At 45.7% G+C, this 72,089-nt stretch overlaps 4 protein-coding genes, 1 non-coding gene and 2 pseudogenes across 5 annotated transcripts in view; 2 read left to right on the top strand and 5 right to left on the bottom strand.

Annotated features, from left to right (window-relative positions):
• The first annotated feature begins 3,790 nt into the window (after positions 1 to 3,790).
• Positions 3,791 to 3,928, top strand: LOC119931854. Its single transcript, XR_005452162.1, has one exon. It is a non-coding gene; the product is annotated as a small nucleolar RNA SNORA7 (small nucleolar RNA).
• Positions 3,929 to 11,361: 7,433 nt separating this feature from the next.
• LOC119931314 lies at positions 11,362 to 12,301 on the top strand (annotated as a pseudogene).
• Positions 12,302 to 17,222: 4,921 nt separating this feature from the next.
• Positions 17,223 to 21,868, bottom strand: LOC119931406 (ubiquitin carboxyl-terminal hydrolase 31-like). Its single transcript, XM_038750050.1, is given in 6 exon segments — positions 17,223 to 17,812; positions 17,815 to 18,856; positions 19,550 to 20,199; positions 20,202 to 20,834; positions 20,837 to 21,289; positions 21,337 to 21,868. Coding segments are annotated over 6 exon segments (3,900 nt in total).
• Positions 21,869 to 34,908: 13,040 nt separating this feature from the next.
• LOC119931315 (vomeronasal type-1 receptor 100-like) lies at positions 34,909 to 35,808 on the bottom strand. The gene has a single exon (XM_038749887.1). It carries the CDS (start codon positions 35,806 to 35,808, stop codon positions 34,909 to 34,911), a length of 900 nt encoding a protein of 299 aa, XP_038605815.1.
• Positions 35,809 to 47,702: 11,894 nt separating this feature from the next.
• On the bottom strand, positions 47,703 to 48,602 carry LOC119931318 (vomeronasal type-1 receptor 42-like). Its single transcript, XM_038749891.1, has one exon. The coding sequence runs from the start codon at positions 48,600 to 48,602 to the stop codon at positions 47,703 to 47,705; it is 900 nt and encodes a 299-aa protein (XP_038605819.1).
• Positions 48,603 to 62,442: 13,840 nt separating this feature from the next.
• Positions 62,443 to 63,342, bottom strand: LOC119931308 (annotated as a pseudogene).
• An 8,705-nt stretch (positions 63,343 to 72,047) lies between these two features.
• Positions 72,048 to 72,089, bottom strand: part of LOC119931405 — a 3,749-nt gene continuing 3,707 nt past the window's right edge. Inside the window, exon 5 of the mRNA XM_038750049.1 lies at positions 72,048 to 72,089. This exon is cut by the window's right edge and continues 616 nt beyond it. The gene's annotated coding sequence lies outside the window, so the exon portion shown is untranslated.

Raw genomic sequence — 72,089 nt, 5'->3', positions numbered from 1 at the left:
TACAGGGATTGGAAAGTGAGCGGGAGGATGGGGTTTGGGTAGGAAGATAAAAACTTCCATTTTAGACATGTTAAGTTTGAGGTGACAGGAAGACATCCCAGTAGAGATGTCACGAGAGCCAGTGGAAAAGTGAGACTGCAGACAGGGAGAGAGATAAGGGCTGGGGATGTAACTTTAGGTATCATCTGCATAGAGGTGGTAGTGGAAGCCATGGGGGTGAATGAGTTCTCCAAGGGAGTGTGTGTAGATGAAGAATAGATGGGGACCCAGATAGGGCAATAACTTGAGGGAGCTGTGGGGTCAATGAAGGTTTTTTTTTTTAGGATGGGGAGACATGGGCATGTTGGAAAGCAGTAGGGAAGAAGCCACTGGAGAGTGAACAGTTTAAGGTGGCAGAGAGTGAGGGAAGAAGGGAGGGTGGCAAGTATTTTGATAAAGTGTGAAAGAATAAGGTCAGAGGCGCAGGTGGAGGTGGTGGATATTGAGAGAAGCAAGGAGATCTCTGCTTGAGATACTGCTGGGAAAGATGGTAGAGTTGAAGAAGGGGCCGGAGGAGGGAGGAACTGGGGAGGGGCAGGGGAACTTTTAGGGAGATCACGCCTGATAGTTTCAATTTTCTGAATAAAGTAGGTGTCCAGGTCATTGGGGGCAAGGGAGACAGGGGGTCAGGGGGCTAGAACAACTGTCGAGAGCGATGGGCATGGTTGTCAATATGGATGGAGAAATAATTTTACCAGGCAGTGGAGAGGGCAGAGTTCTAGGTGTAGTCCTACCTCTACCCTCACCAACTCTGAAATCCCTCTATCTTCGCAAAACCTCTCTCTTCCACACAACTCCTCCCTGCAAATATGCACTGCTCTCCCACAGAGACCTCCGATCTTTTGACCCCATCCAATTTTCTCAAGTCATGTCATCATGACTTTCTTTCTTTCGGCCTTCCCTTGATGTCCAAATTGATGCCCTCAATACTAACCTATCTACCGAGCTCAATTCGCTCATTCCCCTATCCCTTCATTGATCTCGTACCGCTAGCCCACAGCCCTGGATCACTGCTACAATTTGCTTCCTTCAGTCTTGTGCACAAGAAGCAGAACACTGCTTATATCAAGCCCACCTTGTCCACTTCAAATTTATGCTTGCATGCTTTTAACTCTGCCCTCTCCTCTGTGCAGCAAAATTATTTCTCCATCCTTACTGACATCCATGCCCATTGACCTCAACAGTTGTTTTAGACATTTAACTCTCTCATCAAACCCCTGTCCCCCTACCTCCCCCATATCTTGCCCCTAGTGACATGACCCTCTATTTTATCGAGAAAATTGAAACAATCAGGCGTGATCTACCAAAAATCTTCTCTCCAGTTCCTCCCCCTTCTTGCCCCTTATTCAACTCTCCCATCCTTCCCAGCAGTATCTCAAGAGGAAAATTTTGTATACTCTCAAAATCTACCCACGCATTCTACCCCATCCCTTTGCACCTTATCAAAATGCTTGCCCCGTCCCTCTTTCCTCCCTAACTACCATCTTCAACTGTTCACTCTCCAATGACTTCTTTCCCACTGCTTTCAAACATGCCCACATCTCACCTATCCTAAAAACATCTTCCCTTGACCCAACAGCTCTTTATAGTTATAACTCCATCTACCTCCTACTATTCCTCTCCAAACTCCTTGATTGAGGTGTCCACACCTGCTGCCTCAAGTTCCTCTCCTCCAATTTTCTTCTTGGCCCCCTCCAACTGGCTTCTGACCCCTTTACTCCAATAAACTGTCCTCTCAAGGTTCACAAATGAAATCTTTCTTGCCAAATCCAACAGCTTCTAGTCCATCCTAATCCTCCTTGGCCATTCAGCTACCTTCAACACTGTCAACCATCTCCTTCTTTAGGAAACATTATACAATATTGGCATCCCTGGCCCTGTTCTCTCCTGGTTCTCCTCCTATCACTCTGCCTGACCATTCCCAGTCTCTTTCACAGATTCCTCCTTTACCTACCACCCCCTAACAGAGGGTGTCCTTCAAGGATCAGTTCTAGGTCCCCTCCTATCCTCCATCTATACTCACTCACTCTCTTGGAACACTCACTGATTACTTTATCAGCCTCTTTGTAGACCTCCCTGCCTCCTCTCTCCCCCTTGATGTTCATATTTCACTCTGCTGCCAGCTTCATTTTTCTATAAAAACTTTCAGGCTATGTTTCTCCTCTTTTCAAGAACCTCAAGTGGTTGCCCATTTACCTCCTTATCAAACAGAAACTCCTTACCATTGAATTTAAAGCACTCAGTCACGTTGCCCCCCTCCTAACTCACCTCACTACTCCCTTTCTATAACCCAACCCACATACTTCGCTCCTCTAAAGCCAACCTAGTCACTGACCTCAATCTCATCTATCTTGTTGCTGATGTCTCGAATATGGGGCTCCCTCCCTCTTCATAATTGACAGACAATAACTCTCCCCCTCTTCTAAGCATTATTGAAGTCACATATCCTCCAATAGGCCTTCCCTGGCTAAACCCTCTTTTCCTTTTCTTCCACTCCCTTCTGCTCCTCTTATTCATTCCTCCCCTAAGCCCCACAGCACTTACGTACATATCCATAATTCATTCATTTATATTAATGTCTGCCTCCCTCTCTTGACTGTAAGCTTGTTGTTGGCAGAGATTGTGTTTGTTATATTGTAATATTGTACTTATTAGACTTATTATAGTCCTCATTATACTTATTACATTATTATAGCACTTATAATATTATAGCACTTATTATAGTCCTCCACACCCAATAAACCTTAAACAAATAACATTGATTCTCTGGGCTCAAGGAGAGAATTGGTGATTGGAAGAGAGGAAGCGGAGGCAGTGGATCTGGACAACTTGCTCAGGGTGTTTGTAGAGGAATGGTAGGAGGGAGATGGGGAGATAACTGGAGGGAGACATGGGGTTAAGGGAGGGTTTACTTCGGATAGGGAATACATTGGGATACATGAGCCCATTTGAAAGCAATTTCTATGCAAGGTTTAGCACTTTCATCCCCCACCCCCAACCCTGGACAAACCGAGTTTCTTTGTACCTAAACTCGAAGCTCAGCTGTAGTGAAACAAATCCTCCTATAGAGGGATTCTTAGAACCTGGGTTCTAATCCAGACTTTGCCTTCTGTCTGCTGGGTGACCTTAGGCAAGTTACTTAACTTCTCTGTGACTCAGTTACCTCATCAGTAAAACATGGTTACTTCTGTGAGCCCTATGTGGGACGTGTACTGTTTCCAACTTGCTCAGATTGTAACTAACCCAGGACTAAATACAGTGCCTGGGACATAGTGAGTGCTTAACAAATCACATAAGAAAGAAGGAAAGTGAGCTTGGCTGGCCAAGGGCTCCTTTAACCTGAAATCCCCACTCTCCCTCCACTGCCAGGTTGTTCATGAGATTGCCTGTTCTCTCTCCTACTTGGACTATGGAACAGGGGCTGCTTCTGAGCTGATTAACTTGTATCTACTTGTATCCAGTGTCTAGAGCAGTGCTTGTCACATAGAAAGTGTTAAAAGATACCATCATTACCATTATGGTTATTAGGAATCCTAGGGAAAAGATGAGTGCAAACAAGCCATTAGAGTGCACGGGAATAGTGACTGTGATTTCTTACAGTGGAGTAGAAAAGATAATTCATTCATTCAGAGCTCTCTTCCATTCACATATGGATGAGCTGAAAGTTACTTCTTCTTGCTGCTCTTTCTCATTATCTCGCAAAGGAATGGCAATATAACATATACACCATATATATGATACATATCACATACCCCTCTCAGGGTCACACTTGGAGAGTTTCTAGTACTCTACCAGCCATGGCTACAGGAGGGAGAATCAAGCAGGGGCCTACCCATTCCATTCCTAGCTTGGGCAGTGGCCAGCGAGTGGAAGGCAATCTGCTGCAATCAAAATTTACCCATGCCGGGTAGCAGTGGTGTGGGAGAGAGTCGAGGGCAGAGACTCGAGTTTACAGCATGGAAGGTGGCAATGGTAAACCGCTTCTGTATTTTTACCAAAAAACTCTATGGATACACTACCAAAACGATTGCAGATGGAGAGCGGGGCATTCTGGGAGAGATGTGTCTGTCGTGTCACTATGGGTTGGAAAAGACTCGTCAGCATAAGACAAGACATATCACATATATCTCAATATATTCATATCTCAAATCCTTTGAGATATAATATATAATGTATATTATTTGATTCCTTTGAGAGGGTGTACATCCTACCTCTGGCCTGGAATGTCCTCGCTCCTCAAATCTGCCAATCACTCTTCCCCCTTTCAAAGCCCTACTGAAGGTGTTCCTCCTCCAAGAGGCCTTCCCAGACTAAGCCCGCCTATTCCTCAGTTCCCCCTCCCCTCTGCATCACCCCGACTCGCTCCCTTTCCTCTTCCCGCCTTCCTCGCCCCACAGCACTTGTGCATATATGTACATATTTATAATGCTATTTATTTATAGCAATGTCTGTTAATTTGTTTTGATGTGTATATATCTATGATTCTATTTATTTATATTGATGCCTGTTTACTTGTTTTGATGTCTGTCTCCCCCCTTCTGGACTGTGAGCCCGGTGTGGGTAAGGATTGTCTGTCTCTATTACTGAATTGTACTTTCCAAGCGCTTAGAACAGTGCTCTGCCCACAGTAAGGGCTCAATAAATATGATTGAATGAATGAATGATTGCACTGACATAAGAAATAAAATTACATACAGTTTTAGTCAATGAGTACATTAACAATGGCGGTGAAATACGTCCATAGGTCGGCATGGTGGGGGAAGAGAGAATCAGTTCCCCAACTGCTGCTGTCCCAACTGACTGCAGTTTTCCCAATCACTCAATCAGTCGCTGGTATACATTGAGTAGTTACTGTCTGTCTAGCAGTGTGGCCTAGGGGAAAGAGCCTGGGACTGGGAGTCAGACAGCTTGAGTTCTAATCCTGCCACTGTCATTTCCCTTTTTTTGTAAACTTGAGCAGGTCCTTTAATTTCTCTGGGCCTACATTTCCCTACCTATAAAATAGGCTTTGATACCTGTCATCCCTCCTATTTATGTTGTTAGCCCCATGTAGGATAGGGGCTATGTCCCAACTGATGATCTTGCATCTCTCCAAATGTTTAATATATTGCCTGACCCTTAGCAAGAGCTTAGCAAATGCCCCAATTCCCATTGTTATCATTATGATTTTTATAGCTGAGGGAGTAGTTCAGAAAGTGAGAAAAGAGTTGTGGCCCAGCTGCATCTGACTTGTTACTGTGATGAGCTGACACAAGTGGTTTCTGGGCACTCGGGACAAGTCATCTCCCTCTCTCCCGTGAAATTGTCAGGATCCTGCAAGTGACAAGAAAATCACTGGCCTGGAGGGAGATGACAACATGAAACTTCTCCTTATAAATGTCACCGTGGCTACCAGAAAGGGGTGAGAGAGACTCAGGTCCCGGAATCAAGCTGCAGCTGGGTGAGTGTCTCCTTCTTTTTAATGGTATTTGCTAAGTGCTTACTATGTGCCAGACACTGTACTATGCATTGGGGTAGATACAAGCTAGTCAGGTTGGTCGCAGTCTGTGTCATACATGGGTCTCACAGTCTTATCTGTCATTTTACAGATGAAGGAATTGAGGCACAGAGAAATTGAGTGATTTCTCCAAGGTCATCCAGTAGGCTAGTGGTGGAGTTGGGATTAGAATCCAGACCCTGACTTCCAGGCCTGTGTTCTATCCACTAGACAATGCTGCTTCTTACTAGGCCACACTGATTCTTGCTTATTCTGTGGTCAGAGCGGAGAGATCATCATCTTTTTTGAAAGCCAGAGGGTCGATGGAGACTTGGACCAGGAGAGGACTGATCAGCAGGATCAAAAGGGAACATGACTGTTAGAAGTGGCCATTTCCTCACACCCTGACCATCAGACACCCCCAGACCCCTCTCAAATGAGGTGAATTTCCCTTCCTGCCTCAGTCCTCCTACTCATTAGCTGTAGCAAAATAGCTCCTTGCTCTTGGCCATATGCTGAGTCCCTTTCTCCATCCTATTCCTGCCTCCCAGCTGTCTATTTTTAATAATGATGATAATATTTGTTAAGCACTTTCTATGTGTGAAGCACGGTTCTAAGCGCTGGGGGGGATACAAGGTGATCAGGTTGTCCCACATGGGGCTCACAGTCTTAATCCCCATTTGACAGATGAGGTAACTGAGGCACAGAGAAGTTAAGTGACTTGCCCAAAGTCACACAGCTGAAAAGTAGCAGAGTGGGGAAACATGGAGTCAAAGGTTTTGTAGAAGAATGATCCAGGCAGCAGAGTTAAGTATGGACTGGATTGATGAGAGACAAGAGTAATGGGGAAGACAAGAGTCAATGGAATCTTCAAGGAGGCTGATACAAGGAAGGATAGGATAATTGTTTGGATTAACATGGTAGCCATTTGGATGGAAAGGAAAGGATGGATTTTAGCAATGTTGTGAAGGTTGAACCGACAGGATTTAGTGATGGTTTGAATATGTGTTGGTTGGATGAGAGAGAGGAATCAAGTATAACACCAGGCTTATAGGCTTGTGAAACAAGAAGGATGGTGGTGCCATCTACAGTGATGAGAAAGTCAGAGGAAGGACAGAGTTTGGGTGGGAAGATAAGTTCTCTTTTAGATATGTTAAGTTTGAGGTGAGAGTGGGACATCCAAGACCAGATGTCTCAAAGACAGGAGGAAAGGTGAGACTGCAGAAAGGGAGAGAGATCAGGGCTGGAGATGTAAATTTGGGAGTCATCCACATAGAGGTGGTAGTTGAAGCCATGGGAGTGAATGAGTTCTTCGAAAGAGTGGCTTTAGATGGAGAATTGAAGAGGACCCAGAACTGAAGCTTGAGGGGCACCCAAAGTTGGGGGTTGGTAGGCCGAGGAGGAGCCCATGAAAGAAACTGAGAATGAGCAGATGGAAAAATAGGAATAGAAGCAGTAAAGGACAGTGGAAGCAAAGCTGAGGTTGGATAATGATTCCAGGAGGAGGGGGTGGTCCACAGTGTCAGAGATCCCTGAGTGGTCGAGAAGGATTAAGATGGAGTAGAGGCAATTGGATTTGGCTAGAAGGAAATCACTGGTATCCTTTGAGAGGGTGGTGTCTGTGGAGTGAAGAGGACAGAAGCCAGATTTGGTGGGGTCAAGGAGAGAATTGGAGGAGGGGAACAAAATCAGCTGCAATTCCATCTCTCCCATATTACCTTCCTTTAACATATATTACTCGACAAAGACATGACATGGCTGCATTAAATGCTTGGGAGCATCCTATGCAACAGAGTTCATAAACATGTTACCTGCCTGTAAGGAGCTCACAGTCTAAAGTGTGTTTATTCTTGTGTACTGCCTATCCATCTGCCCCTCCCTGTCCCCTTCACATGTCTGTACCCTGTCCATTCCCTATCTCAGTAGGTTATTAATCATGAATGAAGCAAGAGAAGTGCAAAAATATAGGATTTACATAGTACAATCTGGCCGACACCTAAACCTGTTCAATTCTTGATTGTCTGAATTACTATTCACATTTTATTTGAGGAACAAGAACTACAAAATGGGTATGAGCTACCTGTTCTCTCTCCCCATTAGACTGTAATCCTCATGTGGGACAGTGACTGTGTCTGATGTGATTACCTTGCATTTACCTCAGCTTTGCTTTTACCTCAGTGTAGCACAGTACTTGGCGATACTGTGTTTCATCCACAGGCAGGCTCTGTCTGGTCAACTAATAGCAGCCTTTTTTACTTGTTTTCTTTGTTGTTGAGCTCCATTGTAATGAAGTGAGCACCGAGCCACTTCCATCATATAGCCCAGGCCAAGGAAATGTGCCTTCAATAAAGCTCTGAAAGTGGGGAGAGTAATTGTGTCAGATAGAATAGGGAGGGCTTTCCAGGCCAGTGGCGGGATGTGAGTGAGATGTACAAGTGTATAAATTGACATTGGGGGAGTGAGGTATGTGGGCTGGATTTTAATGGGACAGCAGTACCCCTAAGTCACTTCTTCCACCAGGCTCTGCTGCTTCCTTGAATCTTGATTTTGTGGTAATAGAGGTTGATGATATGAACTTTGAAGGAAGGGGAAAAAAGGGATGGGGGAAGTGTATTGTTGCAAAAGTAGGATTGGGGTGCAAGGAGGAAGTTATTATTGTGTTCCATTTTCAAACTTCATTAACTCTTGATTCCGTATTTGATTTTACTTAATACTTGGTCTTACCTTAAATGTTGAGAAAATGCTTTTCAAGTCTCAAATCTAATATGAAAAGGACGTCTGCATGGCTTTTGTTCTGAGTATCCTGTGGTCTTGTGACTGATGACATTGTTGGACAGAAAACTCTTATGAGACAAGCTCCAGCCTGAAGTCAGGACTAGAAAACACAGCAGACATGTGGCGGAGATGGAATTAGAACCCAGGACCTCTGACTCCCAAGAGCGTGGCTCTTTCAACTCAGCCACGCTGCTTCTCTAACATAAGTTCTGTGGGGCTGGGATGTGGGAAGAACAAAGGGAGCAAGTCAGGGTGACTGATGCAGAAGGGAGTGGGAGATGAGGCACTGTGAGAAGGTTAGTACTAGGGGAGCAAAGCGTGCAGGCTGGGTTGTAGAAGGAGAGAAGCAAGATGAAGTAGGCGGGGACAAGGTGATGGAATGCTTTAAAGCCAATGGTGAGGAGTTTTCGTTCGATACGGAGGTGGATGGGCAACCACTGGAGTTTTTTTAAGGAGGGGATGACGTGTTCTGAACGTTTTTGTAGTAAAAAGACGCAAGCAGCAGAGTGAAGGATGGACTGGAGTGGGGACAGAAAGGAGGCTGAGTGGTCAGCAAGGAGGCTGATGCAGCAATCCAGGCAGGATAGGATGAAGGATTGAATTAATGTGGTAGGAGTATGGTTGGAGAGGAAAGTTCAGATTTTAGCGAAGTTGTGAAGGTGGGAGTGACAGGATTTGGTGACAGGTTGAATATGTGGGTTGAATGAGGGAGAAGAATCAAGGATATCACCCTAGGTGATGGTGTTATGAGACAGGAAGGATGGTGGTGCCATCTCCAGTGATGAGAAAGTCAGGGGGTGGACAGGGTTTGGGTGGGAAGATAAAGAGCTCTGTTTTGAACATGTTAAGTTTGAAGTGATGGGAGTACATCCAAGTAGAGATATCTTGAAGGCAGGATGAGTTGTGAGACTGGAGAGAGGGAGAGATGACAGGGCTAGAAATGTAGATTTGGGTATCATTTGCATAGAGATGGTACTTGAAGCCATGGGAGGAAATGAGTTCTCCACGGGAGTGGGTTTAGATGGAGAATAGAAGGGGATCCAAACTGAACGTTGAGGGACCCTCACAGTCAGGACATGGGAGGCAAAGAAGGAGCCCACGAAGGAGCTCCACAATCAAATTGTCACTCCGAATGTCACCACCATAACGTTCCTGTAGTCATGCTCAAATTGTTTCAGCCACTGTACTAAGCTCAGGAGTAGATATAAACCAATTGGGTTGTACATGGTCACTGTCCCAAGTGGAGCTCACAGTCGCAAATCTGATTTTACAGATGAGGTAAATGAGGCACAGAGAAATAAAGTGACTTGTCCAAGGTCACACAGCAGACCTATGGTGTAGCTGGGATTAGAATCCATGACCTTCTGACTCCCAGGATGGGTGCTCTATTCACTACACCAAGCTGCTTCTCAATATGTCATGCTGAAAATCACTTTCCTCACCTCCCCATGATCTTGTCCTGTGGCCCACTGCACCCCACTCCAACAAGATTGCGTGCAAATCCCATACAGGGTCTCTGATCCTTAAAACTCACATTTTAGGTCAGTAAAGACCCACCCAACAATTATATGAAACAAGCCAAAAAAAAATATCTCTTTTTTAATGGCATCTGTAAAGCACTCAGTGGGTGTCTAAGGATTGCTGTAGGTTCTAATTAAAAAGGCCCTATACTAAATGGGGCTCACAATCAAGTGGGACTGAGATCAGGTAGTGAGTCCCCCTTTTTTCCTGATGAGGAAACTGAGGCACAGAAAATTTAAGTGACTATCCCAGATCACACAGCAGGCAAGTGGCAGAGCAAGGAGTAGAATCCAGTCCCCTGGCTCCCAGGCCCATGCTTTATCCATTAGGCAACACAGCTTCCTTGTGGTTTTGAAGTTCCCATCTTTCTCCAGATGATGCCAGTGCCTGTCTTTCCTGGATCTGCCAGGAGCACATACCTTTTCCTGAAGCTTTTACATCACAGATCAAGTCGAAGATGGCTCTGATGATCGCTTAGCAGGAACTGTCTGTTAAGGCAGAGTGTCCCATTGCCCTTCCTGATGTCCTTTGAAATCTCAGAAGGCACAATCCTAAACCAATGACAGCTAGGAAGAAAAATACCCCAGGAGGGTCAGGTACCTAGACTAAGCACCGTACAAAGCACTTGGGACAGTACAATACAAGAGAGTTGGCAGACACATTCCCTGCTCACAGTGAGCTTCTATCTCACACATTTCCCTTCCCCAGGGCTCTACTTTTCCTATATCCATCGTGCTGTCTGGTCTTTGCTCCTCAGCCTCTCAAGGAATCCCAGGTCTCAGGTCCACCCTCTTCTGATTCTTCAGTCAGCATTTTCTGAGGCCAGGGCAAAAGGCCTTCCAGTCGACATGATGGTTTTCCTACCCCTGGGATAGTTGCCTGACTTCACAGGGATCTTTACCTCTTAACCACTTTTCTAATCCCCTGCCTCCCCAGGATTTGCTCAGTCCATCTCTAAATCAAAATGTTTGAGGGGCATCCCAATTAATCAGCCCCTTCCCCTTTTCTCAGTTTTCCCCTGAGATGGCTGTGACCATCTTACTGAGTTACCTCTTACCTTTTACTGAATTCAATTACCTGTCCCTCAGGGAGGAGGTCATCAGGAGTGAGCTACTACCAGCTCTAGCAACGTCTGATGGTCTTCCTCTCTGACCACTTCGTGTGAGGTTAGCTTGAGTGACTGACTCATCCTGGCACATCAGTGCAGTCTGTAAGAAGGTTTAGGCCCAGTAGGCCCATGGAAAATCACTCTTTGCTGGGGGTAAGAGAACATGACACCTGTTAAGGGGAAATTGTGCCCTACTCATTTGCTGGAGTTATTTGAATGGACCAGTTAGTACATAGATTTGATTTTCATAGGGCCTTTGACATACAAATTGACCGTGGCATAACTGAATAAACATGACTATTCCCTACCAATTTGACTGAAATACTCAATTCTTTCTGGATCCTTTGCCAATTTTCTTTGCAGCTCCAGGAATGAAATTCTCACAGTCTCTGGCCCATCCTTCTTCCTCCAGTGTTGCTGCAGATATTTGTATCAAGAAGCAATGAGCATTGATGTGGCTCAGGAACTGTTTCCTCTTCCAGAACGGCGTGGGTATCATCGGGAACTCCCTTCTCAACATGCTTTACCTCTCCTCGTTCCTCCTGGGTTCCAAACCAAAGCCCACAGACCTGGTCATCATTCACCTAGCTCTGGTCCACACCGTGATGCTTCTTACAAGATGGATCACCACAACAGCAGGAATACTGGGGCTGCGGCTTGTACAGACCAATGCTGAGTGTAAGCTGTATGCCTATGTCTACCGTGTCACCCGGGGCCTCTCCATCTGTACCACTTCCCTACTGAGCATGGTCCAGGCAATCACCATCAGTCCTACCACCTCTTACTTCTTCCAGTTCAAAGTTCAGATCCCAAACCTCATCCTCCCAGTCTTAGCCATCTTGTGGATTCCAAACATGCTGATAAGCACCAACCTTTTGTACCAAGTGGTCGCTTCACATAATGCAACTACCATAGAGGGCAATTGTTACATCATTCCCATAAACACTCTTCTCCAGGGGCTGATTCTCACCCTCATGGCTCTCCGTGACATTCTCTCTCTGGGGCTAATGAGCTGCTCTAGTGGCTACATGGTCCTTCTCCTGCGTCAACATAGGCACCAGGTCCAGCATCTCCATAGTACCAGACAGGCCCCTGAAACATCACCAGAGAGACGAGCCACCAAGACCATTGTGCTGCTTGTGAGCTACTTTGTAGTCTTCTACTGTGGAGACTTTGTCCTTTCCCTGTTTCTAGCTACATCCATGAAGAATAATGTCATCCTCTTGAATACTAACATGTTTGTGGTCAATGGATATGCCACTGTCAGCCCCTTTGTCTTGCTCACCTGTGACACAAGAGTCATCAAATTCCTGGGTGATTTTCTGGGGAATAAGACCCGAAAGTCTTCTCAAACCACGCTGCTTTCTGCAAATCCTCTTTGATATGGGAACTCAGTGATGATCCTGTGTTTCAACCAAGGAAGACCATGGAAAAGCAATAACACTATTAAACGAAGGACATTCATAGCTGTAGTCCCTGGAGATAATCAGGGTTTCATTAGTGCATGAGTGTTTGCAGTACTGATAATTTCTACTCCTCTAGAAGCTTTCCCAGACTCCTGGCTAGGGTCCCTCCATCTCCTATTTTGCTTTGCTAGATCTTTATGTAACATTCGATGGCTTGATCTGTGCTCAGCATGTTCTGTCTCCTCAGTTGATCTTTATCTGGATAGCAGCCTGACCTAACTGTGCTGGGATTCAGAGGGCATGGACTCTTATTCCGGCTCTGTCACTTCCCTGATGTGTGACCCTAGATAAGTCACTTAGCACTTCTGTGCCTCTGCTTCTTCCACTCTATGTAGATTCAATATAATTTGTCCCTCCTACTTAGATTATGAGTTCCCTGTAAGGCAGAGACTGTGCCCAACCTGATTAACTTGTACCTACCCCAGCAGTTTGACCCAGAGGAAACACTTAACAAAGACCATATCGTTATTATCACCAGAAGTATGGTATTATTATTATTATTATTTTTATTCTAACAGAAACCACTTGAGTCCCATGGAGTTGCCAGATTTTCATACTCCCTCATTTCTCCTCATCCTTTGTCATCTTCCCCATTTTCCTCCCTGAAAGCAGAATGCAGAGACAAAGAGTTTACTAAAGACAGAGATAATAACAATAATAATAATAATAATAATAATAATAATAATAAAATTAACTGTGGTATTTGTTAAGTGCTTACTATGTGCCAGGCACTATACTAAGCACCGGGATGAATACAAGCAAATCAGGTTTGGACACAGACCCTGCCCTACACTGGGCTCTCAGTGTCTTAATCCCCATTTTACTGAGGCAAAGATAAGTTAAGTAACTTGTCCAAGGCCACACAGCACAGAACCCAGAACCTCTGTCTCCCAGGTTTGTGCTCTTTCCACTAGGCCAATAGGCCACACCACAGCAAACCAGTATTTACCATATAGCTAATATTGCAAGTGAATATCACTCCATTTCTTAATGTATGTCTTTTGGTCTCCATGCAGTTTGTACATGGCAAACTGAGGACACAGAAAGGCTTACTTTTTTCATTCTCCTAGGCATTGTTCTGTACAATAAATAGTTTTGAATGAATGATTCCTGAGAATGAATCAGTCATTCCTGCCCCTCCCCATGCATTAATGCTTTCACAGTAGAAATTTGGCTTTTTTCGGGGGGTCCAAAGAATCACAGTGGCAGAACCACATAGACCATTGCCCTCTCCAGTTGTTCCAGATGTTTAGCTCCTTCTTCAAATCCCCTGTCCCTGCCTCCCCCATGTCCTGCCCCTAATGACTTGGTTACCTACTCTGTTGAGAAAATTGAAACTAACAGACATGATCTCCCTAAATCTTCCTTTTTTTCATTTCCAGTCTCTCCCTCCTTCTGCCCCTTCTTCAACTCTCTCATCTTTTCCAGGCATATCTCAAGAGGCTAGGGAGGGGAGGTAGGGTCCTGGTGGGAAAGGGGAAATTCTCCATGTGGACTCTGGCTAGGAGCTGCCCACAGTCCCTCCCCAGGCTACACCACCAGCCTTCGGGCCTCTGGGCCTGAACAACTTTATTATTATTACTATTATTTTATTTTATAATAGTAATAATAATAACAATGACTGTGGTGTTTATTAAGCATTTCTATGCACCAACCACTGTACCAAGCACCAGGGTAGATGCAAGATCATCAAGTCAGACACAGTCCCTGACCAACATGGGGTTCACAGTTTAACTCCCATTTTACAAATGAGGGAATTGAGGCCTAGATAAGTGAGGTGACTTGTCCAAGGTCACACAGCATACCAGTGACAGACCTGGGATTAGAGTCCAGGTTCACTGATTTCCAGACCTGGGTTCTTTAGCCACATTCCAGGGCCCAAGTTCAGGTGACACCCGCCCACTCATGACAAGCTCTGCCCCCTTCAGAACATCATCCCCATGACCCGCGCCCACCTGACGGTGCCCCTTCTTCAAGAATGGTACTCACCGTGACAGAATTCCCCTCCCTCCAACTGCGCCCCCACCCCACTGGGCCTTGCCCCTCTGAGGGAGTCCAATGAACAGCTGTGCTGCTACTAGGCTCAAGGCGGGATCCATTTTGGTCTAGTGAAACCTGTGTGTACTGACTTTTTCGTGCCTAGTGCAGAGTCCAGGACTTGTCCCGGCCCTGGTGAGGGCATCCATGGAGTGTTTCCTGTTGAAAGAACACTGAATCGAGCACTGGGAGAGCACTCCCGGCTGGGAATCAGGCCCGGTCCTTGCCCCTCGGGGTCTCCCTGTCTAACAGTGTCAGCTGGGGGAGGGGCCTGGGGTAGAACCATCAGGAAAGATGAAGCAATAAAGCAGTGCCAGACCTGGAGGGGGCCGATGCAACACAGGGAGAGAGAAAAGTGGCAGAGAACGAGAGGCCACCACCCATCCCCACTAACAGTAGGTTTTCCCTCTGGTCAGTTTCTTTCAAGAGCCGCCATGGTGGAGCAGGACTAGCTTGTCTGGTGTCAGCAGAGATTCTGCACCTGCCAGCAGGGAAGGAGGGAAGCCTAAGGTGGAGACAAGGCCTGGAACCACTCCAGAACTGGGAGGAAGGAAGGGAGGAAGGGAGATTCCAAATGCGACAGGGGGCCCGGTCCCTTGATCCTCTCCTTCAATCATTCCCTCGAGGTATTTACTGAGCGCTCGCTGCATGCAGAGCACAGTACTAAGCTCTTCCGCTGCCCCGGTGTACCCTCAGCTGATGGGGATCCTGGGGAGAGTCAGCTTGGGGAGGGGAGGGGAGGAGGGGGTTAGGCCCAGCAGAGAGGCCGATGAGGGGAGAGTCAGTCGGGGGGAGGTCAGAGGTTTAGAGAGTCAGGTGGGGGACGGTCAGAGAGGAAGAGGTCAGACTGGTAGAGGGGAGAGTCAGACGAGGGACAGCAGACAAGGGGAGAGTCCTGGGGGTAGTGTCAGAAGGGGGAGGGTTAGATGGGGGAGAGTTAGAGGAGGGGAGAGTCATACTGGTGGCGGGGGTGAATCAGACGGGGAAGAGTCAGCTCTAGGTTGAATCAGTTGGGGAGAATCTGATGGGAGTGAGTCAGAAGGGGAGAAGGTCACTCTGACTTGATGGGGAGGGGAGCGAGGGCAGGGACTTCCCCTCCGCCCCCCAATCCTGGCCCCCCACTAGGCCCCCTGCTTAGCCCACCCACCGTCTCCTCCGTGTCCAGCTGGCCGGCTGCTGGCGAAGTCACCGACGGTCATGTGATGGGGGCCGTCCACCTCCTACCCCCACACCAGAACCCCAGGTCTCCTCAGTCGCCCTGCCTGTCGGACACCTGCCGGGGACCCCGCGGCAGCAGGGCTGGCAGACCTGTCTTGGGGGAGCCAGAGGACAATAATGATGGTAATAATAATAATAGTGATAGTAATAATCATAGTATTTATTTAAGTGCTTACTTTGTGCCAAGCGCTGTACTAAGTGCTGGGGTAGATACAATGTAATCAGGTTGGACACAATCCCTGTCCCACAGAGGGCTCACACTCTTAGTCCCCATTTTACAGAAGAAGTAACTGAGGCACAGAGAAGTGAAGAGACAGGGTCACAGGGTCACACAACAGGCAGGTGGCGGAACCAGGACTAAAATTCTGGTCTTTTTGGCTCCCAGGTCTTAGGGCTGGCTGGGGGCAGGGGGTGGAAATGGAGAAGCCTGGGAAGTGGCTGGAAATGGCAGCATTAAGATTGGAGTGAGTTGGGGGAGGGTCTCGCTCTGGAACTCTCAGGGGCCTGTTATCCAAAGGCTAGTGCTCCCTGTGCAGGGGCAGCATGGTGGGGAGGACATCCATGGGGTGCTTCCTGTTGAAAGAACACTGAATTGATCACAGAGAACTGTGTGCAGAGCACTGTACTACGCGCTTGGAAAGTACAATTCAGCAACACCTAGAGACAATGCCTACCCAAGAAGCAACTCAGTCTAGAAGGGGGAGACAGACAACAAAACAAAACAACACAGATGCTCACTCCTCCTATACTAGCTGAGTCTACACAAAGTACAATTCAGCAAGTTAGAGACAATGCCTACCCAACAAGCGACTCACAGTCTAGAAGGGGGAGACAGACAACAAAACAAAACAACACAGATGCTCACCCCTCCTATACTAGCTGAGTCTGCACATGAGAAGCAACATTAGTGTTCAAATATTGCCCTAGATAAAGCTTAGAGAATGGGGTGGGAGCCTAAGAGACCACAGTCCCACTAACTCCACTGGTACTGCAGCATTTTCTATAATTCGCAGCACCAGAAAGCGATCCACAAGGCAATGAGGATGGACTCACATTAAAACCAAGGTTGTATTTCACAGCTCTACCCAATACACACATTACAGCCTAACCGGTTCACAAGGTTTCAAAACCCTATCATATGACAAGAGTTATTGCATGTCACTAGAGAAAAGTACGTACAAGTGCTATGAGGTAATCCAGGTTAAAGTCTATAGTTACTCCAGTTAGGCTGGCATCAATGCCTTGCCTATGGCTACTACTTGGTTCGATGGCAGACAAAAGTGAGGCAGTGCTTTAACAATTGGCAGTTAAGTTTTCCACACGCACGCACACACACACACTTTTAGGCACACGGACCAAATTTACAAAACAAAAGCACAAGAAAAAAATACCAAAACACAAGGAATAAAGAATCTTTCTTTATGAAGGCAAAACACCCAGATTGTAGATGTCTCGCTGAGGTTTTTGAGAAGGCCATGCAGATATGTGCAGGCTGGAAGGTAGGATCTTCAAAGGTTTCTCGGTATCTTGATTACCCTCAGGGAACAGCGGGGTCCCTGGTTTTAACTGGGAAGACGGCCCCTCAGGACAGCGGCCAATGTTTGACCGAGGTGAGATCCTTAGAGACAAACTGCTCTTCGGCTACAGTGTTGACGCCGGGAGGCTGGGAAGATGGTGGCTGGTTGCTCTTCTCAGGCCTGTCCTCCCCTGGGTTCCTAGAGACAGACCTGATGGAACCGACGCTCTCCTTTTTCGGAAGCAGGGTGGTTTTGCCAAGATCCGCAGACTGCTGGGCCTCCTTCTGCCTCAGAGAGGATTTGAAAAAGGAAAGCCCACTGTCTTCTGGCTTACTGTCTCTCTTCAGGCCTGAGTTGGTGTCTGGGTTGGGAGAGTGCAGGCTAGCCATCGAAGAACCGCTCACTTGCTTGCTGTCCCCGCTTTTCTCGCCTCCTCTGAACTGGCTGACTTTAGGGTAGTCGGGTTTGGAGGTGAAGACGGAGTTGCCTTTGTCCGATCCAAGGCACGATTTGGAGCCTTCCCTAACCAGGCTTCGGTCTGAGGACGTGCTCTGGCTGCCTGAGGAGGGACCCTCTGGGACCCAGCCCAGGGCACATTTTTTAGCAGGGATGGGGGGGCCGTGGGGCCGGACCGGAGGTCGGCTTTTGCTCCTGATGAGCGGCTGATGACGCAGTCTTGGGGTTTGACTGCCAGCCTCTTCTTGGGTAGTGGAGGGGCAGGGGATGCCTGTTGCCCACTGGCCCCGATGGAATCGGCCTTGCCCCTGGAAGTCTTCAGATAGCTTTTTACGGGGAGAGGGGGAGGAGAAGTAGTAGTAGTCACACTAGTTGTAGATGGGGTGTTTGAATTAGAGGACTCCTGATTTGCCCAGACCGTCCTTCCTTTCTTCACGCTTTTATCTGGGCCAGGAATGCCTTGGGAGCCAGGAGACTTTTTGATCGTGCTGTCTGATTTCTCCAGGGATAAGCCAGTGCCACCAGCCGGTTCGTTCTCTTCAATGAAAGAGCTCTCAACAAAGGAACTCTGATCCACAAAGGCGATCTGATTCTTGTTAGCAAAGGGATCTAAAACAGGATGCACCCTGTCCCCTTGTCCTGAACTTACCCTCTGCATGTCCGCTAGGCTTGGGCCAGATTTCCTGATGACCAATTCGTCTCAAAATACTTCTTGCACAACAGCAAGAGGAACGCTCTCCTCCTGTTTATGCCAGCTATCGCTGCCACTTGAATCCATGAAGCTGCTGAAATGACTACTCAAGCTCCTGAACCAGGATTCGAAAAGTCTGTTTTCTTCATCCTCATCGCTATTCTCCAAGGTAGAGGAGGAGGTATGAACTGGAGACTCCCCCGAGAAAAGGGATGTAGAGTTTGAAAGCAGTTGCAGCTTAGGAGATGGCGACCAAGACAGTTTCATACGGTCTTCGTCGATGGCCAGAGGGCTGGTGACAGAGGAACTGGAGGGTAGAGTAAAGAATACACTGTCGTCTTCGCCTCGTTGACCAGTCAACGCCACTGATTCTGAGAGCAAAGCCAGAGATGAGTGTCGGGAAAAAGGGGCAGAGGAGATGCTAACCTGTTTGCCCCCAGGGATCCGGCTCACCCAGTGTTCGCACAGCGAAGATCTCGTGGAGCTGGCAACTGAGCTGTTGGCTGACCACGAAGGGATGGCAGTCTGCCGCTGGTAGAAGAGGATATGCTGCTGCCCGGATTATCTTTGTCCAGAAACGCTCTGGGCATATTACTCCCCTCCTCAAAAATCTCCAGTGGCTACCAATCAATCTGCGCATCAGGCAGAAACTCCTCACCCTGGGCTTCAAGGCTGTCCATCACCTCGCCCCCTCCTACCTCACCTGCCTTCTGTCCTTCTCCAGCCCAGCCCGCACCCTCCACCGCTAATCTCCTCACTGTACCTCGCTCTCGCCTGTCCCGCCATCGACCCCCGGCCCACGTCATCCCCCGGGCCTGGAATGCCCTCCCTCTGCCCATCCGCCAAGCTAGCTCTCTTCCTCCCTTCAAGGCCCTGCTGAGAGCTCACCTCCTCCAGGAGGCCTTCCCAGACTGAGCCCCTTCCTTCCTCTCCCCCCTCGTCCCCCTCTCCATCCCCCCATCTTACCTCCTTCCCTTCCCCACAGCACCTGTATATATGTATATATGTTTGTACATGTTTATTACTCTATTTATTTATTTATTTTATTTGTACATATCTATTCTATTTATTTTATTTTGTTAGTACGTTTGGTTTTGTTCTCTGTCTCCCCCTTTTAGACTGTGAGCCCACTGTTGGGTAGGGACTGTCTCTACATGTTGCCAATTTGTACTTCCCAAGCGCTTAGTACAGTGCTCTGCACATAGTAAGCGCTCAATAAATACGATTGATGATGATGATATAAGCCATCTGTTTGCAGACTTCATCTTCAGACAATTGCTGCACACTGCTGTCGTCAAAGCAGTACCAGAGCCCATCCACTGAGTTCTTACAGTAGGCCATGTAATGTCCCCACTGCATGGCCCCCTGATGATTACATACGGCATACAGATCATATATGCAGTCCTTAGGCTCTCTCCCAGGCCCAGAAGGATGCCTCCATGGGGACCAATGAGATGGTAGAGTCCAGCTACCCTGGCTTCGTTTTGCCACAAAAGGAGTCATGTCCAAGCCAGTCAGAGGGAACGTCACCATGTGCTGAAACTTCATGCTCCTGTCTGCTTCCTGTCGAAATCTCTTCAGATATATGATAAGCACACCAGGCAAAGTCCACAGACGCAGAGTGATGCTCCCCTGCTGAAGCTTCTTACAATGGGGACAACGCCAGGCATCAGCTGGAGAAAGCTGCTCCTCTTTGGTGAAAAACTGGAAACACTGTGAGAGAATGCAGCAGGTCTGAGACTGTTCACATTGCTGCTTCTGCAGACGGGCACTCTCTGCATCTGGAACATATTCACTTTCGGTATGTACATATAGGTACCCTTTTGTCTCACTGTCCCACTCTACTAACAATTTCACATAAGCAGGGCCACCACATCTACACAACTTCCATGCCTCGGGTAGCAGAGGGGTTGCTCCCTGTGCGGTAGTGGTTGTTGGATTCCCGCAAAACTGGCCACTAGCAAACTGAACAGCCAGACCTGACTGGAAATGGTCGGCTTTCTTAAGGCATAGCACATCTTCTTTAATATCTCCTTCTGAAGAAGATCCCAGGCTACGGTCTTCTCTAGGTGCAGCACGAAGGGTCGTCCAAACCTCTCGTCCTTCTGCTCAGTAGACTCTCGGTTACAAACCAGCAAAATCATCCTGTCGCTTGTCGCGCTTGTGGAGGACGAATCTGCTTCTTCTTGCCTCGTTGTCACTTGCAAGTGTAAAGGTATCCCCTGGTGATCGGGAGTGTACTTCAAATCGTTCAGATCATGGCTTAAACGCATTCCCCCTTCACTGAGCATTTCCTCAGGTGTAACTATCTCAGGCACCTCAAAGCCAAAAATGGAGTCAATTCCTTGTACCAGCTCCAGATCATCTGAGTCACAAAAGGAACGACGGAACCCATCGTGGCACAACTCTGTTAACACGATCTGGTCAGTGGGGACCTTGGTCTCATTGGACACTGCCTCTCGCAGCCAGACCCCAGTCCGAATCAGAGGTACCGCCACGCCGATCCTCATCCAGTAAGAACATTCCCCCGATAGACCATAGTAACGTACACAGGCCTCGTCAGGGGCACAGGAATTGGTAGAGAAATGCAGAGGAAAGGGTCAAAGGTGTTGCTCCGTTTCTGGCACTGAAGACACGTTACTAAAGACCTGTACTGGGCTTGTAAAACCTCTTGTACGAAAGTGCTACTAGCCAGACAGGTCAGTCCCTTCGGCTTAAGCAGGAGTCGGCTACGTTGTTTCATGCCCTGGTTGAGGTCTTCATGCACACGATCCAGAAGCCACAGCAAAAACTCCTGAGCATCCTGCTGAGAATTCCCTTCATACTGGACCGCGTTCTTGGAGACGATAGCCTTGAAGTCCTTGCTGTGCTGGGGGGTGTATTCGAGGGTCCCCAGCGCCCGCACAAGATGTCCCAGCTGCTCAGTGACCTCGCCCTTGGCCAGTGGGTGGTCGGGCTGGGCGGGGGCGTCTTGGGGGTGCCCCGGTCAGGCCCGGCTCGGTCCCCATCCCGCTAGCCGTCCCACTGGCCATCCCGGTACCTCCCCAGCGCCAGGTACTCTGTGAACAGGTCGGTGTTACTCAGGCACTGCAGGGTGGCATTCATGAAGCAGGTGTTGCTGTGGTTTTGGAGGCTGGACACGCCGGGCACGGGGATCCCTGGGCTGTGCCACGGTGGGAGGTGGGTGCGGGACTGCGGGGCCGTGGGCATGGGCAGAATTTGATGATGGTGATGATGATGTGGGCAGGGCTGGGCCTGGACCCAGGCTTGGGCCTGGGCCTGGTGCGGAGGGCGGCTGGCGACGGACGTCGTCCGGCCCCTCCTGACAAGGGTGAGCGTGCACAGCGTGTTGAGCAGCTGGCTCAGGAGTCTGCCCACGGACCGGGGGGCCCCCGGCGGGGTGTCAGGGCCCCCGGGGGCCCTGCTCCCTAACAGGCACTTGCTGGATTTGCGCTTCTTCTTGCTGCCCACCGCTGACCCCGCCCTGGGCCTGGCTGACCCCAACTCTGCCACTGACCTCACCACAAGCCTGGCCGTCCCCAACACTGCCGCTGACCTCGCCATGAGCCTGAATGACCCCAACTCCACCGCTGACCTCGCCACGGGCCCGAATGACCCCAACTCTACCGCTGACCTCGCCATGGGCCCGGCTGACCCCAGCTCCACCGCTGACCTCGCCACGGGCCCGAATGACCCCAGTTCCGCCGCTGACCTCACCACAGGCCCGAATGACCCCAGCTCCGCTGCTGACCTCACCACAGGCCCGGCTGACGCCAGCTCCACCGCTGACCTCGCCACGGGCCCGAATGACCCCAACTCCAACGCTGACCTCACCACGGGCCCGGCTGACACCAACTCCATCGCTGACCTTGCCATGTGCCCGGCTGACCTCAGCTCCACCTCTGACCTTGCCACGGGCCCAAATGACTCCAACTCCACCGCTGACCTCGCCACGGGCCCGAATGACCCCAACTCTGCCACTGACCTCGCCACGGGCCCGGCTGACCCCAGATCCACCGCTGACCTTGCCACAGGCATGGCTGACCCCAGCTCTGCCGCTGACCTCGCCACTGGCCCAAATGACTCCAACTCCGCCGCTGACCTCACCACGGCCCCGGCTGACTCCAACGCCACCTCTGACCTCGCCACGGGCCCGGCTGACCCCAACTCCATCGCTGACCTCGCCACGGGCCCGGCTGACACCTGCTCTGCCGCTGACCTCGCCACGTGTCCGGCTGATACCAACTTCATCGCTGACCTCGCCACGTGTCCGGCTGACTCCAACTCCATTGCTGACCCCGCCACGGGCCCTGCTGACCCCAACTCCATCGCTGACCTCTCCACGGGCCTGGTTGACCCCAGGTCCGCTGCCGACCTCGCCACGGGCCGTCCTGCCCCGGTTCCATCTGACATGGTCCCGGCTTTCGGTGGCCAGTCCCGGCCGACCTGCTCCAACGCGGTCCAGCAATCCGGGCCCAGCGCTCCGGGGCCCAGCGCTCTCCTGCCTCGTTCCCGCGCTTCGGAGCTGGTGAGACGCCGCCCACGCCCTGCACAGACACACACCCTGCAAAAACACACTCTACACACACATACACACAGCCTGCACACACGGAGACCGGATCAAACCGGTAAACCTCGGCTTGTCCCTCCGTCTCCTATGAAAGTCAAACTTGAGCCCACGTGAAATTCCATTGGAAACACCTCACGCCTCCTTAGGTCCCTTCATTCATTCATTCTGTCGTATTAATTGAGCGATTACTGTGGGTACAGCACTGTACTAAGCGCTTGGGAAGTCCATTCAATCATATTTGTTGCCAACTTGTACTTCCCAAGTGCTTAGTACAGTGCTCTCCACACAGTAAGTGCTCAATAAATATGATTGAATGAATGAATATTTATTTACTGAGTGCCTATTGTGTGCAGAGCACTGTACTGAGCACTGGGGAAGTCCATTCAATAGTATTTATTTATTGAGCACTTATTGTGGGCAGAGCACTGTACTAAGCGCTGGGGAAGTCCATTCAATAGTATTTATTGAGCACCTACTGTGTGCAGAGGACTGTACTAAGCGCTGGGGAAGTCCATTCAATCGTATTTATTTATTGAGTGCTTACTGTGGGCAGAGCACTGTACTAAGCACTGGGGAAGTCCATTCAATCGTATTTATGTATTAAGCGCTTACTGTGGGCACAGCATTGTACTAAGTGCTGAGGAAGTCCATAATAATGAAGTCCATTCAATCGTATTTATTTATTGAGTGCTTACTATGGGCACTGTACTAAGCGCTGAGGAAGTCCATTCAATCATATTTATTTATTGAGCACTTACTGTGGGCAGAGCACTGTACTGAGCACTTGGGAAGTCCATTCAATCAGAGGAGCAGCATGGCTCAGTGGAAAGAGCCCAGGCTTGGGAGCCAGAGGCTGTGGGTTCTAATTTTGGCTCCACCACATGGCTGCTGTGTGACCTTGGGCAAGTCACTTCACTTCTCTGAGCCTCAGTTATCTCATCTGTCAAATGGGGATTGAGACTGTGAGCCCCACGTGGGACAACCTGATCACCTCGTATCCCCCCAGGACTTAGAACAGCGCTTCACACAGAGCAAGTGCTTAACAAATGCCATTATTATTATCATTATTTATTGAGCACCTACTATGGGCAGAGCACTGTACTAAGTGCTGGGGAAGTCCATTCAATCATATTTATTTATTGAGCACTTACTGTAGGCAGAGCACTATACTAAGCACTTGGGAAGTCCATTCAATCGTATTTATTTATTGAGCACTTACTGTGGGCAGAGCACTGTACTAAGTGCTTGGGAAGTACAGTTTGGCAACAGATAGAGATGGTCCCTAACCAATAACTGGCTCACAGGCTAGAAAGGGGACACAGACAACAAAACAAAACAAGTAGACAGGCGTCAATGCCATCAAAATAGATAAATAAAATCATAGATATATACACATCATTAATAAGAGTAATAAATAGGTACAAATATACACAAGCACTGTGGATATACACAAGTGCTGGGTATCAGTCTTTCCCCTCCTATGGACTGGGAAAGAGGGAACATAGTCCTTACTGATGATGCCTTATTGGATTATTGTAAATTGTTAATTGTTTGAAAGCCTTATTTTTGCAGGTGCAACAAGCTGTGACGGCTAAACCTGACCCGAAACAAAACCACAGATGCCAACCAGGTGATTGGGTACTTCTTGAGTCCTTCAGATGAAAGCACACCCTGGAGCCACGGTGGAAGGAACCATATCACATGTTGCTAATTATGGGAACTGCAGTAAAGTGTGGAAGACAACTTAGGTCCACAACAACTCACACTTAGCAGGTTCCACAGCCATCAGGAGAGGACCCTGCAGTCATAATAATAATAATAATAATGATTAGGGTATTTGTTAAGTGCTTACTAAGCCAAGCACTGTTCTAAGCACTGGAGTAGATACAAGGTGATCAGTTTGTCCCACTTGAGGCTCACAGGTGAGGTAACTGAGGCATAGAGAAGTTATTCATTCACTCAATCAATCACTCAAAAGACAATCCCTACCTAACAACGGGCTCACAGTCTAGAACTTGCCCAAGGTCACATAAAGACAAGTAGCAGAGCCCAAATTAGAACCCAGCAGTTCTGACACCTAAACGCATGTTCTTGCTGCTAGGCCAAGCTGCTTCTCTGCCTCCCTGCTTCACTGTTCATATGAACTTACGAATAATAGCGACTCTTTTGAGGAACCACAAAACTATTGGGATATTGATACTCAGCAGGGACTCTTGACCTTGGGGCTAGCACTGTTCCTTGGGTTCTGTAAAGTCCCTAATGAATCCTTAATAGAGGCCCCAGTCATTGGTTGGATCTGCTATCTGTACCTGACAGGGCCCCAAATCCCTCACTCCCAGAGTTGTACTGGATTTGTGGCAACCAGAGATTTTCCACCCTACCAGCTAGAGACAGCGATGGCATAATTGGCTTCGACAAATTAACAGAGACTTTTCTTAACCAAACATGCGAAAGCCCCATCTATAAAGAAAGGGAGTACAGGCCACCCGCCTGGTTGCCCTACAGAACCGTATGGTTTTAGACACGCTGCTTGCCGCTGAGGGTGGGGGTTTGTAGTGTTCTTGGTGGACAATGTTGTGTGTACATCCCCGATAACTCTCGCAGGCTTTCAGCTCTATGAGTGGGGCTTTCTCAGTTAGCCAAGGGGCTAAAGGAAGCATGTGAAATCTCCCAAGAACGGGGAGAGCTGTTGGTCTATTATCACGTCTTGTTTCTCCAATGTGAAGGGCTGGGCTAAGAGCATACTCCAGTCCTTGGTCTGGGAATCCCCATTCTCCTGATGACCTTTTTTTTCTTGTTGCTTTTAACACTTTTAAGTATAGCTGTAAATGTCTGCAGCAGTCTGCTCCTGCAAGTAGACTGGAAGAGATAGTTTCCACAAGTCCTTAAGAAAGAGAAGGACAAAAAAACAGCCAGAGATAAAGACATCCTAAGACTCATGAAGATAGAGTCCTAAAGAGCACCTCATGATCAAATCAAAGGGACCCGTCCACTCAACTACCCCATGAAGATGGAGACCGGGTCGGCTCGAGATCATGAGGAGGGAAACGGCCTAAGCAGGGTCACTGCCCCAGGTACGGCTGGAAGGGAATTGACTATAAAATTTTCTGTGTTTATGCCAAAGAGGCATGAAAGGGTAGAATGTGGAAACCAACTCTTAACCTGCCTTACTCCATTTTGTTTCCATTCTCCGTTCGCATTAATCTACCTTTTTTTCCTAAATCATGTTTCAGTGGCATTTCAGTGCACCCTTCTCCTGTCGTCAATTTCAGCCACACTTAATTGGATTTTGCTTTGTGGTTAGTGTTAATGGACGCCACGCCCAACACATACTAGCTAGTCTTCCACCTTTCAGGGATGAGGTTGAAACTGCTTTTAGAGCAATAGACCCTGTCTGTCGTCATCCATACAGGTCTGTGTTAAATATTGCAATAAAAGCCCCTTTGTCTTGTGTTGCTGAGACGTGATTTATATTATTTTGGACTCAACAGTACTATTCCTGGCTTCTCAGAAGATCCAAGAAAAATAGTACGGCTCTTGTTATGTGGATTAAAAGGTCCCAAAATGGACTCTGACTTTTTTTTTTAAGAAAGTGGATGGAAAGATTGCCAGATGTTTACGATCCATCATGCTCCCATATTTCCATTTCCTCGGTAAACCCATTCTCACCTGTTAACCTACAGTTCTCTATCAGTTGGTGAGGACAGTTTCTTCAACCAAGGAGAAGAAACTGCAAACAAAAGTTAATCAGTTTAAAATTCACCAATCCAAAATATCCACCGTGAAACAATGTAAGTAACTAGAGGAGTTAATTTTCTGACATCTAACTAGCCCAGTCACAGTCCGGGTTGTGAGCTGTTTCCAACTTCTAAAAGTTGTACAGATGGACTTTGCACATGTGATGTGAAGAGAAAGGCTTGAGAGTCAGAAGTACCTGGGCTCTAATCCTGGCTCCTGTGCTTGTCTGCTGGGTGACCTTAACTTCTCTGTGCCTCAGTTACCTCATCTGTAAAATGGGGATTAAGACTGTGAGCTCCACGTGTCCAACATAATTAGCCTGTTTCTATCCCGGCGGTTAATACAGTGCCTGGCACAGAGTAAGTGCTCAAGCAATACCCTTAAAAAATTAAGAGGAAAAAGTAAGCTCTTCTAACAGCACGGGACAGTTCCCTGCACACAGTGAGGGCTCGATAAATTCCATTACATGATTGAAAGGGTACCCCAGGCTTTGAGAGGCTCAAGAAGACTTCAGGATTCCAGGTGCCATGGAATTATTTTCCAACATCTAATAAGATCAGAACAGGAACCATATCCGACAGACGATTCCTCACCCTGCTTTCAAAATCAATTTGAAAATCACATGCTCCAAGGGGCCTTCCCCTAGGAATCGTTCATTTCCCCTATTTCCTCTCCCTCCTACATCACCCTTGCAATGCTTTGTACCCTTTATTCACCCCATCCTCAGCCCCACAGCACTTATGTATATATCCACAATATATTTTAATGTCTGTCTCCCTGTCTGCCCTGTATGTTCCTTGGGGGCAAGAAGCATTTCAACTCTGTTACATGGTACTCTCTCAAGTGCTTAATACAGTGTTCTGCATACTGTGAGCACTTAGTGCACCCCTATTTCTAACTGTTTGACTCGATTGTGTGTGTGTGTGTGGTGTGTGTGTGTGTGTGTGTGCATCAGGCATGTTGGGGTACTGCGGGGAGGAGGAAAAGAGTGAAAACATAGGAAGAAATATAAAAAAAGAAACAGAAGCAAAAAGATGAATGAATAAAGAGCAAAATGTAGGACACCATGGATAACCATCTAACTTCCAGTGTTTTAATTGGAAGAATCTAAACTACAAAGGTTCCCCGAAAGCTTTTTATTTGTTGGAACCACAGTTTACAAAGTTGCACACCTGACTTGCTGAAATAACCTTCCTACACCAGAGCTTGTCCTCATTTCAGAGCTAAACCCAGTAAGGCCTATTTCCCAGGAAGTTAAAAGCTGTAACCTCCTAGAGAGCAGGGATCCTTTAACACTTAGTGTACTCTCCCACATGCTTGATATCAATCAATCAATCAATGATATTTATTGAGTTCTTACTATATGTAGAGTACTATACTAAGCACTTGAGAGAGTACACTACAAAAGAATTAGCAGATATGTTCCCTTCCCATAACGAGCTTACAGTCTGGAGTGGGAGGCGGACATTAACACACACACACACACACACACATATGTGTCATTGGTACATGTATAATTTATAAAGATCTCTGAATGTAATAGATGGTCATTAAATGCTACTGACATTAATTAAAGGACTAGCTACTTTGAAAAAGTCATTTTTCAATCAATGACATGTATTGAGCACTTACTACATGCAGAACACTGTACTATGTGGTTGGGAAAGTACAATACTGAATTCTCATTCTGAAAACTTCTAATCTTGTTATCTATCCATGGCATTTATTAAATACTTACTGGGTGAAGATCAGTTGTATTAAGCCCATGGGAGAGTACAGCTTTATAGACATGTTTATAGACATGCTATGTTCCCATGTTTCATAATTTCTCCAATTATGCTAACCTATCTTGCTCACTTTCTTCATCCTGGTCGGATGATCTACAGGACAGTCCTATGATGATAATCGTTTTAGGTTTGGAGTTTAGACCCACAGAAATTTCCAATAAAATGTTTCTGCTACCTCTGTATATCTTGCTACTCTCACAAAGGGTCACACCATTACTGCACATCCATCCCAACTCCCCTATAATGTTTATAGCCTGGAAAACCTGGATCCCATTGGGTTTCCCCAAGTGCTTAGTATAGTGCTCTGCACATAGTGCTCAATAAATACCACCGACCGGGTTTCCCCAAGTGCTTAGTATAGTGCTCTGCACATAGTGCTCAATAAATACCACCGATTAAATCCCTCCCTTCATCAAGTCTCAGGGATGCCAGTTATATCAAGTTTCTCTTTAGTTGCCAACCATTCCAATTCCCTCACTTTATATTCTTAGGCTTCTAGTATAAATATAGAAGCACTTAAATCCTATGCAATTTTTTTGCAGATCTCCCTATATGCCAGCTTCTCCATTGGATGGGGAGTGAAATTCATTCTCTGCATTATCTCACTTCTCCATCTGATCCCCTCTAGACCCCACCCACTCATGCTACTTCCAAAATTGTGTCAATCTCAGTCTGTAACTTTGATGCAGCAGTTTTTATTTTAAAAGAACATTCTCTCACTTTTTCAAGGCTGTCATTCACATCTACAGGAAGGTCCTCATTCTTTTCGTTAATCTTTGGAGGCTCTCTATGATGATCTCTGGGTATGGGTAGACAATAGGATTGGATTTAATAAATGCATAGAAATGAATGTTTTGAAATTCAGCAACTGGGTCTCCCTATTGACCTGGGCCTGGCTGATCCGCAATTATTTGAGAAGTAAAGATCCCATCCCATTGCTTAAAATAATGAGGATTATAGTGCCGCCTATGGCAACATTCCAGAGATTAATCCAGCCTCGCAGAGCACTTTGCTGTTTCTGTTTGAAAATCAGTCATCAGCATTGTTTAGAGGAGAAATCATCACTGGCCTTCCACTTGACAAATGGAAAACGGCCAAGTGATTTTTTTCTCCAAGAACCAGTCAATTCCAAGATTACTTCTTGTGGAAACTAAATACTTGCTTTAGTTTATTTAGTATGGAAACTAAATGCTCTGCTAGTAACCTTTCGATGGCTGTATACCCTGGCCACTGTAGAAAACACTGGTTTAGGCAAAGTGCACTTCATGTCCACCTTGGATTCTCTGCTGAGTGAGCCAGAGTGCACCTGCAGACATGTCAGCTCTCCACTGGAGCTGGTACAAGACTTTTGGACAGTCCCAATTACCTAGTTCAAATATTTGTGAATTGATACTTCCCCCTAATAAGCCATCCAACTGGGAGGTGCCACTAAGGTAGAGATTGGACAAAAAATTTCATGTCATTTTGGACTCAAAATAGAGCATGAGTAAAAAGATCTGGAATGGTGATCCAATGGACTGTGGAACTCCTGCTCTGAAAAACTCAATCAGTGGTATGTATTGAGAACTTTTTGTGTGCAGATCACTGTACTAAGCACTTACCTGGGTTCCATTTAGTGCTTTTACTACAAAAGCACCATACATTAGTTGTTTTAATTTACACCTCACAACACCTCTAAGAGGTAGGAGTCAGGTATGATTATTATCCCCATTTTATAGTTGGAGAAACTGAGGCATGGGGAAGTTAAGTGAATTGTCGAAGTGGATGGATGGATCTATTCACGTGCATACCAATTATATATGGTAGATTTACCAATGAAACAATGGTATGTGCCCCCAACAAATTGTTTTATGAAGATGCATTTTCTCATTCTAGGGTCCTCCAGCTGTGAAAATGTCTGGAACATTTTACCACGATAAAGGTCTTCATGATTATTGTGGCAAAATAACTAACTTTCTTTGGAGGAGTTAAGGTCTCTCAGAATGTCCATGGCTCTGCTGCTTTTTTGAGGTTGAATTCATTTTACAGGTAAAACATTACAACTTTTAACTCTGAGAATGAATCACTCAAAAAGTGTCATTGAATGTTTTCTCTTCTGAGGTTCTGGCCTGAAACCAGAATGGCTTAAAGGTGTTACCATCTGAGAACTATTTCCAATTTTATAGGAGGGGATGAGCTCAGTGGACAATACTGATGAAGTAAAATTATTTACGCCCATTTGCAGGCAATATCTCCAGGTGATAATTTAGTTTCTTAGTTCCTAAAGAGCAGAGACTGTAGCTTTGACTATTATTGCATTTCTGGAGAGTCTTGCAGAGTGGTCTGTACTGGGTTTCTGCAACAGTGTTACGTACACAGTAGGTGCACTGCAACAATCAATCAATCAATCAATCAATCATATTTATTGAGCTCTTACTGTGTGCAGAGCACTGTACTAAGCACTTGGGAAGTACAAGTTGGCAACATATAGAGACGGTCCCTACCCAACAGTGGGCTCACAGTCTGGGTGGTCCTGGATGATTTCTATCACCTATATGAAACTGATGATGCTGACCACGAGTCAGGGTGATTCTGCTATTTTTCATGCTATTTATTAATCGTTTACTCTGTGTCAGGCACTATACTAAACGCTGGGCCAGGTAGGGTAGATACAAGCTAATTAGGTTTGACAAAATCCATGTCCCACATGAGTCCCAGAGCCTTAATCTTCATTTTACAGATGAAGTAACTGAAGCTCAGAGAAGTGAAGTGACTCACCTAAGGTCACCCAGAGGACAAGTGGCAGAGCTGGGATTAGAACCCAGGTCCTCTGGCTCCCAGGCCTGTGCTCTATCTACTAGGCCACACTGCTTCTCAAGTAAGTAATTATAGGCCCCATTCTTGAGCTGTAGGTGCAATCACGAGTCATATCATCCCTTCACTCAACTCTAGCACATACAAACTTATTTACCCGCTTCTTAGTACTCAAGTACATACACCCATTTTTATTTTGACCTCTTTGGTTGAAACTGTTTTTGTGTCTGTCTCTCCTGTTAAAGAGTTACCTCTTTATTCTGTAGTTTCCCAGGTACTACTACTATCAATAAATCAGTGGTATGTACTGAGTTCTTACTGTATGCCAAGCACTGTATGTTCTAAGCACCTGGGAGAGTACAGTATAACAGAGTTGATAGACACATTCTCTCCTCACAGGATCTTACAGTCCTGACTATTATTACTACTATTACTACTGATAATACTACTTCACAGGAGAGAGGATACCAGAATGCTTTATGAAGATGATATTTCTGCTCTCAAACCATTGGGTTAAAAAAGCAATTTTAGGCCATAAGTACTACCATTGCTGGGACATGTCCAGAAGTCTGTCGCCAACAGTGGCACCAGGATGCTGACTTGCCCACGGTTACACAGCAGACAAGTGAAAGAGCCAGGATTAGAACCCAGGTCTTCTGGCTCCCAGGCCTGCGCTCTGTCTACTAGGCCATGCTGCTTCTCAAGTAAGCAATTATAGGCCCCATTTTTGAGCTGTAGGTGCAATCACATGAGTCATTATCATGCCTTCCCTCAACTCTAGTACATACAAACTTATTTACCCACTTCCTAGTACTCAAGTACATACACCCATTTTTATTTTTGACCTCTTCGGTTGAAACTGGTTTTGTGTCTGTCTCTCCTGTTAAAGAGTTACCTCTTTATTCTGTAGTTTCCAAGGTACTACTACTATCAATCAATCATTGTTATGTACTTAGTTCTTACTGTGTGCCAAGGACTGTATGTTCTAAGCACTTGGGAGAATACAATATAACAGAGTTGATAGACACATTGTCTCCACACAGGATCTTACAGTCCTGACTATTATTACTACTATTACTACTGATAATACTACTTCACAGGAGAGAGGATACCAGAATGCTTTACGAAGATGATATTTCTGCTCACAAACCATTGGGTTAAAAAAGCAATTTTAGGCCATAAGTACTACCATTTCTGGGGCATGTCCAGAAGTCTGTCTCCAACAGTGGTACCAGGATGCTGACAGAAACCATGTGATGGATGATGATCCACCCTAATGTTTAGGGATATGATAATAATACTAATACTAATAATAATAATAATAATAATGATGGTATTTGTTAAGTGCTTACTTTGTGCCAGTCCCTGTACTAAGCACTGGGGAGGATACAAGAAAATCAAGTTAGGCACAGTCCCTCACCTATATGGGGCTCACAGTCTCAATCCCCATTTTACAGATGAAGTAACTGAGGCAAAGAGAAGTGAAGTGACTTGCCCATGGTCACACAGCAGGCAAGTGGCAGAGGCAGGATTAGAACCCTGCCACTATCGCTATCCAACCTTGGCTTCACAGACTCCGTCCTCTCCTGGTTCTCCTCTTATCTCTCCGGTCGTTCATTCTCAGTCTCTTTTGCAGGCTCCTCCTCCCCCTTCTATCCCCTTACTGTGGGGGTTCCTCAAGGTTCAGTTCTTGGTCCCCTTCTGTTCTCGATCTACACTCACTTCCTTGGTGACCTCATTCGCTCCCATGGCTTCAACTATCATCTCTACGCTGATGACACCCAAATCTACATCTCTGCCCCTGCTCTCTCCCCCTCCCAGGACATCTCCATCTGGATGTCTGCCTGCCGCCTAAAACTCAACATGTCCAAGACTGAACTCCTTGTCTTCCCTCCCAAACCCTGCCCTCTCCCTGACTTTCCCATCACTGTTGACGGTACTACCATCCTTCCCGTCTCACAGGCCCGCAACCTTGGTGTCATCCTCGACTCTGCTCTTTCGTTCACCCCTTACATCCAAGCCGTCACCAAAACCTGTGGGTCTCACCTATGCAACATCGCCAAGATCCGCCCTTTCCTCTCCATCCAAACCGCTACCCTGCTCATTCAAGCTCTCATCTTATCCTGTCTGGATTACTGCATCTGCCTCCTCTCCGATCTCCCAACCTCCTGTCTCTCCCCACTTCAATCCATACTTCATGCTGCTGTCCGGATCGTCTTTGTCCAGAAACGCTCTGGGCATGTTACTCCTCTCCTCAAAAATCTCCAGTGGCTACCAATCAACCTACGCATCAGGCAAAAATTCCTCACCCTCGTCTTCAAGGCTCTCCATCACCTCGCCCCTCCTACCTCACCTCCCTTCTCTCCTTCTACAGCCCAGCCCGCACCCTCCACTCCACTGCGGCTAATCTCCTCACCGTGTCTCATTCTCAGCTGTCCTGCCGTCGACCCCCGGCCCACATCATCCCCCTGGCCTGGAATGCCCTCCCTCCGCACATCAGCCAAGCTAGCTCTCTTCCTCCCTTCAAAGCCCTAGTGAGAGCTCACCTCTTCCAAGAGGCCTTCCCAGACTGAGCCCCCTCCTTCCTCTCCCTCTCCTCCCCGTCCCCATCTCCCCCGCCTTACCTCCTTCCCCTCCCCACAGCACCTGTATATATGTATATATGTTTGTGCATATTTATTACTCTATTTAATTATTTTATTTGTACATATTTATTCTATTTATCTTATTTTGTTAATATGTTTTGTTTTGTTGTCTGTCTCCCCCTTCTAGACTGTGAGCCCACTGTTGGGTAGGGACCGTCTTTATATGTTGCCAACTTGTACTTCCCAAGCGCTTAGTACAGTGCTCTACACACAGTAAATGCTCAATAAATACGATTGATTGAATGAATTAATTAATTAACAAATACCACAATTAATGTTATTATCATTATTATCCCTATCTTTAGTAAACTCTTTGTCTCTGTATTCTGCTTTAGGGAGGAAAATGGGGAAGATGACAAAGGATGAGGAGAAATGAGGGAGTATGAAAATCTGGTGACTCCATGGGACTCAAGTGGTTTCTGTTAGAATAATAATGATAATAATAAAAATAATAATAACATAATTCTGGTGATAATGATGATATGGTCTTTTTTAAGTGATTCCTTTGGGTCAAACACTGTTCTAAGTGCTGGGATAAGTGTAACTTAATCAAGTTGGGCACAGTCTCTGCCCCACAGGGAACTAACAATCTAAGTAGGAGAGAGAAATGATATTGCATCTACATTTTACAGGGGAAGAAACAGAGGCACAGAAGTTCTAAGTGACTTATCTAGGGTCACACATCAGGGAAGTGACAGAGACAGGATTAGAGTCCAGGTCCTCAGAATCTCAGCACCGTTAGGCCAGGCTGCTATCCAGATAAAGATCATCTGAGGAGACAGAACATGCTGTGCACAGATCCAGCCATCAAGATCTAGCAAAGCAAAATAGGAGCTGGTGGGACCATAGCCAGGAGTATGGGAAAGCTCCTAGAGGAGTAGGAATTAGCAGTACTGCAAACTCTCACTCACTAATGAAACCCTGATTATCACCAGAGACTACATCTATCAACGTCCTTGGTTTAATGTTGATATTGCTCTTCCATGGTCTTCCTTGCTTGAGACACAGGATCATCATGGAGTTCCCATATCAAAGAAAGTTTGCAGATAGAAGCGTGGTCTGAGAAGACTTTCAGGTCTTATTCCCCAGAAAATCACCCAGGACCTTGATGACTCTTGTGTCACAGGTGAGCAAGACAAAGGGGCTGACAGTGGCATATCCACTGACCACAAACATGTTAGCATTCAAGAGAGTGATGCTATTCTTCATGGATGTACCTAGTAACAGGGAAAGGACAAAGTCTCCACAGTAGAAGAATACAAAGCAGCTCACAAGCAGCACAATGGTCTCGGTGGCTCGTCTCTCTGGTGATGTTTCAGGGGCTTGGCAGGTACCATGGAGATGCTGGACCTGGAGCCTGTGTCGGTGCAGAAGAAGGACCATGTAGCCACTGGAGCAGCTCATGAGCCCCAGGGAGAGGATATCACGGATAGCCACGACGGTGAGAATCAGCCCCTGGAGGAGTGTGTTTAAGGGCACAGCATAACAATTGCTCCAAATGGTGGTTGCATTATGTGAAGCAACCACGTGGTACAAAAGGTTGGTGCTTATCAGCATGTTTGGAATCCACAAGATGGCTAAGACTGGGAGGATGAAGTTTGGGATCTGAACTTTGAACTTGAAGAAGTAGGAGGTGGTAGGACTGATGGTGATGGCCTGGACCATGCTCAGTAGGGAAGTGGTACAGATGGAGAGGCCTCGGGTGATGCGGTAGACATATGCAAACAGCTTACACTCAGCATTGGTCTGTACAAGCTTCAGCCCCAATATTCCTGCCGTTCTGGTGATCCATCTTGTAAGAAGCATCACGGTGTGGACCAGAGCTAGGTGAATGATAACCAGGTCTGTGGGCTTTGGTTTGGAACCCAGGAGGAACGAGGAGAGGTAAAGCATGTTGAGAAGCGAGTTCCCGACGATACCTACTCCGTTCTGGAAGAGGAAACAGACTTCCTGAGCCAAATCAATGCTCATTGCTTCCTGATACAAATTTCAGCAGCAAGACTGGAGGAAGAAGGATGGGCCAGAGGCTGTGAGAATTTCATTCCTGGAGCTGCAAAGAAAATTGGTAAAGGATCTGGAAAGAATTGAGTATTTCAGTCAAATTGGTAGGGAATGGTCATGTTTATTCAGTTATGCCACAGTCATTCATTCATTCATCAATATTTATTGTCGCTTACTGTGTGCAGAGCACTGTACTAAGCGCTTGGGAAGTACAAGTTGGCAACGTATAGAGATGGTTCCTACCCAACAGTGGGCTCACAGTCTAGAAGGGGGAGACAGACAACAAAACAAAACATATTAACAAAATAAAATAAATAGAATAAATATGTACAAATAAAATAAATAAATAGAATAATAAATACGTACAAACATATATACATACATACAGGTGCTGTGGGGAGGGGAAGGAGGTAAGGCGGGGGGGATGGGGAGGGGGAGGAGAGGGAGAGGAAGGAGGGGGCTCAGTCTGGGCTCAGTCGATTTGTATGCAAACCGTTGGTGTCAAAGGCTCTATGAAAATTTAAATCTGCGTATTTACTGGTCAATTCAAATAACTCCAGCAAATAAGTGAGGCACAATTTCCCCTTAACAGCTGCCATGTTGTCTTACCTCCAGCAAAGAGCGATTATCCATGGGCCTACTGTACCTAAACCTTCCTATAGACTTGACAGATGTGCCAGGATGAGGCAGTCACTCAAGCTAAACTCATAGAAAGTCATCAGAGAGGAAGACCATCAGAAGTTGCTAGAGCTGGTAGTAGCTCACTCCTGATGACCTCCTCCCTGAGAGATAGGTAATTGAATTCAGTAAAAGGTAAGAGGTAACTCAGTAAGATGGTCACAGCCATCTCAGGGGAAAACTGAGAAAAGAGGAAGGGGCTAATTGATTGGGATGCCCCTCAAGCATTTTGATTTAGAGATGGGCTGAGCAAATCTTGGGGAGGCAGGGGATAGGAAAAGTGGTTAAGAGGTTAAGATCCTGGAGGAGTCAGGTAACTATCCCAGGGGTAGGAAAATAATCATGTCGACGGGAAGGCCTTTTGCCCTGGTCTCAGAAAATGCTGACAGAAGAATCAGGGGAGGGTGTACCTGAGACCTGGGATTCCTTGAGAGGCTGAGGAGCAAGGACAAGACAGCACGATGGATACAGGAAAAGTGGGGCCCAGGGGGAGGGAAATGTGTGAGATAGAAGCTCACTGGGAGCAGGGAATGTGTCTGCCAACTCTCTTGTATTATACTCTTCCAAGTGCTTTGTTTAGTTCTCTGCACATAATAAGTACTCAAGAAATACTACTGATGATGGTGAGGAAAGGCCAAGGCATTTTCTATGGGAATGATTTTGTATTGGCCAATTCATTTGTTAAAGATCCTTTCAATTTGTGTTTACGTAATCCAGTAGCACTCTGACCTTTTTGTGTAGCTGGGAGAGTGCTTCAGTTAGCTCTTTGGGGTCCAAGGAACAAATCTGCCTGGGCCGCAAAGGAACACGGGGAAGAGAAAGCCACTCCAGGCTTTGGTTTGGAACCCAGGAGGAACGAGGGGAGGTAAAGCATGTTGAAAAGGGAGAAACTCAAATGATGCAATTACTGTTTGGGACTGCTTATTCTGACAGCTAGTGGATGGTAGTGATGCAAAGTTCAGTTTAGATGCCCCTCTATTCTCCATATGAACCCACTCCCGTGGAAAACTCATTTCCTCCCATGGCTTCAAGTACCATCTCTATGCACTTGATACCCAAATCTAAATTTCAAGCCCTGTCGTCTTTCCCTCTCTCCAGTCTCACAACTCCTCCTGCCTTCAAGATATCTCTTCTTGGATATATTCCCATCACCTCAAACTGAACGTGTTCAAAACAGAGCTCTTTATCTTCCCACCCAAACCCTGTCCACCACCTGACTTTCTCATCACTATAGATGGCACCACCATCCTTCCTGTCTCATAACGCCATTACCTAGGTGGTATCCTTGATTCCTCTCTCTCATTCAACCCACATATTCAACCTGTCACCAAATCCTGTCGATCCCACCCTCACAACCTCACTAAAATCTGCACTTTCCTCTTCAACTGTACTGCTACCACGTTAATAGAATTCTTCATCCTATCCTGCCTGGAATGCCGCATCAGCCTCCTTGCTGACCTCCCAGCCAACTTTCTCTCCCCACTCACCTTCACTCTGCTGCTTCACTCAACCTTCACTCTGCTGCTCGCATCCTTTTTCTACAAAAACGTTCAGAACACGTCGCCCTGCTCCTCAAAAAAACTCCAGTGGTTGCCCATCCACCTCCATAATGAACAAAATCTCCTCACCATTGGCTTTAACCTTGCCCCCTCCTACTTCACCTCACTTCTCTCCTTCTACAACCCAGCCTGCACACTTTGCTCCTCTAGTGCTAACCTCCTCACAGTGCCTCATCTCCCACTCCCTTCTGCATCACCCTGACTTGCTCCCTTTGTTCTTCCCTCGTCCCAGCCCCACAGCACGTACATACACATCTTCAATTTTATTTATTTGCATTGATGTCTGTCTTTCCCCCTCTAGACTGTAAGCTTACTGTGGGCAGGGAATGTCACCGTTATTGTTGTGTTGTACTTTCCCAAGTGCTTACTAGAGTGCTCTGCACACATTAAGTGCTCAATAAATACGATTGATTGAATGAATGAATAACAGCCTGAGTTCACGTAGGGATTAATCCAACCGTATCCACCTAAGAACAATTCACTGGGGCACAATTCCACTACCAGAAGATACACACCCTCATCTCTCACCCTTGCCCATAACCTGCTTACTACTGTAGACTCACACCCTTATACCCAAACAGCCAGTTAGGGATTGGGGGGATGAGTGTGAGAGAGTAGGATGAGACACTCCCCCATTTTGTAACCCTGGTTCTTTGCTTTGGTGTTCATTACAAAATCAAGAGTATTCAACTGAGACTTGAGTTCAGACTGTATTATAAGAGTTGCAGCTGTGGAAAAGTCATGTACATGTCACTCAAAGTCTTGATCCCAAAGCCAGACTCCAAACAGTACAGACCTCTGACAACTGAGATAGAAAACAATGAGGGTTCTCTGGTGGAGTCATAGCTGTTAAACAAAGCTGTGGGATACTGAACTCTCTCTCTCACTCTTTAAGGTATATGGTTCTGGGTATGTGTGTTTGTGTGCGTGTGTGTGAGAGAGAGAGAGGGAGAGAGAATAAATCAGAGGGCTGTGGGTAGTGAAATGTTAGAAGTGAAAGGCTTAATGCACATATTACAGCACTCTGCTCCTAAAAATGTGAGAACCAAGTGACAATGAAGAGGAACCTACTTTAAACTGGAAGGACCAGATAAAAGATGAGAGACCAGATAAGAGACAAGGGAGAAGTTTCCCAGATAGACAGATCATAGAGAAACAGCTAGCCCAATCTAGATAAGGTCACTATCTTGGTTGAGTAATTTGTGGGTACAGTGAAGGGATGGGATATAAGGCCAGGCTGCTTGCCGGTATAGCAGTCTGCAAGAGCTGCCGATAGACCATTTATTGCCAGTAGAAAATAAAAGCACTCCTCGCTTAAACTATGGTCTCCTATTCCCATTCTGGAGGAGAATCCAGGGCTAATAATAATTTCTATTATTTCTACTTCAAATCTATAACATGTCCAACCTCCCACTTAATCTTCATTCATTTATTCAATCATATATATGTTCTGTTTACTGTGTGCAGAGCTCTGTACTATGTGCTTTGGAGAGTACATTACAGCAAGAAATAGACACATCCCTTGCCCAAAATGAGTTTGCAGTCTAGAGGCATAGAGAGAGACATCAACACAAGTAAATAAATTAGAGATACATACATAAGTGCTGTAGGGCTGGGATGGGGGAAGAGCAAAGGGAGCAAGTCAGAGTGACACAGAAGCAAGTGGGAGATGGGGAAAGGTGGGGCTTAGGCTGGGAAGGCCTCTGGGAGAAGCTGTGCCTTCAATAAGCCTTTGAAAAGGGGGAGACTAATTGTCTGTCAGATTTGATGAGGGAGAATGTTCCAGGCCAGAGGCAAGATGTAGGCTAGCAGTTGGCAGCAAGATAGGTGAGATCAGGCACAGTGAGAAGGTTAGCACTAGAGGAGCTGAGTGTGTGGGCTGGGCTGTAGAAGGAGAAAAGTGAGGTGAGGTAGGAGGGTACAAGGTGATGGAGTGCTTTGAAGCTAATAATAATAATAATAATAATAATAATAATAATAATAATGGCATTTATTAAGCACTTCCTATGTGCAAAGCACTGTTCTAAGCACTGGGGAAGTTACAAGGTGATGAGGTAGTCCCACAGGGGGCTCACAGTCTTAATCCCCATTTGATCTTAATCCCCATTTTACAGGTGAGGTAACTGAAGCACAGAGAAGTTAGAGATGCCCATTCTGGTCTTGGATGTCCCACTCTCACCGCAAACTTAACATGCCTAAAAGAGAACTTCTTATCTTCCCACCCAAACTCTGTCCTTCCTCTGACTTTCTCATCACTGTAGATGGCACCACCAACCTTCCTGTCTCACAAGCCTATAAGCCTGGTGTTATCCTTGATTCCTTTCTCTCATTCAGCCAACACATATTCAAACCATCATTAAATCTTATCGGTTCAGCCTTCACAACATCGCTAAAATCCATCATTTCCTTTCCATCCAAACGTCTACCACATTAATCCAAAGAATTATTTTATCCTGCCTTTTATCAGCCTCCTTGAAGACCCCACTGACTTTTGTCTCTCATCATTCCAGTCCATACTTCACTCTGCTGCCTAGATCATTCGTCTACAAAAACTGAGTCCATGTTTCCCCATTCCACAAGAACCTCTAGTCCTTTCCCACCCACCTCTGCATCAAACAAAAACTCCTCACCATTGGTTTTAAAGCACTTAATCATCTTGCCCTCTCCTCCCACACCTCACTACTCTCTAACTACAACCCAACCAGCATACTTCGTTCCTCTAATAGCTACCCTTCTCACTGTACCTCAATCTCATCTATCTCACCACTGACCTCCTACTGCTGGCCTGGAACACCGTTCCTCTTCATAACAGATAGATAATTTCTCTCCCCCACTTCAAAACGTATTGAAGGTACATCTCCTCCAAGAAGCCTTCCCTGACTAAGCCCTCCTCTCTTCTTCTCCCACTCCCTTCTGCACTGCTCTTAACTTGCTGTTCATTCATCCCTCCTCATATCCTCACAGGACATACATATACAACTGTGAATTTATGTTATTTACTTATTTATTCATTTGTTTACCTATTTATTTATTCATTTATTTATTTATTTATTTATATTAATGTTTCTCTCCCTCTTGAAACTGTGAGCTCGTTGTGGGCAGGCATGTGGCCATGTGTTTTTATGAAGCACTTAGTACAATGCTTTTCACACAGTAAGCTCTCAATAAATCTGATTGAATGAATTAATCTTGCCTCTGCCCCCTTACCCACGTTCTGCCTCTGGCCTGGAATGCCCTTCCTCTTCAGATCACTCTTCCCATCCCCTTCAGAGCCTTACTGAAGGCACATCTTCTCCAAGACAACTGTCCTGACGAAGCCTTCTTTCCCTTTTCTTCCATCCCTTCTGCATTACCCTGACTTGCTCCCTTTATTCACCCCTCTCCCAGCCCCACAGGACTTACGTACATATCTGTAACATTTATGTAACATAATGTCTTTTTCTACTAGGCTGTAAGCTTGTTGTAGGCAAGGCAATGTGTCTGCTGTTATTATATTGTACTCTACCAATTAGTACCCAGCTCCGTGAACAGCAAACACTCAATAAATACAACTGACTAATTGACCAATACGACATCAAAGAACACAAAGGAGAGTTCATTTGCAAAGGAAATCAAGTCTGTGAATTAGTTATGGACTGCCTGCTATAGTTCCGAAGTGAATGTAATTCCGTTCTACACATGTTATTATACAGATAAAAAGAACACTTCCTTCCAGACTTAGGCTGCGTACTGCATGACGTTATTATATGATCAAATTGCTCTTTAAGCAGTTGATGGTCACAGTCAGAATGAGGCTTCCAGCAAATCTGGAAACTAAACCAGTGGAATAGAAGATGGTGAGCAGTGGTGGAATGAGAAAGCTGAATTACGACCAGATTGCCAATAATTTATTTACGTAGTTTAATCCCCTTTAGGTACAATCAAAGCATTTGGGAGGAACAAAGGTCATTTTCAGAAGAGATCTCAAGACTTTAGGACATTATGTTTTGCAGGGGCCGATTGCCAGGAGTTATTTAAAACAATTAAAACTGATACTGACTGAGGATTAAACAGCAGATGTAAATGACAAGGATTTGGGAGGAAGTGGATTCAAGTAAATTAAGTGATGATGTTCCACATCATGGTGGAGCACGGTGTAAACAGGAAAGAAGTAAATAGGGAGAAATTGATTTTTTGAAGTTTAAACTGCAGCATGAAAGATTCTTCGAATTTGATTCAAAGCCTTCAATGCAAGTGTTAAAAATAGGAAAATTAAATCATTCTTAGGGAGATTTGAGGATAGCTTAATCCAGTGAACTGTTCAGGGACTAGGTTGCTTCTGGTGGGATATAAATGAAACCTAAATTGGTTTGTCAAGTTCCTAGGGACATGCAAGTGTGTCTGTGTGTGTGTCTGTCTGTGTTGTAGAATTATGGGGAGAAAGTTTGCGGGCCTTTCAGGTGTCATAAGAGAGAAAGGCAGAAAAAATCCTTTTATTTCAGCAAAATACCCAGTCTAGTACTTCTCAGTTCCATCCTGTTTCCCTGACCAGCCTGGGATCAACAGCCCTGCAGGGCAGAGACAGCCTGCAGCTCCAAGACCAGGGGCAGATAAGCAAGGTATGAGAAATAAAAGGGGTGTCCTAACCAGAAACTGGAAAGACCTGCTGAGAGGTGGGGGTTTGGGTTTTGAAGGAGTTCCCCAAGACTGGGAGGCAGAAATCTGTGCTGAATATACAGCTGGGATGCAGGAATAGGATGGAGAAAGGGACTCAGCATATGGCCAAGAACAGGGAGCTATTTTGCTACAGCTAATGAGTAGGGAGACTGAGGCAGGAAGGGAAAGTCACCTCTTTTGAGAGGGGCCCAGGTTGTGTCTTATAGTCAGGGTGTGAGGAAATGGCCACTTCTAACGGTCTTGTTCCCTTTTGATCTTGCTGACCAGTCCTCTCCCGGTCCAGGTCTCTATCGACCCTCTGGCTTATGAAAAATATGATCTCCTCTCCGCTCTGACCAAAGTCAACAAGAATCAGTGTGGCCTAGTGAGAGACAGCATTGCCTAATGGATAGAGCACGGGCCTGGAAGTTAGGATCTAGATTCTAATCCCAACTCCACCATTTGCTTACTGGATGACCTTGGGCAAATCACTTCACTTCTCTGGACCTTGTTCTGTAAAATGATGGATAAGACTGTGAGACCCATGTATTACACGGACTGTGACCAACCTGACTAGCTTGTATCTACCCCAACGCATAGTACAGTGCCTGCCACATAGTAAGCACTTAACAAATAACATTAAAAAAAGAAGGAGACACTCACCAGGCTGCACTTTGATTTGGGACCTGAATCACTCTCTCCCCTCCGTGGTGGCCAGGGTGATATTTATAAGGAAAATTTTCATGTCCTCATCCCCCTCCAGGCCAATGATTTTCTTGTCACTAGCAGGATCCTGACACTTTCGAGCAAGAGCAGGAGATGACTTGTCTCCAGTGACCAGAAACCGCTTGTGTCAGCCCATCATAGTAACAAGCCAGAAACAGCTGAGCCATAAGTCTTTTCTCACTTTCTGGACTACCTCTTCACCGATAACAGTAATAATAAAGGAATAATAATAAGGAAAAGAGGGTCTAGCCAGGGAAGGCCTTTTGAGAAGGAGATGTGATAAGGCTTTGAAGAGGGAGAGAGTTTTTGTCTGCCAGTTACGTAGATGGAGGTTATTCTATATGTGAGAGGTCAGCAACAAAATAGATGAGGTCGAGGTCAGTAAGTAGTATGACTTTAGAGGAGCAAAGCGTGTGAATTGGGTTGTAAAATGGGAATAGTAAGGTGAGGTTGGAGGGGCTAAGGAGAGCTAATAATTTTAACGTCAATAGTAGTTTCTTTTTAATGAGGAGGTAAATGGGCAACCACTGGAGGTTCTTGAGGAGAGGTGAAACTTGGCCTGAACATTTTTGTAGAATAATGATCCAGACATCATAGTGAAGTATGCACTGGAATGGGGAGAGACAGGAGGCAAGGAGGTCTGCAAAGAGGTTTATACAGTAATCAATGAGTGTTCCAAGGGAGTGAGTGTACATAGAGAATAGGAGGGGACCCAGAACTGCTTTCTGAAGGACACTCAGTGCTAAGGGGTGGAAGGTAAAGGATGAGCGCTTAGTACAGTGCTCTGCACACAGTAAGCGCTCAATAAATACGGTTGATTGAGCCCAGGAAGGAAACTGAGAATGAACAGGCAGAGTAATAGGAGATGAATCAGGAGACAACAGGGTCAGGGATGCCAACGTTGTATAATATTTCCAAGAGCAGGAGATGGTCGACAGTATCAAAGGCAGCAGAGGTAGAGGAGGGTTAGGATGGAGTAGAAGATGTTGGATTTGGCAAGAAGGAGATCATTTGGAAATCTTGTCTCAACTCTGTTTCAAGGGACAACCATGAAGAAAAATGCTGTCCTATTAAATGCTAGCATGTCTGTGGTCATTGGATCAGCCCCTTTGTGTTGCTCACCTGTGACACTAGAGTCATCAAGCTCCTAGGTGATTTCTGGGGAAGAAGACCCTCAAATCCTCTCAGACCATACTGCAGTCTGCAAGCCCTCTTTGTTATGGAAACCCAAGTGTAGAAATTGTTTCACAAGAAATGAGATCTTGGGACAACAGTGGCACCATTGAACAAAGGACATTCCTAAGCCCAATGCCTGAAGAAAATCAGGGCTTTATTGTGGGGTGATGGGTTGCTGCTTTGAGAATTTCTGGACAGACATCCCTCCCCTGGAACCTTTCTTAGTCTCGTGGCCAAGATCCCTTTAGTGGCTCTAGCAACTCCCACAGTGCTTTGCTAGATCTTTCTGTTATATCCATGGATCTGCCCTTCGTTTATCTTAATGTGGGAAGCAGACAATCCTAGTGGAAAGAGCATGAATCTGAGTTACAGGGGCCTGCGTGCTAATCCCAGCTCTGCCACTTGTCTGCTGTGTGATCTTGGGTAACTCATTTACTTCACTTTAGCTGCAGTCCCTCAACTGCAAAATGGGGATTCCATGCCTTTGCTCCCTCTTACTTAGACTGTGAGTACCCTGTGGCACAGGGACGGTGTCTGACTTGACTAAACATCTCTGTGCCTCAGTTACCTAATCTGTAAAATGGGGATTAAATCTTCCTCCCTTCAATTTAGACTGTGAGCCCCATGTTGGGCAGGGCTGTGTCCCATCTGATTACCGTGTGTCTAGCCCAGCGTTTGACACATAAAACCATTATAAAAAATTAAGAGGAGATTATCTTCAAGTGTGGAGAGGGTGGTAACAACAAAGGGAACAGAAAAGTGGACAGGGGATTTAAGGGCTTCTGTTATGAATCAAAATAGCAGGGTGGAGGGGCATCAATTATCGAGGAAACAGGAAGGATTGAAGACCCCCTCCCTACACTGTGAGATAAGGGGGTTCTCTGGACACAAGGTCATGCATAGCACCTGAATCAACAGTGACCATTTGAAACTCCGAGGAGGGAGATGGGGGAAGATGACACCATACCTGCCCCCTCTGCCCGTGACCACCAAGCAAGAACATCTCGAAATATACAGAAAAGCATCAGTACACCCCAGAGCAACTGAGAGACAACATCAGAGGAGATCTTTCCGGGGGGTGGAACCAGGGAAGATAGTGGGATGGTGGAAAGATTAAAGAGGGTTTCGTGAATGGAAGGACTTGGCCACCAGTGAGTATACCCGTGTGGAATGGCCATGGGCAATCTCCTGGTAAGTATTGGAGGAGAGGAACCCGAGATATCTGGTGTAGACAACTCGCCTAAGGAGTTTGGAAAGGAATGGTAGCAGAGGGGTGGGGTGATAACAGGATGGAGTATGGGGTCAACGAAGTTTATCTTCGGGTAGGGGAAACATAGGCATGTTTTCAAGCAGTGGGGTGGAAACCACTGGAGAGTAAACAGACTAAGATGGCCGTCAAGGAGAGATGAAGGGAGGGGGCAAGTGTTTTGATAAAGTGTCAAGGGATGGGATCGTTTGAGCAGGTGGATGTGGTGGATTTTGACAGAAGACAGATCTCTTCTCTTCTCCTGGGAAAGATGAGAGAGTTGCAGAAGGGGCAGGAGGAGGGAGGGACTGGAGAGGAACAAAGGAAGATTTAAGGAGATCAAGTCTGATAGTTTCAATTTTCTCAACAAAGTACGTAGTCAAGTCATTAGGGACAGGACATGAGGGAAGCAAGGACAGGGGATTTGAAGAGGGAGTTAAACAACTGGAAGAACTAGAGAGGGCAATGGTCTATGTGGTACTGCCACTCAGATTCTTTGGACCGCCAAACAAATACTGATTTTTTATTGTGAGAGCACTGGTGCATGGGGAGGGGCAGGAAAGACTGATTCATTCTCAGGAATCATTTATTCAAAACTATTTATTGTACAGAACAATACTTAGGAATCTTTCTGGGTCCTCAAAGAGTTTACCATCTAATGTGGGGAGACCAAAAGACATACACTGAGGAATGGAGTGAAATTCACTTATAATATTATCTATATCGTAAATACTGGCTCCTTGTAGTGCAGTCTATTGGCCTAGTGGAAAGAGCCCAAGCCTGGGAGACAAAGGATCTGGATTCTGTGCTGTGTGGCCTTGGGCAAGGTACTTAACTTCTCTTTGCCTCAGTAAAATGGGGATTAAGACACTGAGAGCCCAATGTATGGCAGGGACTGTGTCCAGCCCGATTTGTTTATATTCATCCCGGTGCTTAGTATAGTTCCTGGCACATAATAAGTACTTAACAAATACCACAATTAATGTTATTATCATTACTATTATCACTGTCTTTAAGTAAACTCTTTGTCTCTGTATTCTGCTTTAACGGAGGAAAATGGGGAAGATGACAAAGGATGAGGAGAAATGAAGGAGTATGAAAATCTGGTGGCTCCATGGGACTCAAGTGTTTCTGTTAGAATAATAATGATAATAATAATAATGAAAATAACACAATTATGGTAATAATAATGATATGGTCTTTGTTATAATAATGATAATAATGATAATGATATAATAATAATAATAATGATATGGTCCTCTGCATCAAACACTGTTCTAAATGCTGGGGTAGGTACAACTTAATTAAGTTGGGCACAGTCTCTGCCTCACAGGGAACTCATCATCTAAGTACGAGGGAGAAATGATATTGAATCTACATTTTACAGTGGAAAATACAGAGGCACTATGTCACTAGTGCTAGGTGACTTACCTAGGGTCACACATCAGGGAAGTGGCAGAGCCGGGATAAGAGTCCAGATCCTCTGAAACCCAGCACTGTTAGGCCAGGCTGCTATCCAGATAAAGATCAACTGAGGAGACAGAACATGCTGTACACAGATCCAGCCATTGAACGTTACATAAAGATTTAGCAAAGCAAAATAGGAGATGGAGGGACTGTAGCCAAGATTCTGGGAAAGCTCCTAGAGGATTAGAAATTATCAGTCCTGCAAACCGTCACCAACTATTGAAACCCTGATTATCTCCAGGGAGAACAGCTATGAATGTCCTTGGTTTAATGGTGTTATTGCTCTTCCATGGTCTTCTTTGCTTGAGACACAGGATAATCACCGAGCTCCCAAGTCAAAGAGGGTTTGCAGATAGAAGCAAGGACTGAGAAGACCTTCAGGTCTTTTTCCCCAGAAAATCACCTAGGAACTTGATGACTCTTGTGTTACAAGTGAGCAAGACAAAGGGGCTGATAGTGGCATATCCACTGACCACAAACATGTTAACACTCAAGACAGTCATATTATTCATCATGGATGTACCTAGTAACAGGGAAAGGACAAAGTTTCCACAGTAGAAGGCTACAAAGCAGCTCACAAGCAGCACAATGGTCTCGGTGGCTCGTCTCTCTGGTGATGTATCGGGGGCTTGGCAGGTACCATGGAGATGCTGGACCTGATGCCTGTGTCGTTGCAGGAGAAGGACCATGTAGCCACTAGAGCAGCTCATTAGCCCCAGAGAGAGGATGTCACGGAGAGCCACAAGGGTGAGAGTCAGCCCCTGGAGGAATGTGTTTAAGGGCACAGAGTAACAATTGCCCTCAATGGTGGTTGCATTTTGTGAAGCAACCACATGGTACAAAAGGTTGCTGCAAAGCAGCATGTTTGGAATCCACAAGATGGCTAAGATTGGGAGGATGAAGTTTGGGATCTGAACTTTGAACTTGAAGAAATAGGAGGTGGTAGGACTGATGGTGATGGCCTGGACCATGCTCAGTAGGGAAGTGGTACAGATGGAGAGGCCCCGGGTGATGCGGTAGACATATGCAAACAGCTTACACTCAGCATTGGTCTGTACAAGCTTCAGCCCCAATAATCCTGCTGTTCTGGTGATCCATCTTGTAAGAAGCATCACGGTGTGGACCAGAGCTAGGTGAATGATAACCAGGTCTGTGGTCTTTGGTTTGGAACCCAGGAGGAACGAGGAGAGGTAAAGCATGTTGAGAAGGGAGTTCCCGATGATACCTACTCCGTTCTGGAAGAGGAAACAGACTTCCTGAGCCAAATCAATGCTCATTGCTTCTTGATACAAATTTCAGCAGCAAGACTGGAGGAAGAAGGATGGGCCAGAGGCTGTGAGAATTTCATTCCTGGAGCTGCAAAGAAAATTGGCAAAGGATCTGGAAAGAATTGAGTATTTCAGTCAAATTGGTAGGGAATGGTCATGTTTATTCAGTTATGCCACAGTCATTCATTCATTCATCAATATTTATTGTTGCTTACTGTGTGCAGAGCACTGTACTAAGCGCTTGGGAAGTACAAGTTGGCAACGTATAGAGATGGTTCCTACCCAACAGCGGGCTCACAGTCTAGAAGGGGGAGACAGACAACAAAACAAAACATATCAACAAAATAAAATAAATAGAATAAATATGTACAAATAAAATAAATAAATAGAATAATAAATACGTACAAACATATATACATACATACAGGTGCTGTGGGGAGGGGAAGGAGGTAAGGCGGGGGAGATGGGGAGGGGGAGGAGAGGAAGAGGAAGGAGGGGGCTCAGTCTGGGCTCAGTCGATTTGTATGTAAACCGTTGGTGTCAAAGGCTCTATGAAAATCTAAATCTGCGTATTTACTGGTCAATTCAAATAACTCCAGCAAATAAGTGAGGCACAATTTCCCCTTAACAGGTGCCAAGCACTCCCTTGGTGACCTCATTCGCTCCCACGGCTTCAACTATCATCTCTACGCTGATGACACCTAGATCTACAACTCTGCCCCTGCTCTCTCTCCTTCTCTCCAGGCTCGCATCTCCTCCTGCCTTCAGGACATCTCCATCTGGATGTCTGCCCGCCACCTAAAGCTCAACATGTCGAAGACTGAATCCCTCCCAAACCTTGCCCTCTCCCTGACTTTCCCATCTCTGTTGATGGCACTACCATCCTTCCCATCTCACAAGCCCGCAACCTTGGTGTCATCCTCGACCCTGCTCTCTCATTCACCCCTCACATCCAAGCCGTCACCAAAACCTGCCGGTCTCAGCTCCGCAACATTGCCAAGATCCGCCCTTTCCTCTCCATCCATACCGCTACCCTGCTCATTCAAGCTCTCATCCTATCCCGTTTGGACTACTGCATCAGCCTTCTCTCTGATCTCCCATCCTCGTGTCTCTCCCCACTTCAATCCATACTTCACGCCGCTGCCCGGATTATCTTTGTCCAGAAACGCTCTGGGCATATTACTCCCCTCCTCAAAAATCTCCAGTGGCTACCAATCAATCTGCACATCAGGCAGAAACTCCTCACCCTCGGCTTCAAGGCTGTCCATCACCTCGCCCCCTCCTACCTCACCTCCCTTCTCTCCTTCTCTAGCCCACCCCACACCCTCTGCTCCTCTGCTGCTAATCTCCTCACTGTACCTCGTTCTCGCCTGTCCCGCCATCGACCCCCGGCCCACGTCATCCCCCGGGCCTGGAATGCCCTCCCTCTGCCCATCTGCCAAGCTAGCTCTCTTCCTTCCTTCAAGGCCCTACTGAGAGCTCACCTCCTCCAGGAGGCCTTCCCAGACTGAGCCCCTTCCTTCCTCTCCCCCTCGTCCCCCTCTCCATCTCCCCCATCTTACCTCCTTCCCTTCCCCACAGCACCTGTATATAGGTATATATGTTTGTACATTTTTATTACTCTATTTATTTACTTATTTATTTTACTTGTACATGTCTATTCTATTCATTTTATTTTCTTAGTATGTTTGGTTTTGTTCTCTGTCTCCCCCTTTTAGACTGTGAGCCCACTGTTGGGTAGGGACTGTCTCTATATGTTGCCAACTTGTACTTCCCAAGCGCTTAGTACAGTGCTCTGCACACAGTAAACGCTCAATAAATACGATTGATGATGATGATGATGTTGTCTTACCTCCAGCAAAGAGCGATTTTCCATGGGCCTACTGTACCTAAACCTTCTTATAGACTTGACAGATGTGCCAGGATGAGGCAGTCACTCAAGCTAAACTCATACAAAGTCGTCAGAGAGGAAGACCATTAGAAGTTGCTAGAGCTGGTAGTAGCTCACTCCTGATGACCTCCTCCCTGACAGATAGGTAATTGAATTCAGTAAAAGGTAAGAGGTAACTCAATAAGATGGTCACAGCCATCTCAGGGGAAAACTGAGAAAAGAGGAAGGGGCTAATTAATTGGGATGCCCCTCAAGCATTTTGAGTTAGAGATGGGCTGAACAAATCTTGGGGAGGCAGGGGATAGGAAAAGTGGTTAAGAGGTTAAGATCCTGGAGGAGTCAGGTAACTATCCCAGGGGTAGGAAAACGATCACATCAATGGGAAGGCCTTTTGCCCTGGTCTCAGAAAATGCTGACAGAAGAATCAGGAGTTCTTTGTTGTGTTGTACTTTCCCAAGTGCTCACTAGAGTGCTCTACACACATTAAGTGCTCAATAAATACGATTGATTGAATGAATGAATAACAGCCCGAGTTCACGTAGGGATTAATCCAACCGTATCCACCTAAGAACAATTCACTGGGGCACAATTCCACTACCAGAAGATACACACCCTCATCTCTCACCCTTGCCCATAACCTGCTTACTACTGTAGACTCACACCCTTATACCCAAACAGCCAGTTAGGGATTGGGGGGATGAGTGTGAGAGAGTAGGATGAGACACTCCCCCATTTTGTAACCCTGGTTCTTTGCTTTGGTGTTCATTACAGAACAAGAGTATTACAACTGAGACTGGAGTTCAGACTGTATTATAAGAGTTGCGGCTGTGGAAAAGTCATGTACATGTCACTCAAAGTCTTGATCCCAAAGCCAGACTCCAAACAGCACAGACCTCTGACAACTGAGACAGAAAACAATGAGGGTTCTCTGGTGGAGTCATAGCTGTTAAACAAAGCTGTGGGATACTGAACTCTCTCTCTCACTCTTTAAGGTATATGGTTCTGGGTATGTGTGTTTGTGTGTGTGTGTGTGTGTGAGAGAGAGAGAGGGAGAGAGAGAGAGAATAAATCAGAGGGCTGTGGGTAGTGAAATGTTAGGAGTGAAAGGCTTAATGCACGTATTACAGCACTCTGCTTCTAAAAATGTGAGAACCAAGTGACAGTGAAGAGGAACCTACTTTATACTGGAAGGACCAGATAAAAGATGAGAGACCAGATAAGAGACAAGGGAGAAGTTGCCCAGTTAGACAGATCAAAGAGAAACAGCTAGCCCAATCTAGATAAGGTCACTACCTTGGTTGAGTAATTTCTAGGTACAGTGAAGGGATGGGATATAAGGCCAGGCTGCTTGCCGGGCTAGCAGTCTGCAAGAGCTGCCGATAGACCATTTATTGCCAGTAGAAAATAAAAGCACTCCTTGCTTAAACATCAGGCAGAAACTCCTCACCCTGGGCTTCAAGGCTGTCCATCATCTCGCTCCCTCCTACCTCACCTCCCTTCTCTCCTTCTCCAGCCCAGCCCACACCCTCCGCTCCTCCGCTGCTAATCCCCTCACCGTACCTCGCTCTCGCCTGTCCCACCATCGACCCCCGGCCCACGTCATCCCCCGGGCCTGGAATGCCCTCCCTCTGCCCATCCACCAAGCTAGCTCTCTTCCTCCCTTCAAGGCCCTGCTGAGAGCTCACCTCCTCCAGGAGGCCTTCCCAGACTGAGCCCCTTCCTTCCTCTCCCCCTCGTCCCCCCTCTCCATCCCCCCCATCTTACCTCCTTCCCTTCCCCACAGCACCTGTATATATGTATATATGTTTGTGCATATTTATTACTCTATTTAATTATTTTATTTGTACATATTTATTCTATTTATCTTATTTTGTTAATATGTTTTGTTTTGTTGTCTGTCTCACCCATTCTAGACTGTGAGCCCACTGTTGGGTAGGGACCGTCTTTATATGTTGCCAACTTGTACTTCCCAAGAGCTTAGTACAGTGCTCTGCACATAGTAAGTGCTCAATAAATACGATTGATGATGATGATATGGTCTCCTATTCCCATTCTGGAGGAGAATGAAGAGCTAATAATAATTTCTATTATTTCTACTTCAAATCTATAACATGTCCAACCTCCCACTTAATCTTCATTCATTTATTCAATCATATATATGTTCTGTTTACTGTGTGCAGAGCTCTGTACTATGTGCTTTGGAGAGTACATTACTGCAAGAAATAGACACATCCCTTGCCCAAAATGAGTTTGCAGTCTAGAGGCATAGAGAGAATCAACACAAGTAAATAAATTAGAGATACATACATAAGTGCTGTAGGGCTGGGATGGGGGAAGAGCAAAGGGAGCAAGTCAGAGTGACACAGAAGCAAGTGGGAGATGGGGAAAGGTGGGGCTTAGGCTGGGAAGGCCTCTGGGAGAAGCTGTGCCTTCAGTAAGACTTTGAAAAGGGGGGAGACTAATTGTCTGTCAGATTTGATGAGGGAGAATGTTCCAGGCCAGAGGCAAGATGTAGGCTAGCAGTTGGCTGCAAGATAGGTGAGATCAAGGCACAGTGAGAAGGTTAGCACTAGAGGAGCTTAGTGTGTGGGCTGGGCTGTAGAAGGAGAAAAGTGAGGTGAGGTAGGAGGGTACAAGGTGATGGAGTGCTTTGAAGCTAATAATAATAATAATAATAATAATAATAATGGCATTTATTAAGCACTTCCTATGTGCAAAGCACTGTTCTAAGCACTGGGGAAGTTACAAGGTGATGAGGTAGTCCCACAGGGGGCTCACAGTCTTAATCCCCATTTGATCTTAATCCACATTTTACAGATGAGGTAACTGAAGCACAGAGGAGTTAAGAGATGCCCATTCTGGTCTTGGATGTCCCACTCTCACTTCAAACTTAACATGCCTAAAAGAGAACTTCTTATCTTCCCACCCAAACTCTGTCCTTCCTCTGACTTTCTCATCACTGTAGATGGCACCACCAACCTTCCTGTCTCACAAGCCTATAAGCCTGGTGTTATCCTTGATTCCTCTCTCTCATTCAACCAACACATATTCAAACCATCATTAAATCTTATCGGTTCAGCCTTCACAACATCGCTAAAATCCATCCTTTCCTTTCCATCCAAACGTCTACCACATTAATCCAAAGAATTATTTTATCCTGCCTTTTATCAGCCTCCTTGAAGACCCCACTGACTTTTGTCTCTCATCATTCCAGTCCATACTTCACTCCGCTGCCTAGATCATTCTTCTACAAAAACTGAGTCCATGTTTCCCCATTCCACAAGAACCTCTAGTCCTTTCCCACCCACCACTGCATCAAACAAAAACTCCTCACCATTGGTTTTAAAGCACTTAATCATCTTGCCCTCTCCTCCCACACCTCACTACTCTCTAACTACAACCCAACCAGCATACTTCATTCCTCTAATAGCTACCCTTCTCACTGTACCTCAATCTCATCTATCTCACCACTGACCTCCTACTGCTGGCCTGGAACACCTTTCCTCTTCATAACAGATAGATAATTTCTCTCCCCCACTTCAAAACGTATTGAAGGTACATCTCCTCCAAGAAGTCTTCCCTGGCTAAGCCCTCCTCTCTTCTTCTCCCACTCCCTTCTGCACTGCTCTTAACTTGCTGTTCATTCATCCCTCCTCATATCCTCACAGGACATACATATATAACTGTGAATTTATGGATTCACTTATTTATTCATTTGTTTACCTATTTATATATTCATTTATTTATTTACTTATATTAATGTTTCTCTCCCTCTTTAAACTGTGAGCTCGTTGTGGGCAGGCATGTGGCCATGTGTTTTTATGAAGCACTTAGTACAATGCTTTTCACACAGTAAGCTCTCAATAAATCTGATTGAATGAATTAATCTTGCCTCTGTCCTCTTAACCATGTTCTGCCTCTGGCCTGGAATGCCCTTCCTCTTCAGATCACTCTTCCCATCCCCTTCAGAGCCTTACTGAAGGCACATCTTCTCCAAGACAACTGTCCTCACTAAGCCTTCTTTCCCTTTTCTTCCATCCCTTCTGCATTACCCTGACTTGCTCCCTTTATTCACCCCTCTCCCAGCCCCACAGGACTTACGTACATATCTGTAACATTTATGTAACATAATGTCTTTTTCTACTAGGCTGTAAGCTTGTTGTAGGCAAGGCAATGTGTCTGCTGTTATTATATTGTACTCTACCAATTAGTACCCAGCTCCGTGAACAGCAAACACTCAATAAATACAACTGACTAATTGACCAATACGACATCAAAGAACACAAAGGAGAGTTCATTTGCAAAGGAAATCAAGTCTGTGAATTAGTTATGGACTGCCTGCTATAGTTCCGAAGTGAATGTAATTCCGTTCTACACATGTTATTATACAGATAAAAAGAACACTTCCTTCCAGACTTAGGCTGCGTACTGCATGACGTTATTAAATGATCAAATTGCTCTTTAAGCAGTTGATGGTCACAGTCAGAATGAGGCTTCCAGCAAATTTGGAAACTAAACCAGTGGAATAGAAGATGGTGAGCAGTGGTGGAATGAGAAAGCTGAATTACGACCAGATTGCCAATAATTTATTTACGTAGTTTAATCCCCTTTAGGTACAATCAAAGCATTTGGGAGGAACAAAGGTCATTTTCAGAAGAGATCTCAAGACTTTAGGACATTATGTTTTGCAGGGGCCGATTGCCAGGAGTTATTTAAAACAATTAAAACTGATACTGACTGAGGATTAAACAGCAGATGTAAATGACAAGGATCTGGGAGGAAGTGGATTCAAGTAAATTAAGTGATGATGTTCCACATCATGGTGGAGCACGGTGTAAACAGGAAAGAAGTAAATAGGGAGAAATTGATTTTTTGAAGTTTAAACTGCAGCATGAAAGATTCTTCGAATTTGATTCAAAGCCTTCAATGCAAGTGTTAAAAATAGGAAAATTAAATCATTCTTAGGGAGATTTGAGGATAGCTTAATCCAGTGAACTGTTCAGGGACTAGGTTGCTTCTGGTGGGATATAAATGAAACCTAATGGTTTGTCAAGTTCCTAGGGACATGCAAGTGTGTCAGTGTGTGTGTCTGTCTGTGTTGTAGAATTATGGGGAGAAAGTTCGTGGGCCTTTCAGGTGTCATAAGAGAGAAAGGCAGAAAAAATCCTTTTATTTCAGCAAAATACCCAGTCTAGTACTCCTCAGTTCCATCCTGTTTCCCTGACCAGCCTGGGATCAACTCTAGCAGAGACAGCCCTGCAGCTCCAAGACCAGGGGCAGATGAGCAAGGTATGAGAAATAAAAGGGGTGTCCTAACCAGAAACTGGAAAGACCTGCTGAGAGGTGGGGGTTTGGCTTTTGAAGGAGTTCCCCAAGACTGGGAGGCAGAAATCTGTGCTGAATATACAGCTGGGATGCAGGAATAGGATGGAGAAAGGGACTCAGCATATGGCCAAGAACAGGGAGCTATTTTGCTACAGCTAATGAGTAGGGAGACTGAGGCAGGAAGGGAAATTCACCTCATTTGAGAGGGGCCCAGGGTGTGTCTTATAGTCAGGGTGTGAGGAAATGGCCACTTCTAACGGTCTTGTTCCCTTTTGATCTTGCTGACCAGTCCTCTCCTGGTCCAAGTCTCTATCGGCTTATGGAAAAGATGATCTCCTCTCCGCTCTGACCAGAGTCAGCAAGAATCAGTGTGGCCTAGTGAGAGACAGCATTGCCTAATGGATAGAACACGGGCCTGGAAGTTAGGATCTAGACTCTAATCCCAACTCCACCATTTGCTTACTGGATGACCTTGGGCAAATCACTTCACTTCTCTGTGCCTCAGTTCCTTCTTCTGTAAAATGATGGATAAGACTGTGAGACCCGTGTATTACATGGACTGTGTGTGACCAACCTGACTAGCTTGTATCTACCCCAACACATAGTACAGTGTCTCCCACATAGTAAGCACTTAACAAATAGCATTAAAAAAAAGAAGGAGACACTCACCAGGCTGCACTTTGATTCGGGACCTGAATAACTCTCTCCCCTCCGTGGTGGCCAGGGTGATATTTATAAGGAAAATTTTCATGTCCTCATCCCCCTCCAGGCCAATGATTTTCTTGTCACTAGCAGGATCCTGACACTTCTGAGCAAGAGCAGGAGATGACTTGTCTCCAGTGACCAGAAACCTCTTGTGTCAGCCCATCATAGCAACAAGCCAGAAACAGCTGAGCCATAAGTCTTTTCTCACTTTCTGGACTACCCCTTCAGCGATAATAATGATAATAAAGGAATAATAATAAGGAAAAGAGGGTCTAGCCAGGGAAGGCCTTTTGAGAAGGAGATGTGATAAGGCTTTGAAGAGGGAGAGAGTTTTTGTCTGCCAGTTACGTAGATGGAAGGTGTTCTATATATGAGAGGTCAGCAACAAAATAGATGAGGTTGAGGTCAGTGAGTAGTATGACTTTAGAGGAGCAAAGTGTGTGAATTGGGTTGTAAAATGGGAATAGTAAGGTGAGGTTGGAGGGGCTAAGGAGAGTGAATAATTTTAACGTCAACAGTAGTTTCTTTTTAATGAGGAGGTAAATGGGCAACCACTGGAGGTTCTTGAGGAGAGGTGAAACTTGGCCTGAACATTTTTGTAGAATAATGATCCAGACATCATAGTGAAGTATGCACTGGAATGGGGAGAGACAGGAGGCAAGGAGGTCTGCAAAGAGGTTTATACAGTAATCAATGAGTGTTCCAAGGGAGTGAGTGTACATAAAGAATAGGAGGGGACCCAGAACTGCTTTCTGAAGGACACCCAGTGCTAAGGGGTGGAAGGTAAAGGACGAGCGCTTAGTACAGTGCTCTGCACACAGTAAGCACTCAATAAATACGATTGATTGGGCCCAGGAAGGAAACTGGGAATGAACAGGCAGAGTAATTGGAGATGAATCAGGAGACAACAGGGTCAGGGATGCCAACGTTGTATAATATTTCCAAGAGAAGGAGATGGTCGACAGTATCAACGGCAGCAGAGGTAGAGGAGGGTTAGGATGGAGTAGAAGATGTTGGATTTGGCAAGAAGGAGATCATTTGGAAATCTTGTCTCAACTCTGTTTCTAGGGACAACCATGAAGAAAAATGCTGTCCTATTAAATGCTAGCATGTCTGTGGTCAGTGGATCAGCCCCTTCGTGTTGCTCACCTGTGACACTAGAGTCATCAAGTTCCTAGGTGATTTCTGGGGAAGAAGACCCTCAAATCCTCTCAGACCATACTGCAGTCTGCAAGCCCTCTTTGACATAGAAACCCAAGTGTAGAAATTGTTTCACAAGAAATGAGATCTTGGGACAACAGTGGCACCATTGAACAAAGGACATTCCTAAGCCCAATGCCTGAAGAAAATCAGGGCTTTATTGTGGGGTGATGGGTTGCTGCTTTGAGAATTTCTGGACAGACATCCCTCCTCTGGAACCTTTCTTAGTCTCGTGGCCAAGATCCCTTTAGTGGCTCTAGCAACTCCCACAGTGCTTTGCTAGATCTTTCTGTTATATCCATGGATCTGCCCTTCATTTATCTTAATGTGGGAAGCAGACAATCCTAGTGGAAAGAGCATGAATCTGAGTTACAGTGGCCTGCGTGCTAATCCCAGCTCTGCCACTTGTCTGCTGTGTGATCTTGGGCAACTCATTTACTTCACTTTAGCTGCAGTCCCTCAACTGCAAAATGGGGATTCCATGCCTTTGCTCCCTCTTACTTAGACTGTGAGTACCCTGTGGCACAGGGACGGTGTCTGACTTGACTAAAGTATATCTACCTCAGTGCTTAGAACAGTGTTTGTCTCATAGGTAGCACTTAACAAAGACTGTCATCATCATTGATTATTATTATCGTTTTTATTTAAGAGTCCAGTTGAGGCCCATGGAATTGTCAGATTCATATGCTCTATATACTCTATACTTTATATATGGTGATGTGCCAATCACCGTTCTAAGTACTGGTATAAGGTAATCAGATGGGACACAGTCCCTGGCCCATATGGGACTCAAAGCCTTAATCCTCATTTTACAGATGAGGTCACTGAGGCAGAGAGAAGTTAAGTGACTTGCCCAATGTCACACAGCAGACAAGTGGTGGAGCTGGGTTTAGAAACCACGTCCTCTGACTCCCAAGCCCGTGCTCTTTCCACTAGGCCATGCTGATTCTTCTCATACTTTGACAACTACTCCATCATAAACATAGTAATGAAGATAGGAAGAACCATAGGTACTAACCCTGTTAGTGACCAGCTGCAGAGATAAGTTCACTAGTTACAATATTTTTTTAAGTTCTTATTATGAGGCAGCACTGTGTTAAGCACTCAGGGAGACAAAAATTCCACAATACGCAATACTGCCTGAATCACCATTCTGAACTGAAAGCCTGTTCAGCAGTTCTGCCAGGCCGAATGTCTATTCTGCCAGGCAGAGTCTGATGGTTTCTGTGTGATTTTTAGCTACTTAGTTTAAACACTATCTTGAATTGCTGAATTTACAATTTAATCTTTTTTTAGTCCACCATCACTGCTCTACATAGCTACCTACCACAATTTAGATTGTGAGCCTCAAGGGTATAATCTGTCTTGGATTTACATTAGTTTAATTAAAATAATTATAATAGCAATTGTGGTGTTTGTTAAGTTCTTACTCTGTGCCAAGCACTCTGCTAAGTGCTAGGGAAAGTATAAAATAATCAGATCTCACATGAGGCTCACCATCTGAGTAGGAGAGAGAACAGGTCTTAAATCTCCATTTTGCAGATTTCCCTGAAACCCAGGGACATTAAGTGACTTGACCAAGGTTACACGGCAGCTACGTAACAAAGCAGGGATAAGAACCCAGGTCCTCTGACTCCCAGAATCATTCTCCTTCCACCAGGGCAGTAGGCCATGCTGCTTCTAGCCAGTACTTGGTATATAATTACCACTCCTAATGAATATTAATTTATTCATTCATTCATTCAATCATATCTATTACATTCTTAACTGTGTGCAGAGCACTGAAATATGTGCTTGCGAGAGTATATTATAATAATGAATAGACACATTCCTTGCCTACAAGGGATTTATAGTCTAAAGGGGCAGACAGACATTAATACCAATAAATAAATTGCAGTTTTTTTACATAAGTGCTGTGGGACAGGGTTGGGGGTACTTCTTGTGATATAAGGCTTGTGATATTTGGGTTACACAGGGACTTAGAAGGTGCGGAAGGGGTATGAGGTAATAGATTGTAAAACAAATGGTTAGGATTTAGGAATAATCTGAAAGAAGCAGTAATTCTGAGCTAGGAAGCAAGAGGATGTAGTGGAAAGAGGTTACACCTGGGAGTCAAAGGACCTGGTTGCTAATTCTGGCTCCATCATTTGTTTGCTGTGTGACCTTGGGCAAGTCACTTAACTTCTCTGTGCCTCAGTTACCTAATCTGTAAAATGGGGATTAAATCTTCCTCCCTGCAATTTAGACTGTGAGCCCCATGTTGGGCAGGGCTATCTCCCATCTGATTAACATGTGTCTATCCCAGCGTTTGACACATAAAACCATTATAAAAAATTAAGAGGAGATTATCTTCAAGTGTGGAGAGGGTGGTAATAACAAAGGGAACAGAAAAGTGGACAGGGGATTTAAGGGCTTCTGTTATGAACCAAAATAGCAGGGTGGAGGGGCATCAATTATCGAGGAAACAGGAAGGATTGAAGACCCCCTCCCTACACTGTGAGATAAGGGGGTTCTCTGGACACAAGGTCATGCATAGCACCTGAATCAACAGTGACCATTTGAAACTCCGAGGAGGGAGATGGGGGAAGATGACACCATACCTGCCTCCTCTGCCCGTGACCACCAAGCAAGAACATCTCGAAATATACAGAAAAGCATCAGTACACCCCAGAGCAACTGAGAGACAACATCAGAGGAGATCTTTCCCGGGGGTGGAACCAGGGAAGATAGTGGGATGGTGGAAAGATTAAAGAGGGCTTCGTGAATGGAAGGACTTGGCCACCAGTGAGTATACCCGTGTGGAATGGCCATGGGCAATCTCCTGGTAAGTATTGGAGGAGAGGAACCCGAGATATCTGGTGTAGACAACTCGCCTAAGGAGTTTGGAAAGGAATGGTAGCAGAGGGGTGGGGTGATAACAGGATGGAGTATGGGGTCAACGAAGTTTATCTTCGGGTAGGGGAAACATAGGCATGTTTTCAAGCAGTGGGGTGGAAACCACTGGAGAGTAAACAGACTAAGATGGCCATCAAGGAGAGAAGAAGAGAGGGGGCAAGTGTTTCGATAAAGTGTCAAGGGATGGGATCGTTTGAGCAGGTGGATGTGGTGGATTTTGACAGAAGACAGATCTCTTCTCTTCTCCTGGGAAAGATGAGAGAGTTGCAGAAGGGGCAGGAGGAGGGAGGGACTGGAGAGGAACAAAGGAAGATTTAAGGAGATCAAGTCTGATAGTCTCAATTTTGTCAACAAAGTACTTAGTCAAGTCATTAGGGACAGGACATGAGGGAAGCAAGGACAGGGGATTTGAAGAGGGAGTTAAACAACTGGAAGAACTAGAGAGGGCAATGGTCTATGTGGTACTGCCACTCAGATTCTTTGGACCGCCAAACAAATACTGATTTTTTATTGTGAGAGCACTGGTGCATGGGGAGGGGCAGGAAAGACTGATTCATTCTCAGGAATCATTTATTCAAAACTATTTATTGTACAGAACAATGCTTAGGAATCTTTCTGTGTCCTCAAAGAGTTTACCATCTAATGTGGGGAGACCAAAAGACATACATTGAGGAATGGAGTGAAATTCACTTATAATATTATCTTTATGGTAAATACTGGCTCCTTGTAGTGCAGTCTATTGGCCTAGTGGAAAGAGCCCAAGCCTGGGAGACAAAGGATCTGGGTTCTGTGCTGTGTGGCCTTGGGCAAGGTACTTAACTTCTCTTTGCCTCAGTAAAATGGGGATTAAGACACTGAGAGCCCAATGCAGGGCAGGGACTGTGTCCAGTCCGATTTGTTTATATTCATCCCGGTGCTTAGTATAGTTCCTGGCACATAATAAGTACTTAACAAATACCACAATTAATGTTATTATCATTACTATTATCACTGTCTTTAAGTAAACTCACTGTCTCTGTATTCTGCTTTAACGGAGGAAAATGGGGAAGATGACAAAGGATGAGGAGAAATGAAGGAGTATGAAAATCTGGTGGCTCCATGGGACTCAAGTGTTTCTGTTAGAATAATAATGATAATAATAATAATGAAAATAACACAATTATGGTAATAATAATGATTTGGTCATTGTTATAATAATGATAATAATGATAATGTTATAATAATAATAATAATAATAATGATATGGTCCTCTGCATCAAACACTGTTCTAAATGCTGGGGTAGGTACAACTTAATCAAGTTGGGCACAGTCTCTGCCTCACAGGGACTCATCATCTAAGTACGAGGGAGAAATGATATTGAATCTACATTTTACAGTGGAAAATACAGAGGCACTATGTCACTAGTGCTAGGTGACTTACCTAGGGTCACACATCAGGGAAGTGGCAGAGCCGGGATAAGAGTCCAGATCCTCTGAAACCCAGCACTGTTAGGCCAGGCTGCTATCCAGATAAAGATCAACTGAGGAGACAGAACATGCTGTACACAGATCCAGCCATTGAACGTTACATTAAGATTTAGCAAAGCAAAATAGGAGATGGAGGGACTGTAGCCAAGAGTCTGGGAAAGCTCCTAGAGGAGTAGAAATTATCAGTCCTGCAAACCCTCACCCACTATTGAAACCCTGATTATCTCCAGGGAGAACAGCTATGAATGTCCTTGGTTTAATGGTGTTATTGCTCTTCCATGGTCTTCCTTGCTTGAGACACAGGATCATCACTGAGTTCCCATATCAAAGAAAGTTTGCAGATAGAAGCATGGTCTGAGAAGACTTTCAGGTCTTATTCCCCAGAAAATCACCCAGGAACTTGATGACTCTGGTGTCACAGGTGAGCAAGACAAAGGGGCTGATAGTGGCATATCCACTGACCACAAACATGTTAGCATTCAAGAGAGTGATGCTATTCTTCATGGATGTACCTAATAACAGGGAAAGGACAAAGTTTCCACAGTAGAAGGCTACAAAGCAGCTCACAAGCAGCACAATGGTCTCGGTGGCTCATCTCTCTGGTGATGTTTCAGGGGCTTGGCTGGTACTGTGAAGATGCTGGACCTGGTGCCTGTGTCGATGCAGGAGAAGGACCATGTAGCCACTAGAGCAGCTCATTAGCCCCAGAAAGAGGATGTCACGGAGAGCCATTAGGGTGAGAATCAGCCCCTGGAGGAATGTGTTTAAGGGCACAGAGTAGCAATTGCCCTCAATGGTGGTTGCATTTTGTGAAGCAACCACATGGTACAAAAGGTTGGTGCAAAGCAGCATATTTGGAATCCACAAGATGGCTAAGACTGGGAGGATGAAGTTTGGGATCTGAACTTTGAACTTGAAGAAATAGGAGGTGGTAGGACTGATGGTGATGGCCTGGACCATGCTCAGAAGAGAAGTAGTACAGATGGAGAGGCCCCGGGTGAAGCGGTAGACATAGGCAAACAGCTTACACTCAGCATTGGTCTGTATAAGCCGCAGCCCCAGTATTCCTGCTGTTCTGGTGATCCATCTTGTAAGAAGCATCACGGTGTGGACCAGAGCTAGGTGAATGATGACCAGGTCTGTGGACTTTGGTTTGGAACCCAGGAGGAATGAGGAGAGGTAAAGCATGTTGAGAAGTGAGTTCCCGATGATACCTACTCCGTTCTGGAAGAGGAAACAGACTTCCTGAGCCACATCAATGCTCATTGCTTCTTGATACAAATATCTGCAGCAGCACTGGAGGAAGAAGGATGGGCCAGAGGCTGTGAGAATTTCATTCCTGGAGCTGCTAAGAAAATTGGCAAAGGATCCAGAAAGATTTGAGTATTTCAGTCAAATTGGTAGGGAATACCAATACCTGCCTGTGGATGAAACACTTAGTATTCCCTAGTACACCAAGGTTTAAGTGTCATCCAGATTGCACTAATTCCTGTATTTTTGCACTTCTGTTGCTCATTTCATGATTTATAACCTACTGAGAGAGGGAATGTACTGGGTACAGCCATGTGAAGGGGACAGGGAGGGGCAGATGGATAGGCAGTGCACAAGAGTAAATAAATTCTAGACTGTGTGCTGCTTACAGGCAGATAATGTGTTTATGAAATCTGTTGCATAGGATGCTTCCAAGCGTTTAGTACAGCCATGTCATGTCTATGTCGGGTAATATAAGTGAAAGGAAGGGAATATGGGAGAGATGGAATCACAGCTGGTTTTGTTCCCCTCCTCCAATTCTCTCCTTGACCCCCCTTCCCCCACCTCCAATCTGGCTTCTGTCCTCTTCACTCCACAGACACCACCCTCTTAAAGGATACTAGTGATCTCCTCCTAGCCAAATCCATTTGCCTCTACTCCATCTTAATCCCTCTAGACCTCTCAGCTTCCTTTGACACTGTGGACCACCCCCTTCTCCTGGAATAAAAATCCAACCTCTTCACTTCTCGACTGTGAACCCGTTGTTAGGTAGGGACCATCTCTCTATGTTGCTGATTTGTACTTCCTAAGCGCTTAGTACAGTGCTCTGCACACTGTAAGCACTCAATAGATATGATTGATTAATTGAATGAATGAATGAACTTCCACTGTCCTTTACTGCTTCTATTCCTTTTTTTCTGTATGCTCATTCTCAGTTTCCTTCATAGGTTCCTCCTCTACCTACCAACCCCTAACTGTGGGTGCCCCTCAAGGTTTAGTTCTGGATCCCCTTCAATTGTCCATCTTCAGCCACTCTTTCAAAGAATCATTCACTCCCGTGACTTCAACTACCACCTCTATGTGGATGATTCCCAAATTTTTATCTCCAGCCCTCATCTCTCTCCCTTTCTGCATTCTCACCTTTCCTCCTGCCTTCAAGTCATCTGGTCTTGGATATCCCACTCTCACCTCAAATTTACATGTATAAAAGAGAACTTCTTATCTTCCCACCCAAACTCTGTCCTTCCTCTGGCTTCTCATCACTGTAGATGGCACCACCATCCTTCCAGTCTCAGAAGCCTATAAGCCTGGTGTTATCCTTGATTCCTCTCTCTCATTCAACCAACACATATTCAAACCATCACTAGATCCTGTTGGTTCAACCTTCACAACATCGCCAAAAATCCATCCTTTCCTTTCCATCCAAACGTCTACCATGTTAATCCAAACAATTATCCTATCCTACTTTTATCAGCATCCTTGAAGACCCCACTAACTATTGTCTCTTATCACTCCAGTCCATACTTCACTCCGCTGCCTAGATCATTCTTCTACAAAAACTTTTGAGTCCATGTTTCCCCACTCCTCAAGAACCACTAGTCCTTTCCCACCCACCTCTGCATCAAACAAAAACTCCTCACCATTGGTTTTAAAGCACTTAATCATCTTGCCCTCTCCTCCCACACCTCCCTACTCTCTAACTACAACCCAGCCTGCATACCTCGTTCCTCTAATAGCTAGCCTTCTCACTGTACCCCAATCTCATCTATCTCACCACAAACCACTCACTCACTTCCTACCGCTGGCCTGGAACATCCTTCCTCCTCATATCAGACAGATAATTGCTCTCCCCCACTTCAAAACGTATCGAAAACACATCTCCTCCAAGAAGCCTTCCCTGACTAAGCCCTCCTCTCCTCTTCTCCCACTCTCTTTTGCACTGCTCTTAACTTGATCTTCATTCACCCTTCCTCACGTAATAATAATAACAATAATGGCATTTATTAAGTGCTTGCTATGTGCAAAGCACTGTTTTAAATGCTGGGGAGGTTACAAGGTAATCAGGTTATCCCACGTGGGGCTCACAGTATTAATCCCCATTTTACAGATGAGGTAACTGAGGCACAGAGAAGTGAAGTGATTTGCCCAACGTCACACAGTTGAGAATTGGTGGAGCTGGGATTTGAACCCATGACCTCTGGCTCCAAAGCCGGTGCTCTTTCCACTGACACACGCTGCTTCATATCCTCACAGCACATACATATACAAAATGTGAATTTCTGTTATTTATTTATTTATTCATTTGTTTATCTATTTATTTATTTACTTAGTTATATTAACGTTTCTCTCCCTTTTTAAACTGTGAGCTTGTTATGGACAGGAATGTGGCCATTTGTTGTTATATTGCTCTCCCTCAAGCCCTTAGTACAGTGCTTTTCGCACAATAAGCTCTCAATAAATCCCATTGAATGAATGAATGAATGAATGAATGAATCTTTCCTCTGCCCTCTTACGTTCTGCCTATGGCCTGGAATGCCTGTCCTCTTCACATCACTCTTCCTGTCCCCTTCAAAGCCTTACTGAAGGCACATCTTCTCCAAGACAACTGCCCTGACTAAGCCCTCTTTCCCTTTTCTTCCATCCCTTCTGTATTGCCCTGACTTGTTCCCTTTATTCACCCCCCTCCCATCCCCACACTTATGTACATATCTGTAACAATTATTTATAATAATGTCTTTCTCTACTAGGCTGTGAGCTTGTTGTAGGCTAGGCAATGTGTCTGCTATGTTGCTATATTGTAACCTACTAAACAATAAATATTGTTAATAATAACGTTGGTATTTGCTAAGTGCTTATTATGTGCCAAGCACTGTTCTAAGGGCTGGGGTAGATACAAAATAATCAGAAGGTCCCACGTGGGGCTCACAGTCTTCATCCCCATTTTACAGATGAGGTATCTGAGCCACAGAGAAGTTAAGTGGCTTGCCCAAGGTCACACAGCCGACAAGTGGCAGAGCTGGGATTAGAACCCACAACCTCTGACTCCCAAACCCGGGCTCCTGCCACTAAGACACTCTTCCTGGCTCCATGAACAGCAAGCACTCAGTAAATACAACCGACTAACTGACCAATACAATATCAAAGAACACAAAGGAGAGATCATTTGCAAAGGAAATCAAGTCTTTGAATTAGTTATGTATTGCCAGTTCTAGTTCTGAAGTGAATGTAATTATGTTCTACACGTTATTATAAAGATATAAAGAATATTTACTTCCAACCACATGACATTATTAAATGATCAAATTGCTCTTTAAGCAGTTGATGATCACAGTCAGAATGAGGCTTCCAGCAAATTTGGAAACTAAACCAGTGGAATAGAAGATGGTGACCAGAGGTGGAATGAGAAAGCTGAGCTATGACCAGATTGCCAATAATTGCTTTACGTAGTTTAATCCCCTTTAGGTACAATCAAAGTATTTGGAGGTAATAAAGTTCTTTTTTCTGGAGGAGGCCTCATGACTTTAGGACATTATAATTTGCAGGGGCAGATTTCCGGGAAGAATTTAAAACAATTAAAACCGTACTGACTGAGGATTAAACAGCAGATGTAAATGACAAGAATTTGGAAGGAACTGGATTCAAGTAAGTTAAGTGAGGATGTTCCACATCCTGCTGGAGCACAGTGTTAACAGGAAAGAAGTAAATAGGGAGAAATTGATTTTTTGAAGATAAAACTGCATCCTGAGAGATTGTTCAAATCTAATTCAAAGCCTTCAATGAAAGTGTTAAAAATATGAAAATTAAATAATTCTTATGGAGATTTGAGGATAATTTAATCCAGTGAATTGTTCAGGGACTACGTTGCTTCTGGCGGGAAATGAATGAAACCTAAATTGGTTTGTCAAGTTCCTAGGGACATGCAAGTGTGTCTGTGTGTGTGTCTGTCTGTGTTGTAGAATTATGGGGAGAATGTTTGCCTGCCTTTCAGGTGTCATGAGAGAGAAAGGCAGAAAAAATCTTTTTATTTCAGCAAAATATCCAGTCTAGTACTCCTCAACTCCATCCTTCTCCTCTGACCAGCCTGGGGTCAGCTCTAGCAGAGACAGCCCTGCAGCGCTAAGACCAGGGACAGATGGGGAAAGTGTGAGAAAAGGGGTGTCCCAACCAAGATCTGGAAAGACCTGCTGAAAGGTGGGGTTTTGGGTTTTGAAGGAGTTCCCCAAGACTGGGAGAAAGAAACTTGTACTGAATGTACTGCAGGAAGGCAGGAATAGGATGGAGAAAGGCACTCCGCATATGGCCAAGAGCAGGGAGCTATTTTGCTATAGCTAATGAGTAGGGGGACTGAGTCAGGAAGGGAAATTCACCGCATTTGAGAGGGACCTGGGGGTGTCTTACAGTCAGGGTGTGAGGGAATGGCCCCTTCGAACAGTCAGGTTCCCCTTTGATCCTGCGGACCAGTCATCTCCTGGTCCAAGTCTCCATCTACCCTATAGCTTCCAAAAAAGATGATCTCCCCCCGGCTCTGACCATAGAGAAAGGAAGAATCAGAGTAGCCTAGTGAGAAGCAGAATTGCCTAGTGGATAGAACACGGGCCCGGAAGTCAGGATCTGGATTCTAATTCCAACTCCACCACTAGCCTACTGGATGACCTTGGGCAAATCATTTCACTTCTCTGTGCCTCAATTCCCTCATCTGTAAAATGATGGATGAGGCTGTGAGACCCATGTATGACACGGGCTGTGACCAGCCTGACTAGCTTGTATCTACCCCAATGCATAGTACAGTGCCAGCCACATAGTAAGCACTTAACAAATATCATTAAAAAAAAAGGAGACACTCACCAGGCTGCACTTTGATTCGGGATCTGAGTCACTCTCTTCCCTCTGTGGTGGCCAGGGTGACATTTATAAGGAAAAGTTTCATGTCCTCATCCCCCTCCAGGCCAATTATTTTCTTGTCACTAGCAGGATCCTGACACTTTCAGGGGAGAGCGGGAGATGACTTGTCCCCAGTGACCAGAAACAGCCTGTGTCAGCCCATCATGGTAACAAGCCAGAAGCAGCTGGTACATAACTCTTTTCTCACTTTCTGGGCTACCCCTCAGTGATAATAATAATAATAATAATAATAATAAAATAAATAAATAAATAATAAAAATAAAAATAATGGTAATTGTGGGTTTTGCTAAGCTCTTGCTAAGGGTCAGACAATGTATTAAACATTTGGAGAGATGCAAGATCATCAACTGGGACATAGCCCCTATCCTACATGTGGCTAACAATATAAGTAGGAGGGTTAACAGGTATCAAAGCCCAATTTACAGGTGGAGAAACGTAGGCACAGGGAAACTAAGTGACCTGCTCAAGTTCACAGGGAAGGAAAATGACAGTGGCAGGATTAGAACTCAAGTTGCCTGACTCCCAGTCGCAGGCTCTTTTCCCTAGGCCACACCGCTAGGCAGACAGTAAGTGCTCAATGTATACCACTGACTGATCGATTGACTGGAAAAATTGCAATCAGTTGAGACAGCAGGTCTGGGAAACTGATTCTCTATTCCCCTACCATGCAGACATATGGACATATTTTACTGCCATTGTTAATGTACTCATTGACTAATACTGATATATATATATAGATATATATATCAGTATTAGTCAATGAGTACATTATTATTATGTACTCATAATATACAATATAATATATAATATAATATATAATATAATATAATATTAAATATATAAGCATAAATATGTAGTAGGCTTGCCCTCTCTTTCTCTCTCTCTCTCTCTCTCTCTCTCTCTCTCTCTCTCCATGCTCTGGCTAAGAATTTCCAGCTCGGTGGTGGATAGGATTGCTACTTAAACCTTACCAGATTTAGGGGTGTGGAAGTAGTGAGGGGGGCGGTGGGAAGAGCGTGGGCCTGAAAATCAGAGGACCTGGGTGGGTATCAGAGCAGAGACAGGTTCCTGTGTCACACGGGGCTCACGGTCTAATTAGGACGGAGAATAAGAACTTAACCATTTTACAATTGAAGAAACTTGAGGCACAGAGAAATGAAGTGATTTGCCTCAGGTTGCCCAGCAAGCAGTTGGCAGGGCTGAGATTAGAACCCAGGTCCTCTAACTCCTGGGCCTGTGCTCTTTCCACTGGGAGAGGCTGCTTGCTTACTTTTCTCCACTATGTCCCAGAATGTGCATTTCGGCTCAAGTTAACTAAAAAGCGAAAGCACTGCGGTTCTGCCTTGGTTAGGTGGAAGCATTCTTGCGGTATGTGTGGAAACAGGAGATGTGGATTGAATTGGGGGGTGGAGGGGTGTTTTTTTGTTTGTTTTTAGCAGATGATGAAGGGTGGGGATTGGAATAAAAGATCCAGGCCCCTCAGTTAACAAGGTGCTTAATGTCCTATCTGGTTGTGCTTTAGTTACTGAGTTTTGCTGTGGTTCAGTGGAAGGAGCCTGGGCTTTGGAGTCAGAGGTTATGGGTTCAAATCCCGACTCTACCAACTGTCAGCTGTGTGACTTTGGGCAAGTCACTTAACTTCTCGGTGCCTCAATTCCCTCATCGGTAAAATGGGGATTAAAACTGTGAGCCCCACGTGGGACAACCTGATCACCTCATAACCTCCCCAGCGCTTAGAACAGTGCTATGCACATAGTAAGCTCTTAACAAATACCACTATTATTATGTATAAACAATATATACAATTTTATTTCTTACTTAAATGTATACCCTCTCAAAGGAATAGAATAATATAATATAGAATAGAATAGAATAGAATAATAATAAAACGCCCTTTCCTCTCCATCCAAACCGCTACCCTGCTCGTTCAAGCTCTCATCCTATCCTGTCAGGATTACTGTATCAGCCTCCTCTCTGATCTCCCATCGTCCTATCTCTCCCCACTTCAATCCATACTTCACGCCGCTTCCCAGATTGTCTTTGTCCAGAAATGCTCTGGGCATGTTACTCCCCTCCTCAAAAATCTCTGGTGGCTACCAATCAATCTGCGCATCAGGCAGAAACTCCTCACCCTGGGCTTCAAGGCTGTCCATCCATCCCCTCGCTCCCTCCTACCTCACCTCCCTTCTCTCCTTCTCCAGCCCAGCCCGCACCCTCCGCTCCTCTGCCACTAATCTCCTCACCGTTAGGCCTCATTCTCGCCTGTCCCACCATCGACCCCCGGCCAATGTCATCCCCCTGGCCCGGAATGCCCTCCCTCCGCACATCCGCCAAGCTAGCTCACTTCCTCCCTTCAAGGCCCTACTGAGAGCTCACCTCCCCCAGGAGGCCGTCCCAGACTGAGCCCCCTCCTTCCTCTCCCCTCCTCCCCTTCTCCACCCCCCCCCGCCTTACCACCTTCTCTTCCCCACACCACCTGTATATATGTATATATCTTTGTACATATTTATTACTCTATTTATTTATTTATTTTACTTGTACATATTTATTCTATGTATTTTATTCTGTTAATGTGTTTTGTTGGGTTCTCTGTCTCCCCTTCTAGACTCTGAGCCCACTGTTGGGTAGGGACCGTCTCTATATCATCATCATCAATCGTATTTATTGAGCGCTTACGATGTGCAGAGCACTGTACTAAGCGCTTGGGAAGTACAAATTGGCAACAGATAGAGACAGTCCCTACCCAACAGTGGGCTCACAGTCTAAAAGGGGGAGACAGAGAACAAAACCAAACATACTAACAAAATAAAATAAATAGAATAGATATGTACAAATAAAATAAATAAATATATATGTTGCTCTATATGTTGCCAATTTGTACATCCCAAGCGCTTAGCACAGTGCTCTGCACACAGTAAGCGCTCAATAAATACGATTGAATGAATGAATGAGCACGTGTCGTCTACACAACTGGCCTATTATGGGTTTTGTGCTGTTACCTAATCCCTCCCCTAAAAGCTCCATGTTGTTCCAATGGTTGCTGGGACGTCAATCAGTTCTGACAGCCAATCAGTGGTCCTCACCATCAGCTTTCGCTCCTCTTCGGGGGTACACCAGGACCTGCCATCCTGGGTTCTCTGTTACCCTGCAGCTGGGCCCCGGGAATTGAGACCTAGATAGAGGTGAAGAGTTAACGTTGGACCCTCACCCCTCCTATCTCAGGGCATAGAAAGGGAGCACCCGGGGAGGGTGGGGCCGAGAGGGGATGAAGTGGATAAAGCTGGGGGGGGGGGTCGTAAACCAGGACTCTGAACTTGAAGGAGAGGTGGACGGGGATGCCAGCCCTGTGGCAGACATTTCTTTATGCATAGTATGCGCCCGCCCTCGCACTGGCCACATCCCAGCTACAGGGCAGTCTTGGCCCTCCCCTTCAGATCCATCATCTTCTACTGATGGCGCTCTCTTGCAACCCAGGAATGCCGAAACTCCCCACCATTCCTCCATCCCCGCCCTGCCTCCCCACAGACACAAACGGGTACATTCCAGGCCAGTATCATGGTGTCTCTCTGACGGCACAACCAGTACAACTCAGGCCTGTTGCCCTCACTGACCGGAATCACACCCAATATAGTTTTTGTATATACATATACAGAAGGAAATGAGTGGTGGTTTCAATTTAGAATACAACTTGGAAGCCCACAAGGCTTTGGAGCACTTACCTCTAGGAAATTGTTGTTCAAAAAATTTTTCACCATGAAACTTTATTCAGGTGAAATCCTTTAAGACATGACAAAGCCCGCCCATGTCATAATGGCTTATGTTTGATATTTTTGGCGTTTGGATTGCTAGATCGCCCGATA

Source organism: Tachyglossus aculeatus, chromosome 8 (assembly GCF_015852505.1).
Source record: "Tachyglossus aculeatus isolate mTacAcu1 chromosome 8, mTacAcu1.pri, whole genome shotgun sequence".
NCBI lineage: Eukaryota > Metazoa > Chordata > Mammalia > Monotremata > Tachyglossidae > Tachyglossus > Tachyglossus aculeatus.
Note: the sequence above shows the minus strand (reverse complement) of the source record. Positions and strands in the feature narration are given on the sequence as shown.

Excerpts from the sequence above, each read along its gene's own strand:
- LOC119931318 (XM_038749891.1), bottom strand. The coding sequence starts at position 48,602 with ATGAGCATTGATTTGGCTCAGGAAGTCTGTTTCCTCTTCCAGAACGGA.
- LOC119931315 (XM_038749887.1), bottom strand. The coding sequence starts at position 35,808 with ATGAGCATTGATTTGGCTCAGGAAGTCTGTTTCCTCTTCCAGAACGGA.